The sequence below is a fragment of the Citrus clementina genome, unplaced genomic scaffold (genome assembly GCF_000493195.1).
Source record: "Citrus clementina cultivar Clemenules unplaced genomic scaffold, Citrus_clementina_v1.0 scaffold_5, whole genome shotgun sequence".
Classification (NCBI taxonomy): Eukaryota; Viridiplantae; Streptophyta; class Magnoliopsida; order Sapindales; family Rutaceae; genus Citrus; species Citrus x clementina.
Window position 1 is genome coordinate 20,831,699 of NW_006262201.1, and position 72,089 is coordinate 20,903,787.

The following is a 72,089-nucleotide window of genomic DNA, read 5'->3' on the forward strand; positions in this document are numbered from 1 at the left end:
GTTTTAAAAGAACACAAAGGAGCATTAGGATAGACCATAGCTGACATAAAATGTATAAATTCAGTAGACTACATGCATTACATTCACATTGATGAAAATACTAAACCTACTAGAAAAATGCAATGTCGGTTAAATCATAATATGAAAGCAGTTATTTGAACTAAAGTCCTTAAGCTATTAGATGTAGGTATCATTTACCTCATTTCTGATAGTTCATGCGTTAGTCTTGTGCAAGTTGTCCCCAAAAAGTCAGGAGTCACAGTAGTTACCAGTGCTGATAATGAATTGATAATTACTAGAGTGACTACATGATGGCGTGTATGCATTGATTATAGAAAGTTGAATTTTTTCACATGTAAAGACCATTTTCCTTTACCATTTATCGATCAAATGCTTGATAGATTAGTAGGCCATAAATTTTATTGCTTCTTAGATGGCTACTCAAGATATAATCATATTCCCATAGCACCAAAAGATCAAGAGAATACCACTTTCACTTGCCCTTTTGGTACTTTTGTATATAGGAGAATGTCATTTAGATTATGTAATGCACTTATTACATTTCAACGATGCATGTTAAGCATTTTTTCTGATATAGTTGAACAATTCATTGAAGTCTTTATGGATGACTTTTCTGTTTTTGGTGATTCATTTAATCAATATTTACATCATCTAACACTAGTTCTGCAAAGATATATCGAGAAGAATTTAGTCTTAAATTAGGAGAAGTGTCATTTTATGGTAAAATAAAGTATTGTTCCCGGTCACATCATTTCGAGCAAAGGTATTGAGGCTGATAAAGTCAAGATGGATCTCATTTTCAATCTTCCTCCACCTAAAACAGTCAAAGAAGTAAGATCTTTCCTTGGGCATGCTGGGTTTTATAGACGTTTCATTAAAGATTTTAGTAAAGTTTCTAGACCCTTATGCAATCTACTTGCTAAGGATGTACCTTTTATCTTTGATAATTCATGTCTTGTGGCATTTGAAAACTAAAGCAATTGTTGACATCGTCACCCATCATTCATCACCCATCATTCAGCCCCCAAACTGGAGCTTACCATTTGAGCTCATGTGTGATGCATCTGATTATATAGGAGGAGCAGTTTTAGGACAAAGAGTTGATCGAATTCCTCATGTTATTTATTATGCTAGAGTTGAATTATTCAACCATTGAAAAAGAAATGCTAGCAGTAGTGTTTGCATTAGAGAAATTTTGATCTTATCTAATTAGTTGTAAAATAATTGTATTCACAGATCATTCTGCTTTTAAATATCTTCTCACAAAGAAAGATGCAAAAGCTAGACTAATTCGTTGGGTGTTACTTTTTCAAGAATTTGACTTGGAATTCAAAGATAAGAAAGGCATAAAAAATATTGTAGTTGACCATCTCTCTCGTCTCCATTTTAACAAAATTATGGAACCGTTAATATTAAATGAATCATTTCCAAATGAATAATTAATGAGTGTGGAAGTATTACCGTGGTATGCTGATATCGTTAATTACCTTGTTACAGGTCAACTTCCAGAGCATTGGACCAAGCAAGACAAGGCCAATTTTTTTTGCGGAAATAAAGAATTTCTTTTGGGATGACCCTTATCTTTTCAAGTATTGTGCAGATTAAATTGTTAGACGATATGTCCTAGAAAATGAATTTCAAAATATTCTTTCATTCTGCCATGAACAAGCTTGTGGAGGCCATTCCAACGCTAAGAAAACAGCGACGAAAGTTTTACAATGTGGTTTCTGTTGAGTGTTAGAAAATGTATATTTATAAAAGAGAAAATCGTCATTTTACACTTCAAGTTTTACTAACACCCTTACTTTTATGTATTTAAACTTCTTGTCATTTAATTATGTGTGTTGTATTATAATTAAGTATTTTATGTATTTTAGGGGCATCATAGTCATTTCACAATGAATGAGAGATCAGCCGGTAAAACGGACATCACTTTTGAACTCAGGACAGTCGAAACCTTAGGAGGAGCATAAAAAGAAAAATGGCACTGTTCACATGTACAATACTGTTTACGTTACTGTTCATGATACTGTTAACATAGACAGATCGATGATGTGGCATTGATTGATGAGGTGTCACGATCCTGTTGGACTAAAATTCTTATGCACTATTGATCGATGACCTGGCAGCATATCAGTGGACCAAAAATCTAGCGTACGGTACATGCATTACATAGGATTATTTCCAATCAAACCGTGTCACTGTTCAAGCCGGGTCAAACCGTGTTACTGTTCAAACCGTGTGGTCAAACCGCGTACTTTTGACTGATGACGTGGCGCAATCTTGAGCGTCCGAAATATTTTTGATCCGATGGCCATGATTTACTCAATGTATCTATAAAAAGGGGGCTCTCCCCACTAATTTGATATCTCTGAATCCATTTTTAGACTCCATTTTCTGTAATTCTTTCTCTATCTTGTATTTTCTACGTATTTTAATAAATTTTCTTTTTACCCCTAGTTCGATTATAAGTAGCTAATTTTCTTTCAAACTTGGGTTGAAGGTGAAGTCTCAACATGTGTCATGAGCTTTATTTGGTAAATTTATTTTCTCTTCCCCTTTAGTTTTTGTGGATGTTTTAACTTCTCGTCGACAAATAATAATAATCTTGTCTAGATACCGCCTTGATTTCACCAGCTCTCTAGTACAAGGTTATTATTATTTGGCACGATAAGCCCTTAGCACCATATTGATTAGAATATGGTTCATGAGGTGTGGATTCCCCCCTCATGATTTAATTGGTATTAATAAGGAATATTTAGCCCATGGTGCATGTTGATACAGATCCAGATACCTAAGTATGTCATTTCAATAGATTTCTATTCAATTTATTCTCGCCATTTCAATTCCAATTTTAAGATAATCTAAGTCACTTTCACCACAAATCCAAACATTCATTTATAAAAATTAATTCTACACACAATTAGAATCAACCTCCTCGTGGGATCGACACTCGTCACCATTAATTTATTCTACAATAGATTCGTGCACTTGCGAGTTCAATAAAGTTTGCACAACAAGTTTTTGGCGCCGTTACTGGGGAGGTAAGTTATTTTAATTCGTAAAATTAATTTTTGTGAATAATTTCTTTTATTTATTTTCTTGTATGTTTTTTCTTATTAAAAAAAAGGAAAAAAAAAAGTGAATCTGCATTTAGAGGTTAGTATTTCTTTTCTTTTTCTCTTCTTTAAAATTCTGTAATTTAATTTTCAAGTTATTTTTTTTCTTTCTTCTTTGTAATTTTTGTTTATCTTACTAATTTTTTTTAGTTAATTTATTTCACGTATTTTTTGTGTATTTTTATAGTAAGATTGTAATAGCGCGATAAGGTTAGTATCGTAATTTCTCTTTTTTCTTTATTTTTATTCGTTTTGTTCCCATTTATTTTTTGTTCTTTGCATGCATGGTCGTAGGTCATTATTACCTAATCTTGAACCTATAGACCTTGAACTAGAAAAAAACAATGCGCACACACAAACACGTTAAAAATAAAATGGATTTGCAATAACAACAAGCACCACAGGAGAGGCCATTTAAGGACTATTTTAGTCCCTTAGCTAATTTAAGCACATCATGCATAAGATACCCAAATGTAGCTGGTAGGAGTTTTGAATTAAAATCTAGTGTGCTAAATTGTCTCCCAACATTCTATGGCCTAGAAAATGAGGACTTATATAATCATTTGAATGATTTTCATGCTATTTGTCAAACATTTAGATATGAGAATTTTTCATATGATGATGTTAAACTTATATTATTCCCATTTTCTTTAAAGGATAGAGTTCGTTCATGGCTCAATATATTGCTTGCTAATAGCATTACATCATGGGAACAAATGGTAACAAAATTTTTGAATAAATATTTCCCAGTGTATAAAACCAATGCTATTCGTAGGGAAATTTCAGAGTTTACCCAGAGAGAAGACGAGGTGTTTTTTGAAACATGGGAGCGATTCAATGGGCTACTCTTGAAGTGTCCACATCATGGGTATGAGAAATGACACCAATGTCAATACTTTCTGGAGGGATTATTGTCGAATGTGCAAGAATGACTAATGGCAACAAGTGGAGGAGAGCTAATGTAAAAAAGTGCATTAGAAATTTGGGAATTCTTCTAGCGACAAGCGGATAATTCCCAACAACGGAGTCGATCGCTCAGAAACACTAAAAGAATTAAGGGAGTAAATGAAGTTCATATTGGCGAGTCAAGTTCAGAAATTAAAGAAGTCAAAGCGATAATTGAAGGTCTCTCTCGACAAATAACATCGTTATCGACTGCTAAATCAACAGAGCCACATGACCATGACTATGACTCATATTCAGATCAAGCCAATGCCATAGGTGTAATGAGAAAACCATCAAATTACAACCCATACTTTAACACATATAACTCTGGATGGAGAGACTACCCCAATTTTTCATTGTCTCAAGGATTCCAACAGAATGGACCAGCAGCTCCAGTTCCACCAATGCAACAAATTCCTCAAGTTCCTCATGCCTCTCAGCCACCATTTAGACTATACAATCAGAACCAGAACTACTCTCAACCCAGACCATGGGAGGATGCATTCCAGAATCTCAAAAATCTTACTCACTCCACGATTGAGCAACAGAACCGCACTATTGATGGACTACGAAATGAGATGAGAGCAGGCTTCAACTCACAGGCCCAATCAGTTTCAAGCCTCGAGAAGATGGTGGGACAACTTGCTTCTTCAGTTCAGACCTTGGCAATGACTGTTGAGAAAGGTAAATTTCCAAGTCAACCAGTGCCTAATCCTAAAGGGGTACATGAAGCAAGTACTAGTTCACCACAACAGCATGGAGAGGTCAAAACAGTCATGACATTGCGAAAAGGAAAAGAAGTCGACAACAAAGTGGAGATGTCGGTGACAAAAGAAAATCAAATTATACCTGTGAATGTTGAGGACTCACCATCGGAAGAGAAAGAAGAAACCAACCCACGAGAATATGTTCCCAAAGCTCCATTTCCTTAGAAGTTAGCTAAAGGAAAGAAGGGAAAATCCACATGTGAGATTCTTGAAATCTTCAAACAGGTAAGTGTTAACATCCCTTTACTTGATACTATAAAACAAATTCCATCTTATGCCAAGTTTCTTAAAGACCTTTGTACTAAAAAGAGAAACATTCACATTCAAAAGAAAGCATTTTTAACAGAAAACGTTAGTTCTATACTCCAACACAAAATTCCTTTAAAATGCAAAGATCCAGGCTCCCTACTATCTCATATAGTATAAGGAATCACACAATTGAGAATGCTTTGTTGGATTTAGGAGGTAGTATAAATAGTTACCTTACTCAGTTTTCGTGAAACTTGGACTGGGAGAATTACACCCAACTCCAGTGGTGTTACAACTTGCAAATCGGTCCACGAAAATATCTCGTGATATTGTGGAGGACGTGCTTATCCAGGTACACTTCTTTTATTTTCATGTTGATTTTATTGTAATTGACACTCCCCCTATACAGGATTCAAGGAAGCACATCCCAATTATTCTAAGCCGACCTTTCTTGGCAACTGCGGATGCTCACATTTAATACAGGACTGGAAATATGCAGTTGTCCTTTGGCAACATGACTATGGAGCTAAACATCTTCAACATTGCCAAACAACCTCACAATGCAGATGATGGAATTGTTGATGTGGATTTAATAGAAGCATTAGTTGATAATACTTTTGTTTCAAACCTTAGTGATGACCCTTTACAAACATGATTAACTCACTTTGGTTTGAATTTTGATATTGACAAATCGGTCGATGAGGTCAACACCCTTCTTGACTCAGCACCATCTATGGACACTAATAAATAGAAGTCAATAGTTGAACAACTAGCACCATCAGAAAAGAAATTCATCCCATCATCAGAATCACCATCAAAACTCGAGTTCAAACCATTACCCAACACTCTGAAATATGCAATTTTGGGAGAAGAAAGTACTCTGCCGGTAATCATTTCATCATCCCTAAATGACGAACAAAAAGGTAAGTTGTTGGATGTTTTAAAAGAGCACAAAGGAACATTAGAATGGACTATAGCAAACATAAAATGTATAAACTCAGTAGACTGCATGTATTACATTCACCTTGATGAAAATGCTAAACCTACTAGGGAAATGCAACGTCGGATAAATCCTAACATGAAAGAAGTTATTAGAATTGAAGTCCTTAAGCTATTAAATGCAGGTATCATTTACCCAATTTCTGATAGTTCATGGGTCAGTCTTGTACAAGTTGTCCCCAAAAAGTCAAGAGTCACAGTAGTTACGAATGCCGATAATGAATTGATACCCACTAGAGTGACTACAGGGTGGCGTGTATGCATTGATTATAGAAAGTTGAATTCTCTCACACGTAAAGACCATTTTCTTTTACCATTTATCGATCAAATACTTGATAGATTAGCAGGTCATAAATTTTATTACTTTTTAGATGGCTACTCATGATATAATCACATTCTCATAATACCAAAAGATCAAGAGCAGACCACTTTCACTTGCCCTTTTTGTACTTTTGCATATAGGAGGATGCCATTTGGATTATGTAATGCACCTGCTACATTTCAATGATGTATGTTGAGCATTTTTTCTGATATGGTTGAACGATTCCTTGAAGTCTTTATGGATGACTTTTTTGTCTTTGGTGATTCATTTGATCAATGTTTACATCATCTAACACTAGTTCTGTAGAGATGTATCGAGAAGAACTTAGTCTTAAATTGGGAGAAGTTTCATTTTATGGTAAAATAAGGTATTTTGTGCGGTCACATCATTTCGAGCAAAGGTATTGAGGTTGACAAAGCCAAGGTGGATCTCATTTCTAATCTTCCTCCACCCAAAACAATCAAAGAAGTAAGATCTTTCCTTGGGCATGCTGGTTTTTATAGACGTTTCATTAAAGATTTTAGCAAAGTTTCTAGACCCTTATGCAATTTACTTGCTAAGGATGTACCATTTGTCTTTAATGATTCATGTCTTGTGGCATTTGAAAAATTAAAGCGGTTGTTGACATCATCACCCATCATTCAGCCCCCAAACTGGAGCTTACCATTTGAACTCATGTGTGATGCATCTGATTATACAGTAGGAGCAGTATTAGGACAAAGAGTTGATCGAATTCTTCATGTTATTTACTATGCTAGTATGACATTGAATGATGCACATTTGAACTATTCAACTACTGAAAAAGAAATGCTAGCAGTAGTGTTTGCATTAGAAAATTTTGATCTTATCTCATTGGTTGTAAAATAATTGTATTTACGGATCATGCTGCTCTTAAATATCTTCTCACAAAGAAATATGCAAAAGCTAGACTAATTCGTTGGGTGTTACTTTTGCAGGAATTCGACTTGAAATTTAAAGATAAGAAAGGCACAGAGAATGTTCTGGTTGACCATCTCTCTCGTCTCTTTTTTGACACAATACAGAGCCATTAACATTGAATGAGTCATTCCGAGATGAACAATTGATAAGTGTGGAAGTATTACCATAGTATGCTGATATCGTTAATTATCTTGTTACATGTCAACTTCCAGAGCATTGGACCAAGTAAGACAATGTCAATTTTTTTGCAGAAATAAAGAAATGCTTTTAGGATGACCCGTATTTGTTCAAGTATTGTACAGATTAAATTGTTAGACGATGTGTCCCAGAAAGTGAAATTCAGAATATCCTTTCATTCTGCCATGAACAAGCTTGTGGAGGCCATTTTAGCACTAAGAAAACAGCGACTAAAGTTTTACAATGTGGTTTCTATTGGCCAATTATATTTCGAAACACTTACACTTTCTGTTCTTCATGTGATAGGTGTCAACGAATGGGGAGCATTACGCGAATGAATGTGATGCCACTAAATCCAATTTTAGTGGTTGATATTTTCGATGTATGGGGTATCGACTTCATGGGACCTTTCCCCCTTCTTTTGGCCATCAATACATATTAGTTGTTGTTAACTATGTATCGAAATGGGTAGAAGCAATTACATGCAGAACCAATGATCACAAGGTGGTGATAGGATTTTTGAAAAGCAACATTGTTTCGCGCTTTGGATTCCCTCAAGCAATAATCAGTTTGAGCTCAAAAACTAGCCATTACTCACATTCCAGGCGTATCCGGTTTGCTGTTTATGGAATACGGTAAGCCGAATTTATGTTACTGTTAAGGCAAAAATTTAAATTTTGCCTATTCGGCTTACCGGTTACGAAATCTGGTAAGCCGTTTTCGTTCTGGATGCTTACTGTCCGTATCTAAATTTTTGGTTTTCAGAATCCGGATGGCCACTTGCTACAGTAACCTGCTACAATGAAATTTTTCCTAAATTTTAGTTTGACCCTAAAATTTTATAAAAACTATAGTATGGCCTAAAAAGTTATGCAACTTTACAAATAGGTCCAATTTTAGAATTTCTAAGTAATGTTTTGTTAATCCCAAAACTTTTTGAAATTATAATATCGCCCAAACTTTGTGAAATTATAGAATGACCCAAAAATATTTAAATAGTTTCAAATAGGTCCAAATCCAAAATTTAAAACACTATCAAAGATTTTAAAATTACTTTCATTTTAGTCCAAAATGCTTTAATTCCATAACATCATTTTCTTATTATAAAAGCACAATTCATAAATCTTTGCTTAAATAATACATGTGGTTTGTTATCATCAAAATCAATATTTATAGCCATATAGGCTAATAATCTCCCCCTTTTTGATGATGACAAAACACATTAAAAACTTTAATCTTATTATGAAAAAGCTCCCCTTTAATCAATGCAAGTTAAAAAATGATTTGAAAAATGTTTAACAAAAACTCCCTCTGCATACATGTTCCCCCTAGATACATGTATATTTTCATAACACTTATTAAATCATTCTCCCCTTTCATCATAAAAAAGAATAAAAGCTCCCCCTATCAATCATCAAAATCGCAACATAAGCACATTAGTAAAAAATATCCATAAGCATAAGAAAATCCATATAATCCATAATGATCAACCAAAAATAAATCCATAACATCCAACATAAATAGTCACAACAAATCCATATCATCCAAAACAAAGACATAAACCGAAAAGTATAATAACCATCCATAGAATAAAAGAACACACAACGCAGTAAATGAAATGTAGGTGTGTCCAAGTACAAGTATAAGATACTACTCAGGTGGTGAGGATGGAAGTGGAAACGGATATGGAATGCCAAGGTGCTCGAAGAGGAGGCGCTGACCATGAATAAGCTGCTGCTGCTGCTGCTGAAATTCAGTCTGCCGCACAGAGAGTGTCCGCACTTCATCCATAATCTGCTGAAGAGTGACCTCTTCAGAGGTAGGAGGATGCGGAGGTGATGAAGCGGATGCAGATGCACTAGGAGCTGAAGCAACCGTGGAAGAAACCCGGCGTCTACGCTGCCCTCGAAATGAGAGTGAGAAAACTGGAAGCTGATCAGCTGGAATCACAGTATTAAGTGGTCGATCATCACTTGGGGCTAGAAAGGTAAACTTGTTATCACTGTATTTGACCCAAGTGCCATCCTTCCACTCAAAGCCTAACCCAACAATAACCTCATCCCCAATACCCTTAGACGGCCTACAAGATGGTTCTAGAATCGACACTTCAAAGAATTTAAGAATTAGGGTAATAAAGTGACCATAAAGAAGAGAGTGGGTAATCAAGGCAGGAATGCTCAACATGGTGCAGATGATTGAATAGCCCAAGTTAACCGGGCGACCTCTAAGAATACAGTCAATCATGGCGACATCCATGTGAGACACCTCATCCAAATGTCCTGATCTAGGAAGTACAATGGACTGGATGATACGAAGCAAAAAACGAGTTTGAAGACAAAGACACTGAGTACGGAAATGAATAGTACAGTCTTCAACAGAAAGATCACTATGCCGAAAAATATTACGAACGGCATCAACATGAACATAGTCATCAATATCAGGAGGTTTCCTAAGAGAAAAAATGTCCAGGCCATCATCGGAAGATCCTAGGATGGAGTTCAACTCCGAATCATCAAATTCAATCAAAACTCCTCCAACTTTGGTGATTACTCGATTCTCTTTCTCCGCAGAACAATTCATATTCGAGTAAAATACTTTCACCAAGTCGGGATACACATTCTTCTCAATCAACAATGCATCAATCCAACCAACATCTCCCAACAATTGAAATATAGTTCTATAATTAATCTTGAGAGTATGCAAAACATCCGGTAAAACATAGAATGTGTTGAGTACCTCACGAGTCCGAAAGTTTTGTTGAAACCGTTTGATCAAGTGTTGCTTGTTCTGAAAATGAATGGACTCAAAAGTGGATTGATTTGAGGTGCCCCTCGCTTCCCGTGGCCGGGTGGTTTGTTGAACCGGTTCTTTGCCTTTTCTTCGAACCGGCCGAGAGCTTGACATTGTGATTTGGTTGATTTGGGGTTGAAAAAGATAAGGAGAATGAAGATGATGAAGATTGAAAGTGATTTGGAGAAACAAATTGGATTAAAAACGGCTTGAGTGTGAGAAATCTAGAGAGAGAAAAATTGACCCAAAACCTAGGTTGAAATTGGGATCTAAGGATTTAGATGTTGAAGATGAATTTCAAGGATGATTTTGAATTCTTAATGAGATGGGGAATGATTTTCTTGATTCAATTTGATGTGAAAAAGGAAGAAAATAAAGGATTTTGGAGTGAGAAAGAGAGAGAAACAAAACGACTTTTTAGAGAGAGTGGAAACCGGATTGCCGAAAGCAAGAGGAAAGTGATGAATAGCACAAAACACACGAATCTGGCTTTCCGGATTTCCTAACCGGCAAGCCGGTTAGCGGGCAAAAAGTTGAAAGCCGAAAACGGCTTTCCGAATTTGGAATCCGATAGACCGGATATGGACCCGAGAGCAGCAAGAGGGAATTCGGCTTGCCGATTTCCTTAACCGGCTGGCCGGTTTCGAGAGCCTCCAAAAATATGATTTTCCGGATTGTCTTGAACCGGAAATCCGGTTTTGTTCTAGCTAGTTTCCAAAGCGAATTCGGCTTTCCGGTTTTGATAACCGGTAGACCGATTTTGAGGTAGTGAGTTTCCTTCCAAATTCGATTTTTCGGATTGAAGAACCGGTAGACCGGTTATGAGGCAGAGATGAAGCTTAGCAAATCTGGTTTTCCGGATTGAAAATCTGGTTGTCCGAATGTTGTCCCGAGAGCAACCAAAGCTAATCCGGTTTTCCGGATTGAGAATCCGGTTATCCGGAATTTGTCCCGAGAGAGATCAATAAAAAAGAATGTTTTTCCGGATGAATGGAAAGGGAATATTTGCTAGCTCTTATACTTGTACTACACACAACATTTCATTTCCGGCCTTAAAAATTGATTAATTTTAAATCATTTTGAGATTTAAAACTTTTCAATAAGCCATTTAATGCATGAAACACAAAATCATAAAATCATAAATTTACAAGCATATCAAGTTATCTAATTCATAAAGTATAAATCCATATGATAACAAACATATCAAGCCATGTAGTAAAACATGAATTAAGATTCAACATTCATCATTCCAAGCTCATGTCTTATCTTTATAAAATGCTATTCGCTAAGAGGTTTTGTAAAGATATCCGCAAGTTGATTTTCAGTGGAAACAAATTTAATTACGACATCTCTTTTTTGAACATGATCTCTAAGGAAATGATGTCTAATTTCTATATGCTTAGTCCTAGAATGTTGAATGGGATTCTTAGAAAGATTTATAGCACTAGTATTGTCACATAAGATAGGAATTTGATCAAGCTTAATACCATAGTCTCTAAGGGTTTGTTTCATCCATAGAATTTGTGCACAACAACTACCTGGGGTAATATATTCTGCCTCGGTGGTTGAAAGCGCAACCGAGTTTTTTTTTTTACTAAACCAAGAGACAAGAGAATGGCCTAAGAAGTGACATGTTCCACTGGTACTTTTTCTATCAACCTTATACCCAGCAAAATCAGCATCCGAATAACAAGTTAAATCAATATGAGTTCCTCTAAGATACCAAAGGCCAAGATTAATAATGCCAATTAAATATAGAAAATGCGTTTGACAGCAAGCATGTGAGACTCTTTAGGACAAGATTAAAATCTAGCACACAAGCAAACACTAAACATAATATCAGGCCTACTAGCAGTCAAGTAGAGTAAGGATCCGATCATACCTCGATATGTCTTGATATCAACTTCCTTACCTTTCTCATCTTTGTCCAGCTTGATGGTAGTACTCATAGGAGTGCTTTTTGTCGTTCCATTATCATAGCCAAATCTTTTGAGTAGATATTTCACGTACTTGGCTTGGTTTATGAAAATTCCTTCCTCGTTTTGTTTGATTTGAAGTCCAAGGAAGTATTTCAACTCTCCCATCATACTCATCTCAAACTCTTGGCTCATACATGATGAAAAATCTTTACACAACAACTCATTAGTAGAATCAAAAATAATATCATCAACATAAATTTGAACAATAAGTATGTCTTGGTTCTTATGCTTAACAAAAAGAGTTGTGTCCGCTTTTCTCATCGAAAAATCGTTATCCAACAAGAAGTTTTTAAGCCTATCATACTAAGCTCTAGGTGCTTGTTTTAAACCATACAAGGCCTTGGATAACTTATACACATGATCTGGAAATTTTTCATTTTCAAAACCAGGAGGTTGTTTCACATAAACTTCCTCCATAATATATCCATTTAAGAAAGCACTCTTGACATCCATTTGATATAAAATAAAATCCTTATGACATGCATATGCTAACAGCATTCTAATGAATTATAACCTTGCTACAGGTGCAAAAGTTTCATCAGAATCAATTCCTTCTTCTTGGTTGTAACCTTGAGCCACTAATCTAGCTTTATTTCTTACAACCATATCAGATTCATCCATTTTGTTTCTAAATACCCATTTAGTGCCTATAATGGATTGATGTTCTGGATTAGGAACTAATTCCCACACATTGTTTCTCTCAAATTGATTCAACTCCTCTTGCATTGCCATAATCCAAGATTCATCATTTTCCGCATCCGCAAAGGATTTTGGTTCAATTTGAGAAATAAATGCGGCATGCTCACATGTGTTCCTAAGAGATGATTTAGTGGTAACACCTCGTGAGGGATCTCCTAAAATTACATCCTTAGGGTGAGAGGATACATACCTCCACTCCTTTGGGAGTGTTTGAGAAGTACCTTCATTTTGCTCCACATTTGGTTCTTCATGATGTTCCTCTTGAATTCCATGTGGTGCATCTTCTTGGTTGTCATTTAATGCTTCTTCTTGTTGTTCTTCTTCTGCATTATCATCAACAACGACTTTCTCCGTAGAGGAGGGGTTAGACTCATCAAATGTGACATGCATAGATTCTTCCACAACTAAAGTTCTTTTGTTATAGATTCTATAAGCTTTGCTTGAATTTGAATAACTAAGAAAAATACCAACATCAAATTTTGGATCAAATTTACCAAGATTATCTTTTGTGTTCAAAATAAAATATTTGCATCCAAAAACTTTAAAATAGCTAATGTTGGGTTTTCTATCTTTCCAAAGCTCATATGGAGTTTTATTAAGAATATGTCTAATCAACACCCGATTTAAAACATAACAAGCGGTGTTGACGGCTTCGGCCCAAAAATATTTTGGTAATGCATTTTCATTTAACATGGTCCTAGCCATTTTTTGAATAGACCTATTCTTTCTCTCAACAACTCCATTTTGTTGTGGAGTCCTAGGTGATGAAAATTTATGCTCAATGCCAAAATCATTACAAAAATTTTCAAATGCATGATTTTCAAACTCTCCACCATGATCACTTCTAATACAAGTAATAGAATAACCCTTTTCATTTTGAACCTTTTTATAGAAAATTCGAAATGCATCAATGGCATCATCCTTATTAGCTAAGAACAATACCCATGAGTATCTGGAATAATCATCCACAATTACAAATGCATAAAATTTGCCACTTAAACTAGCATGTCTAGAAGGTCCAAACAAATCTATATGAAGCAATTGAAGTGGTTTAAAAGTAGAGACATGATTCTTGCTTTTAAAGGAAGTTTTGATTTGTTTTCCAAATTGGCATGCTTCACAAGTTCTATCTTTTTGAAAACTGATTTTTGGAAGACCTTTTACTAAATCATTTTTCACGATTTTTGAAATGAAATCCATGCTTGCATGACCTAATCTTCTATGCCACAACCAGCCATCATCATGCATTATGGAGAGACATTTATCATGTTTTGATGCACAATCTATATTAATGGTATAGACATCTATTTCTTACAAACAAGACTTTCCCATCACATGCATTCTTAATAACACATTTTGATTCATCAAAGATAACTCTATATCCTTTATCGCATAATTGACTAATACTAAGCAAATTGTGTTTGAAGTTTTCAACCAAACACACATTTTCAATGAGAGTAGAAGATATATTACCGACATTTCCAATCCCAATGATTTTTCCTTTTGAATTATCTCCAAACGATACATCTCCACCATTTTCGATCTAAGTGAAACTTAAAAACCAAGAATAATTCCTTGTCATGTGTCTTGAACAACCGCTGTCCAAGTACCACTTATTCTTCTTCTTTTTCAAGCCCTGTAGAGAAAATCTCAAGTTTTAGGTACCCAAACCTTTTTGGGTCCTTGGAAGTTAGCAATGATTCCTTTCGGAACCCAAACACATTTCACACCATAATATGCATTTCTCTTCACCACACATCTATTTTTCATATGACCATCTTGATTGCAATAATGACATACAATTTGATTGTTAATAGATGTATTCTTCACAAAATAACTCTTATAAAATTTTTGTTTCAAATTCGATTTATAACCTATGCCACTTTTGTCAAATACACATTTTTGTGAGTTTAGCAAATTGTCCAACATCTTTTGCCCATTTGTGAATTTTAGCACAATTTCATTTAGTTCGTTGCTCTTCTTTTTAAGCATTCCATTATCATTTTTCAAGTCATTCATGTGTGACTCTAAGTGCTCATGTGAAGTGCTAGAATTCTCAAATGATGCAATACTCTCATGCAATGTTTTATTTTCTAATTCTAGGCATGTAATCTTTGCACTAAATGAATCATTTTCATTCTTAAGCTCTATCATCTTCTTTTTAAGACATATATTCTTTTTACCAATCTTCATTAGCTCATCATGCAAATCCTTAAAAGCATCATGCAATTCATCATATGTAGGAAGAACACTTACCTCATCAAGTTCATCACATGATTCTTCCCCAACGGCCATGAGAGCTAAGTTTGTCATTTCTTGTTGGTCATCCTCATCGCTATCATCCCATGTGGCCACCATAGCTTTCTTCTTGATTTTGTTGAGAAGAGGACATTCCGGTCGTATGTGTCCGGGCTTCTTGCATTCATAACACATGATTGGCTCATTCTTCTCCTTCTTATTCTTGTAGCCTCTGAACTTTCTCTGCTCCTTATTCTTTTTGTAAAATTTTCTGAATCTTCTAGTCAACATAGCCAGCTCCTCATCATCCATTTCGCTCTCCTCATTGCTCTCACGTTTTGAAGCCTTGAGAGCAATGTTTTTCTTCTTTTCCTCATGCCCTTTTTCAGCTGCCAAATCTTCTTCATATGAAATGACAGAGCCAATTAAATCATCAATAGGTAATACATTTAAATCTGTGGCTTCCTCAATGGCAGTCCTTTTTGGTCTCCATTCTTTAGGTAAAGACCTAATGATTTTCTTGACTTTTTCGCTATTTGAAAAAGTCTTTCCTAGGGCTCCTAGAGTGTTCACTATGTCCGTGAATCTAGTATACATAGAGTACACATTTTTATTTTGTTCCATTTGGAACAATTCATATTGTCGAGTGTACCTACTTATTTTAGATTCTTTCACTTGGTTCGTGCCTTCATAGACAACCTCAAGTTTGTGCCAAATTTCATTAGCACTTTCGCAACTAGACACTCTATGAAACTCTTTCTTATCAAGTGCACAAAACAAGGCATTCATGGCCTTGGAATTTAGAGAAGCTTTTTAAATTCATTCCAATCCCGTGAAGGTTTTGGAATATCTTCTCCTACTTCATTTTTAGTCAAAGGCATGAAAGGACCATCATTAACGATTTCCCAAATCTCAAAATCTAAGGCTTGCAAGTACATTCTCATCCTAGTTTTCCAATATGGGTAATCGTTTCCATCAAAGTAAGGTGGTCTAGTGGTGGACTGCCCTTCCCTAAATGTGGAATCATTTTGAGTTGCCATTGATCTTTAGCTCTAGATGGTTAAATCTAAATAAGAGCACCTCGCTCTGATACCAAATGAAATATAAGTGTGCAACCCAAGAGGGGGGTGAATTGAAAATTTAAAAATTATCCTAGCAAATCCACACAACAAGCAATCTAATGTCTTAATAAAAATTGAAAGCAATCAGTTTAATAAAGGCACAATAATTAAAGAGTAAGGGAGAAGAGAAACAAACACATGAATTTTTACATGGTTCGGCAATCCCCGCCTACATCCACGCCTCCAAGCAATCCAAGCTTGAGGATTTCACTATCCAAGCCTTTCTGAGGCTTCAACCGATTACAATTGACTTCGAGGTGTCAATAAACCTTTACAACCAAGAGATTATCTCCAAATCTCTTCACTCAAGTGTCTCACACACTCAAACTCTTACAATTGAAATGAAGAAATGAAAGTTACAATGAAGCTCACTCAATGAGTAGATATTCAAAAATGAAGAACAAGGAATGATTCAATGTTTTGTGTTTTGCAAGTTGAAAGCTCAAGATATCACGTGTGCTTTTTGTTTTTTGCTTGTTGGAGAGCTTCAAAATCAGTTGGATTTGAGTTCTTATAGTTTGAGCTCAAAAACTAGCCGTTACTCACATTCCAGGCGTATCCGGTTTGCCGTTTATGGAATCCGGTAAGCCGGATTTATGTTACCGTTAAGGCAAAAATTTGAATTTTGCCTATCCGGCTTGCCGGTTACGAAATCCGGTAAGCCGTTTTCGTTCTGGATGCTTACTGTCCGTATCTGGATTTCCCATTTTCAGAATCTGGATGGCCGCTTGCTATAGTAACCTGCTACAGTGAAATTTTTCCTAAATTTTCAGTTTGATCCCAAAACTTTATAAAAACTGTAGTATGGCTCAAAAAGTTATGCAACTTTGCAAATAGGTCCAATTTTAGAATTTCTAAGTAATGCTTCGTTAATCCCAAAACTTTTTAAAATTATAATATCGCCCAAACTTTGTGAAATTATAGAATGACCCAAAAATATTTAAATAGTTTCAAATAGGTCCAAATCTGAAATTTAAAACACTATCAAAGATTTTAAAATTACTTTCATTTTAGTCCAAAATGCTTTAATTCCATAACATCATTTTCTTATTATAAAAGTACAATTCATAAATCTTTGCTTAATAAATACATGTGGTTTGTTATCATTAAAATCAATATTTATAGCCATATAGGCTAACAATACTTGTTGACATCCGCTGGTTAATCGAAGCTAAAGTATGATTGGCAGGTGAGTTACCTCCAAAATTTATTGCATACATGCCTGGTTGTAGTAAATGAAATTATGCAAGAAAACAAAGAGCTCGAAGAATTTCTATTGCTTGTCATAAATGTGCCAGAATGAGATGCAATAAAAACCCATGTTCTGTAGGAATGATGTCTGATAACAGGGAAGATAAGATTCAATTCATTAAGGATGGCTTGAATAAGGAGTCATTGGATGATATCATTCTGTCTCTTGAAACGCATCCCAGTGGATATGTGCAAGGAGCGATTCTCCAGTTATGACCATTATTCCAGAAAGAGCATGCACAATATAGTCTCCGGAATCTGACTATAAACGACCATGTTTGCCTGTTTATAAGAAAACTGGATGTGAAGTCTATCCTCGACCCATAGAGGGCGTTCAAGCCATTTCTATACGTTAAACGAAAGGAAGATGTGAGCCACAGTCGATGTGAGCCATAGTCACAACTACTTGCAAATATCCTTTTACTTCATTGTTATTTTATTTCACTGTTATTTTATCTTTTCCATTATTGTCTTTAATAATTTTATTTTATCATTGTTTCTTTTTCTTTTTACTGTTCCCTTTTTTACTCGTGATCCATGTGCTTTACAAGTTATTTGACACTGACATATGTTAAGCACTTACAAATTATTTTTGAGAAATATTCCAATGGCAACTACTCCCAATAGACAATTCAAGAATATTTGTGTGCTTTCTGGATTTAACTATGACAAACATAAAGAGTTCGTTGAGGCAGCCATAGATCTTGGTCGAAGTATAGCAGAGAGAAAATTACACTTGGTGTATGGAGGAGGTGACCGAGGGTTATCAAAATTGGTCTCAGAAGCTGCTTTTGTCAGAGGAAGCCAAGTGTTAGGCATCATCCCAAGAGCCCTAAAACCTTTGAGCAGTTTGTCTGACCTACTGACTGGAGAAGAATTAATCGTCTCAGGTATGCAAGAAAGAATAACTGAAATGTTTAATCATGCTGATGCTTTTATTTTCCTTCCAAGAGATCTTGCAACACTAGAGGCACTTATCACACTAGCATCTTGGGCCCATCTGCACATTCACCAGTAACTCTTTGGTTTGTTAAATGTCAATAATTTTTATGATGGCTTTATCGCATTTCTTAACCATGCAATAAAAAACTATTTCGTTCCTTCCAATGTGAAAAAGTTTTTTATTTGTGCTCACACTGCTAATGAGCTACTTGATATGTTACAAGCTTATAAACCGGAGCCAGACCCCTGGACCTTTGTGTTGGAGCATCCAAATAATGACGGTAACAGTAGCCGCAGTAAGAAGTACAAATTAGATTTAACTCTCCGACTGTAAATAGTTTCTTCTGTGTTGTACCACCCAGGTGATGTCTTTTAAACTCTACTTCTTTTCTTTAAAATATTGAGGGCAATGTTTCGTTCTGGTTGGGGGGAGGGAATAGTCGACAATTGTGGAATCTTGGTTAAGTTTTTACTGATTTTTTGTTGTAGAAACTAATTGTTGCTAACTTTTTGTGTTGAAGATGGTTGAATATGAAGTGTAGTGACTCTAGAAACGCATCTTCATCGTTTGAAAAAAAAACAAAAAAAATTAAAATTAACAAAATTTCAGACATTTTCTTTTTTTTATTAAGCTTTGATATTTATTTTTCTTCCTCTTTTTAATTTCTCCTTCATAAATATACACTTTCTAATTTTTTTGAGTCGAAAATGGCTGAATATGGAGTGTAGTGCCTCTAGAAACGCATCTTCTTAGTTAAAAAAAAAACACATTTCTTTTCTATCATTTTAAGTGTAACTTTTCTAATTAGTTTTTCTGCATTATTTTCACATTTCTGCATGCATATTTTCCTTTCATGTTTAGAATAGGTTGGGGGTAGAATGTTGTTTTAAAAAAAAATTGTGTGATTTGTTTTAACTTTGGATGAAATGATTAATTTTAAATTTTAGTATTTGTATTATCTTTGGTCTTAAGTGATGTTACGTTATATTTGCTACTTTACATGTTGATGTCGGAGACAAACATGAGTTGCTTGAAGGAATGAACATATCATAATAAGTACTAAGTGAGTTTTTGAGCCTATCATTTTTCTTAGGGAGTAACCCTTTTGCCCATTCTTGATATAGCTTAGCAGTTTATTATTTTATACATGATCTCTAGATTTCTTTTGAGTTAGCCCTTAAAAAAAATTGTTGTAAAATTAAAAAAAATGTGTGTTGCTACATCTGGAGGCTTATCTAACTAGTAGATATGGTAGATTCTTTAGAGTCCTAAAAAATGATGGAAATACCATCTTTGATTCGTTTGAGCCTTTCTAGCCATCCCTTTTATGAAATATTCATAGTTAACCCTTTTGAGCCTTAAAACAAAAAAAAAAACATTTTCTTTGTCAACTTATCATCTTGACCCACTCCGATTTGGAGTATTACCCGATATCTTATAAGTTCCATCACCTATTTATATTTGCGAAAAATGTAAATAGTTATTTTGTTCAGTGACGTTGTGCCAAACAAAAGTAAAAAAAATTATTGTTTTAAAAAAAATAACAATAATAGGTGAAATCCACCTTGCAACTTCCAAAAAAAAAAAAACAAAACAAAACAAAAATTTCTACATTTTTCTCAAACATACACCTTGTTTTCCTTATTTCCCCTCCTTTGTTACCCATGGCCCTAGCCTACGTTACGTCCTAATAAAAGTCCTTCTTGATTTTAGGGAACTATAGTTTGAAGTAGAAGCTAGTTATATGGGCTAAAAAGATGTAGTGGTGCATAAAAAATAAAAATAATAAATTGGGTTGACTAGCATTTTTATTTGACTTGAGATCGTATTATTTCTAAGCTGAGGGCATTTTGTTTTCATCTTGGTGAGAGCATGTGATATCACTTCTTTATTATTTTCTCTCAATTACTATTCATTGGAGTGACTATTTTTATTGGGTTTAATTTCTTTGTGAGAGCATCACTACTTCCAGTGAGATTTTGAGATTTGACATGTCATTCTTGAAAGTAGCGATGACAAAGTCTACTGGGCTGATTCATGTGGATGGTTGATGCGGGTGTGATGTTTCTTTAAACTGGAGATAATACTTATACTTTTATTTGATTACTATCATTAGTCTGATTGAATAAACATGATTGTTAAAAAAAATATCATTTTGAATTTGAATTTTGTTTTCGCTTTATTTGTTAGGGACTAGCAATAAACTGGTTGGGGGGTGTGTTGAGTGTTAGAAAATGTATATTTATAAAGGAGAAAATCGTCATTTTACACGTTAAGTTTTACTAACACCCTTACTTTTATGTATTTAAACTTCTTGTCATTTAATTATGTGTGTTGTATTATAATTAAGTATTTTATATATTTTAGGGGCATTATAGTCATTTCACAATGAACGAGAGATCAAACGGCAAAACGGACATCACTTTTGAACTCAGGACGGTCGAAAACCTTAGGAGGAGCATAAAAGGAAAAATGGCACTGTTCACATGTACGGTACTGTTTACGTTACTGTTCACGATACTATTCACATAGACAGATCGATGACGTGGTATTGACCGATGATGTGGCATTGACTGATGAGGTGTCACGATCTTGTTAAACTAAAATTTTTATATACTGTTGATCGATGACGTGGCAGCATATCAGTGGACCAAAAATCTTGCGTATGGTACATCATTACACAGGATTATTTTTAATCAAACCGCATCACTGTTCAAGCCGGGTCAAACCGTGTTACTGTTCAAACCGCATGGTCAAACCGCGTACTGTTGACAAATGACGTGGCGCAATCCTGAACGTCCAAAATATTTTTGATCTGATGACCATGATTTACTCAATGTATCTATAAAAATAGGGCTCTCACCCCCTAATTTGATATCTCTGAATCCATTTTTGGACTCTATTTTCTGTAATTCCTTCTCCATCTTGTATTTTCTAAGTATTTTAATAAATTTTCTTTTTACCCCTAGTTCAATTATGAGTATCTAATTTTCTTTCAAGCTTGGGTTGAAGGTGAAGTCTCAACATGTATCATGAGCTTTATTTGGTAAATTTATTTTCACTTCCCCTCTAGTTTTTGTGGATGTTTTGACTTCTCGTCGACAAATAATAATAATCTTGTCTAGATACCACCTTGGTTTCACCGGCTCTCTAGTACAAGGTTATTATTATTTGGCACGATAAGCCCTTAGCACCATATTAATTAGAATGTGGTTCATGAAGTGTGGATTCCCACCTCATGATTTAATTGGCATTAATAAAAAATATTTAGCCCATAGTGCATGTTGATACGGATCCAGATACCCAAGTACGTTATTTCAATAGATTTCTCTTCAATTTATTCTCGCCATTTCAATTCCAATTTTAAGACAATCTAAGTCACTTTCACCATAAATCCAAACATCCATTTAGAAAAATTAATTCTACACACAATTAAAATCAACCTCCTCGTGGGATCGACACTCGTCACCATTAATCTATTCTACAATAAATTCGTGCACTTGTGAGTTCAATAAAATTTGCACAACAATTTCTATTGGCCAACTATATTTTGATATGCTTACACCTTATGCTCTTCATGTGATAAGTGTCAACGAATAGAGAGCATTACACGAATGAATGTGATGCCACTAAATCTAATTTTAGTAGTTGAGATTTTTTATGTGTGGGGTATCAACTTCATGTGACCCTATCCCCCTTCTTTTGGCCATCAATACATATTGATTGTTGTTGACTACGTATCGAAATGGGTAAAAGCAATTACATGTAAAACCAATGATCACAGGGTGGTGATAGGATTTATAAAAAGCAACATTATTTCACGCTTTGGATTCTCTCGAGCAATAATCAGTGATGGTGGTATCCCCTTTTGCAACAAATCATTCACAAAGTGGCGACCCATATCATCCAAAAACCAGTGGCCAAGTTGAGATCTCCAATCGAGAAATAAAGAACATATTAGAAAAGACAGTGAAGCTAGACAAAAAAGATTGGTCATTAAGGCTCGATGATACATTATGGGCATATAGAACGACGTTCACGACCCTGATTGGGATGTCACCCTACAGGCTAGTGTATGGAAAAGCTTGCAACCTACCTATGGAACTCAAGCATCATGCGTACTAGGCCATCAAAAAATTCAACTTTGACATGTAGCACGCTAGCTCAGAAAGAAGATTACAGCTGGCAGAACTTGAGAAAATTCGCAATGATGCATATGAAAATGCCAAGATTTACAAGCAGTGAATGAAAGTCTTTCATGACAAGCAAATTATAAGAAAATCTTTCACTCCAGGTCAAAAGGTGATTTTATTCAATTCTCGCTTGCACCTATTCTCATGTAAGTTACATTCTCGATGGTATGGCCCCTTTATTGTTCACATTATTTTTCCACATGGGGCAATTGAAATTAAGAACTTAAAAAACGGTGTCACGTTTAAAGTTAATGGTCAAATATTAAAGCAATATCTAGAGTACCAACCACATAGAGAGGACACCAAAATAAATTTGAGTGACCCACCATATTTGAATTGAGATTTTTCTTTCTTTTCAGTGATTTGATTTTTTTTTTACTATTCTTTTGCTAATTGAAATTATTTTTGCATAAGTGTGCTTGTTTAACCACTAAGTTTTCTCTTATCATTGTTAATCATGAGTGCCTCAGCTAAACAGCTCCTCCTGAACATACTTAGACAACTTCAACGTGTAAAATCTCATCTCAAATTGCAGATTCGATTATGTAAAACACATCATATTTGGGCTCTGCAACCACCAGAGTTAGTATCCCATGTTGAGGATTTAGAAAGCCAACTCAGAGACATTGAGGGAGGTGTCTACAACATCTAGTCGGAGCTTGAGTTAAATTCAATAAGAGGACGATTGTAATTTTCTTTGTATGTTTTAGTTTTTTTTTTTTTTTGTGCTTTAGTTTGTTATCCTGGTGAAGTGGCGGATAACGGTACTTCGTGACAATCAAGTCGGTTACTTCAGTTTCCCATAATAACTGATATTCTGAGACAAAGGTATAGACAGAAATGAGATTCTAGCAAAGCTTCACAATTGATTCCATTCACTTCCTCAGAATGCCCTCGTTACAATCCATAAAGCTCGGTCCATACGTATACGATTGCTTATGACGAATAACATACCTACTGACAGCCGCTGGTTAATCGAGGCCAAAGTACGATTAGCAGGTGAGTTCCCTCTAAAATTTATTGCATACATGCCTGGTTGTAGTAAATGAAATTATACAAGAAAACGAAGAGCTCGAAGAATTTATGTTGCTTGTCATAAGTGTGTCATAATGAGATGCGATAAAAAATCATGTTCTTTAGGAATGATGTCTGATAACAGGGAATATAAGATTCAATTCATTAGAGATGACTTGAATAAGGAGTCATTGAATGATATCTTTTTGTCTCTTGAAATGCATTTCAGTGGATATATATAAGGAGCAATTCTCCAGTTATGACCATTATTCCAGAAAGAGCATGCACGATATAGTCTCGGGAGACTATAAACGACCCTGTTTGCTAGTTTATAAGAAACCTGGATAGGAAGCCTATCCTCGATCCATAGAGGGCGTTCAAGCCGTTTCTGGACATAAAACCAGAGGAAGATGTGAGCCACAGTCACAACTACCTGTAAATATCCTCTTACTTCACTGTTATTTTATTTCACTGTTGTTTTATTTCACTGTTGTTTTATCATTTGCATTATTGTCTTTAATAATTTTATTTTGTCATTTTTTTCCTTTTTACTGTTTGCTTTTTGACTCTTGAGCCATGTGCTTTACACATTAATTGACACTGACATATTACTCTAGAGGCACTTATCACATTAGTATCTTGGACCCATCTGAACATTCACCAGAAACCCATCAGTTTGTTAAATGTCAATAACTTTTATGATGACTTTATCGCATTTCTTAACCATGCAATAAAAAACTATTTCATTCTTTCCACAGTGAAAAAACTTTTTATTTGTGCTCATACTGCTAATGAGCTACTTGATTTGTTATAAGCTTATAGACCAGAGCCAGACCCCATGACTGTTGTGTTGGAATCTCTAAATAATGATGGTAACAGCAGCCGCAGTAAGAAGTACAAATTAGATTTAACTCTCCGCTTGTAAATATTTTCTTCTGTGTTGCACCACCTAGGTGATGTCTTCTAAACTGTACTTTTTTCTTTTAAAACATTGAGGACAATGTTTCGTTCTGGTTGGGGGAGGGAATAGTCGACAATTATGGAATCTTGATTAAGTTTTTACTAATTTTTTGTTGTAGAGACTAACCATGTCTAACTTTTTGTGTTAAAAATAGCTGAATATGGAGTGTAGTGACTCTAGAAACGCATCTTCTTGGTTTAAAAAGAAAACCTTTCTTTCTTATTTCTCCTTTATAAATATACACTTTCAAATTTTTGAGTCGAAGATAGCTGAATAGGGAGTAGTGACTTTAGAAATGCATCTTCTTAGTTAAAAAAATTATTTTCTTTTTCTATCATTTTAAGTGTAACTTTTCTAATTGGTTTTTCTACATCATTTTTCACCTTTCTGCATGCATATTTTCTTTTCATGTTTAGAATAGGTTGGGGGGGTAAAATATCGTTTGAACCTAAAAAAAATTGTGTATTTTTTTTAACATTGAATGATATGATGACTTTCAAATTTTAATATTTGTATTATCTTTGGTCTTAAGTGATGTTACGCTATGTTTGCTACTTTACATATTGATGTCGGAGACAAATATAAGTTGCTTGAAGGAATGCACATATTATAATAAGTACCAAGTGAGTTTTTTAGTCTGTCATTTTTCTTGGAGAGTAACCCTTTTTGCTCATCCTTCATACAGCTTAGCAGTTTATTATTTTATACACGATTTTTAGATTTCTTTTGAGTTAACCCTTAAAAAAAATTTGTAAAATAAAAAATAAAAAAATGTGTTGTTATATCTGAAAGTCCATTTAACTTGTAGACATGGAAGATTATTTAAAACCTTAAAAGACAATGAAAATGTCATCTTTGACCCGTTTAAGCCTTTCTAACCATCCCTTTTATGAAATATCCATAGTTAACCCTTTTGAGTCTTAAAAAAAAAAATTATTTGTCAACTTATCATCATGACCCACTTTGATTTGGAGTATTACCCAATGTCTCACAAGTTCCATCACCTATTTATGTTTGAGAAAAATGTAAATAATTATTTTGTTCAGTAAAGTTGAGCTATACAAAAAAAAAATTGTTTCAAAAAAAAAGAAGAAAAAAAAGAAAAAAAGAGAGAAAAAAAAACAAATAAGCAAAATGCACCTTGTAATTTACAAAATATCTCTACTTTTTCTCAAACATATATTTTATTTTTCTTATTTCCCCTCCTTTGTTAGCCATGTCATTAACCTACGTTACGTCCTAATAAAAGTCCTTCTTAATTTTAGGGATCTATAGTCTGAAGTAGAAGTTAGTTTTATGGGCTAAAAAGATGTAGTGATACATATAAAAAAAAGAAAATAAATAAATAAATTGGGTTGACTAGCATTTTGTTTGACTTGAGATCGTATTATTGTATTATTTCTAAGCTGAGGGCATATTTCTTTCATCTTGGTGAGAGCGTGTGATATTACTTCTGTATTATTTTCTCTCAAATTTAGCATTCATTAGAGTGACTATTTTTATTGGGTTTAATTTCCTTATGAGAGTGTCACTACTTCCAGTGAGATTTTGGGGTTTGACATGTCATTCTTGAAAGTAGTTGTGACAAAGTCTACTAGGCTGATTCATATGGATGGTTGATGTGGGAGTAATGTTTCTTTAGATTGGAGATAATGCTTATACTTTTATTTGATTGATATCATTAGTCTGATTGAATAAACACGAGTGTTTGAAAAAAAAATGGATTTGAATTTTGTTTTTTCTTTATTTGCTAGGCAGTAGCAATAAGCTGGTTGGGGGGTGTGTTGAGTGTTAGAAAGTGTATATTTATAAAGGAGAAAATTGTCATTTTACATTTCAAGTCTTACTAACATCTTTACTTTTATGTATTTAAGCTTCTTGTGATTTAATTATGTGTGTTTTATTTTAATTAAGTATTTTATGTATTTTATGGGCATCATGGTCATTTCACAATGAACGAGAGATCAGACAGCAAAACGGACATCAGTTTTGAACTTAAGCCAGTCGAAAACCTTAGGAGGAGCATAAAAGGAAAAATGACATTGGTCACATGTACGATACTATTTATATGTACGGTACTGTCAATGTTACTGTTCACGACATTGTTCACGTATACGAAACGATAACGTGACATTGACCGATGATGTGACATTGACTGATGAGATGTCACGATTCTATTTGACAAAATTCTTATGCATTGTTAATCGGTGACGTGGCAGCATGTTAGTGGACCAAAAATCGTGCGTACGGTACATGCATATACACAGGATTATTTACAACCAAACCGTGTCACTATCAAACCGCGTGGTCAAACCGCGTACTGTGACTGATGACACGGCGACATCCCGAGCGTCCAAAATGCTTTTAATCTGATGGCCATGATTACTCAATGTATCTATAAAAATGAGGCTCTCCCCCCTAATTGAGTATCCCTGAATTCATTTTTGAGTTTAATTTTCTGTAATTCCTTCTCCATCTTGTATTTTCTACGTATTTTAATAAATTCTCATTTTGCCCCTAGTTCAATTATGAGTAGCTAATTTTCTTTCAAACTTGGGTTGAAGGTAAAGTCTCAACATGTGCCATGGGCTTTATTTGGTAAATTTATTTTCTCTTCCCCTCTAATTATTGTGGATGTTTTGACTTATTATCGACAAATAGTAATAATTTTGTCTAGATATCATCCTGGTTTCACTGGCTCTCTAGTACAAGGTTATTATTATTTGGCACGATAAACCCTTAGCACCATATTGATTAGAGTGTGGTTTATGAAGAGTGGAAACCCCCCTCATAATTTAATTGGTATTAATAAGGAATATTTAGCCAATGGTGCATGTTGATGCATATCTAGATACCCAAGTACGTCATTTTAATAGATTTTCACTTCAATTTATTCCCGCCATTTTAATTTGAGTTTTAGGATAATTTAAATCACTTCCACCATAAATCCAATCAACCACCATAGAAAATTAATTCTACACAGTTAAAATCCATCTACTTGTGGGATCGACACTCGTCACCGTTAATATATTTTACAATAGATTCGTGCGCTTGTGAGTTCAATAAAATTTATACAATAAGCACGTGTGTACAATGTCAACTCTTCTCACTACCCAAGGAACATTCTGCTCATTCGAACCCCTTGTTGGGCGATACGCCATTTACATGATTTTAAAGAACAGTGGACCTCAAGGTGTGTCATTGTAGATCGTGCAAGTTTGAAATCAAACTTTTCTTGCAAGGCCACTTTGCGCAGTTCCAATATTAACTCATTTTTCCCAGTGAACAACTTACCCACACAAATATCAGCAGAATTATAGCTTCTAGCTAAGTCTGGAGCAATTAATTTTGAAGGTAAAATAAGAGCAAGACTCACGAGGGGATCAACTGTTGTCCTCCTCCTCGAATAAGCCATCGGAGGAATATGTCCTTTTTCTCTATTATTAATAGGAATATCATATTGATGCTTATTCTCATCATTGATAGGAATATTGGAATGACCAATGCCCCTATCATCAACTTCACTATTGGAGTTCATGCCTTGCATATTATTGAACGGTTCCAAACAAGCATTATTAGCTTTGGCGTTGTTGGTGTCATCAGTAGGACTATCATCAATGCGGAAATCATTGTTATGGAATGAAGAGTAATATTTTCCTAACGATGTCCCCAATGGTAACACATGTTCTTCAACATCCACTAACGTAATGACGTTTTCATCAATGGTATCATTGTTTTTGTAGAGTGGAAAGTAGCGCAACTGCAACAACATTTGCTGTGGTAACACCTCTCCCTCAATATCAAGGACAAAGTCGTTTGCACTAAATGAACTTTTAGTTTCTACAAGTGGTTCATGATTTTCGGCCGGAACTCGAGAAGATGTGGTGACAAATATAAGGATGCATCCATAATTGACCACATCAGAAGCCATGTGCAGCACAACCTCAACAATCTCATCATTAAATATGTCCATAGGTAGTGAACATGCATGATACATTGTGTTACTAGACCTCATAGTTGTCTTTAACGCCATACTATATTTGTTAGGATTTATTTGTAAAATTTCATACACCCTTGCTAGAAATTGATCAAACGTATAATTTTTCCAAACTAAAAAAGCTATATTCTTGACATTCACGTACTCCATACGGCAATCTGCCAACGTTTCCCACTAACTATCGTAACATAATTGAAGCACAACGGAATCCATTAAACCTAAAAATTATTTTTAAAAAATAAAAGAATTAAGATTACACACTACAAAATATGGTAAAGTGAATATGCACTACATTTATATGAATGAAATGGAGTATATGATTTTGGATTTGATTTGTCTTGTAGTAAGTTTCGAAAAAGGTATATTATACACCTAAAACGGACACATGTAGCCCAAGCTATAACTTTCGAAAAATATCTAAAATTTAGTGAGACATGCAGTGGAACAAGTGCCTATCTCACTTGTTCTGGCTTCATTTTTTGCTCAATTTTTTTGTATTTTCAATAATTTTTCTTCATTTCTTAACTCAAACTAAGTACTTTAATAAACCACATTGTTTTATGAATGAAAAATAACAATATTTGTAACAAAATCCACTTTAATTCAAACTTAGTTGACAAAATCAATAAATTATATGTTTATATTGTATAAGAGTATAAACCAACCTTAAGAAGCTCTCCAATTGATAATTATATCTTCAATTATGCAATGTTTGTTTGATGAAATTTGTTGATTTATTGAGAGTGATGAAGTTTGTTGAGAGTGATGAGGGTTTATTAAGTTGTTGGGGGCTATTTAGTTGCGAGTGGCATACATTTGTAAATTTGATGAAAGTGGTGAGGGTAATTTAGTCCAAAAATAGGGTGTTTGACTAGTTATGATAGAAAAAAATAAGGTGGGTTAAATTCAAAAATTGTAAAAGTTTTAAGGCTATTTTTATAAATTTTCCAAAGAAACTATAAGGCAAATTCAAAATATACCAAGAGACAAATTCACATCAAGCGATAGCCATAAACATTTAAGGAGGATCAATGCAAAAGCACATCGCGCACCTTGTGTCAAAGGACTGTATCAAGTTATCTGAACAATATTGCCTAGACAATGTCGTGATAGCGACATCCAGCCATAACATGAAGATTACTAAAATTACACATTTATCACATGTAGGAATGGCAATTGTACCCGCAAACCCGCCTCAAACCCGCCCGTTGCGGGCGGGTTTAATATTATAAATTAAAACCCGCTCATGGATGCGGGTGGGTTTGGTATTAACCTTATATCCGATGGATACCCGCGTGGATATCCCCCAAACCCGCAATATTTTTTCCAAATATTTTTAATTTAATTTTAATCTAAAAATGTATAAAGAAAATAATGTCATTAATCAAATTACCAAATAGCCAAAGGTTCAAAGTTGTGTATATTGTATGTGACCCATCTCCTATTTGAAAATCATAATCTAAAGAAAACTAAAGGCATTTCCCTTCGAATTAGTATTTGAAAATATTAATCTTAATTATTATTATAGACATTGTGTTGGATGGGTGCTTATGGTGGTGAATGAAATGAATATCTTCTCTTGGAGCTTGTTTTAAATGATAATATGAAATGTAATTATTATTTTTAGATACTAGTTTGTGTTTTTTAAATGGATTTGTGTAATTTATACTTAAATTTGAGAATTTGTGTTGAATTAATGTGGAAATTTTAATTTTTTATTTACATTATTTAAATATAAAATTGAGTATGTTATATGAAATTTGAGGTTATTATTATAAATTTATATATTAAACATTTATGATTTTAAATACGGAAAGCCACAAAAAATCCGCCGGATACCATTGCGGGTTTGGTAATTGTTAAAACCCGCTGCGGGTGGGTTTTTTTGAAAAAATTAAAACTAGTTGCGAGTTGCGGGTGGGTTTGGTAATTTAAATTTTGTGCGGGTTTGGATTTGGTAATAGCAAACCCGCTGCGGGCGGTGCCCATTGCCATCACTAATAACATGACAATTTTATGATGATTTTTCCTTTTCCATCTAAACACAAGAAACATTAAGCTTAAAAAAGATCCTAGGTGCTACACCAACATCAATATTTGCTATAATATAAAAGAGCAGGGTGTTAACTTATTGCCCAAACCAAGACGACAGACGGTTCAACTTCCTAATTCCCGAGTCTAGTGATTAATTAAGTAGTTTTTTACAAAATAAAATATAGAACAATACAAATAACCAGATACAGCAGCATTTTGCCATACAATACAATCAATTGAAATTTGCATGCACAAAGAACAAATTCATGAGCCGAAAAAAAAGAAATTTTACCTAGTTATGATATCACAATCAAATCTAATAAAAATGAAAACTTCCCTAATTCATTCTCACAAACTATCACTAACTACAATCCAATGCTAAAAAACAAAATAAACCCTCGAAGCCAACTCAAAAAAAAAAAACAGAGTAATTACTAAGAACTTGTGTTTATGTGCGATAGTCTCCTGTCGCATGAAACAACAAGTGTCTGTTGCACATAAATAATAAGTATCTATTGCACCGAACACAGGTGCGACAGGAACCTATCCGACAAAGCACAACTTCTGTGTTGTGCGATAGTGCTTGTCACTCTATATTTGGTGCGACAACCACTTATCACGTAGAATGAGCAATAATAAATCGTAAATTAACACAAACCTAATACTAACCAAAGCATGCAATCAATAGTAAAATCAATTCAATTTCACAACAAAACTCAAGTAACTAATCGATTGAATGGACCTAATACTAACCCCAATCCACAAAAACGATTTTATTTTACAAAAAATGATTAATCATGGTTGCTGCCGACTGTTCAATTTTTTTTATTTACGTATGCTGCCACTGATGTCGAGTGCACGGAATGATGCCATTGCCTTCGCCGTGTGGCGTCGGTTGAGGTGTCATCGTCGGTCGAGAGATGAGAGTTGAGAGATTGACGTCGGAGTTGTGCGAGTTGGGAGTAAGAATGTTGAGGATATTTTGGTCCCAAAAAGGAGGACTTGGCTAGTTACGAGGGAACAAAGTTAGATTAGAGGGGCCAGTTTTAAAAAACAAAAGCTTTCTGGCCACTTATGTAAATTTCCCCAAAGTCTGAAGAACCTCTTCAAATTTCAAAAACCCTGAGCGCCCTTAACCAATCCGTCACCGCCTCACAGGCGAAAGCCCACTCTTCTTGCCGTCGTAGAGGCTTCTTTGAAGGTGATTTTAAATCACAAATTGAGAAAAGAAAAATCGCTGAGTCCCTCATTCCTATTTTCTAAATTCTATTCAATTGTCCTCAAAATTCACTGCACTCTGAGTCTCTCTCTCTCGCGCAGCAGCCGCCAGCCCCTCTCTCTCTCACGCTCACTCTCACTTTCTCTGTGATCCAATATTTTTTATTAGCTCGCGGCTGACAGCAGACGGCAGATTGTGATCGTGGTTCAGCAATCTTGTCGCCAGGCACCGGCTGTTGCCGTCGCAGCCTCGTTCAGCCGTTGCCGTCGCACCGGCTGCTAGAGACAGTGAGCTATAAAGTTCGTTTTTTATTTATTTTTTGTTAATTTTTGTCATTAATTGAATTATTCAAATTAATTACTTAGTTGAGTTGTGATTAATACTTTAATAGTTTAATTTAATAGATTTTGTAGTAGATAGTTTAATTTGTTTCTTCCATTCGGCATTCATACTATTTATTTGATTTGATTTCTGTCATGCTGTTGTTGCTAATGAAATTGGACGCAGATAATTGATGCACTGATTAGAATATATTTTATGAGATGGTAACAGGGTTGATGCATTTTTTTCACTCTGTTAATATAAAGAATAATATAGAAGTGTGTGTTGTTGTGGAGTTTTGGCGAATGTCAATGGCAATGGAACTTTGGTGTTGCTTTTTTTTCCGGATAATGTGATATTGTGAACTTTTGGTGTTTTATTATTTTATTGTTTTGTTATTATGGATTTATAATTTGTAGTGGGTATTTACCTAGTGTTACACTGTAGTTAGTGCAGTGGAAAGCAAAAACTATATGGTTCAATTAATACAGATGAAGAGCAAAAATTCAGTTAATACAGGTGAAAGATGCCCAAACTGAATCTACAGAACCAAACAGAAATTTAGAGCCAAACCAAGCCAAAATATTTCAGTTTGGTTCGGTTCGGCTCTGCTCTAAATTTTGGTTCTGCTTGAGCTCATATTATTTGGAACCGATTGGTTTTGGTTTGATTTGGTTTGGGACCAGAACCGAATCTAAACTGCGCACTCCTATGTCCATTGCTGTTTCATTTTAAGTAAACGAATGGAATCATGAAAGAAATAGCATTAGTAAAAATCCCTAAGATATTGCTAGTTCTGTGTGTCATCCAGCTTAGGGCCATAGAGTTGGATTGCATATTTAATTCATCAACGGAAAGTGAAATTTTGTAGTTTTAGATATGAAAATGCATTATTATTATTGTTATTAAGTTATCTTATTTGATTTTGATACTTGTTTGGTGACAGAAGCTAAGAAGAGTAAGCTCTAGCAAATCAGTTATGGGTTTGATGCAAGTAGAAGAGTCTCCCAAAGAGTACAAGCAGTTTTCTAATCTCTCTTTCTCACATACATACATATTTTTGTTGTTTAATTTATCAGTTACAGATTTACTTATTTTTAACTAAAAATAATTTGGTGGTAGTGAGCAATTACCAGACAAGCAAAAGCTCGCTGCTCCCGTGAAATCTGTAGTGGATAAATTCCAACTTCTTCCTGAGTTCTTGAAGGTACTCAAAATTCTCTGTGTTTATTTTATGGATTTAGGTTTTACTATGGTGTTCTGTGATTATCACAATTTTTATGAAATTCGTTATTGTTTTGGAATTTATAGGTCAGAGGGCTGGTGAAACAGCATTTGGACTCATTCAATTACTTTGTTAATACTGGTATTAGGAAGATTGTTCGTGCAAATGATCGTATTGTGTCCGGAATTGATCCAAGTATATTCCTCAGGTTAATGTTTGCTTTGATTTATTTTATATAGCATTTGAAAAATTGAAGGTGATTATTCAATATGTTGTTATAACAGAAATTTAAAAATGATTTAGGACTTACATACCACTCCTCTTTTTTAGAATATTTACAATCATGAACTTCATTGCTACCTGATTTTATTGGTTTGTTTTTAGCTAGAATTTTAATCAGAAAATCATGCACAAGACAATTTGGTTCACTTCAATATTCATTTATCATCCAAATAGTCATTTAATTTTGTCCAGTTGTGTAAAATCGTGTAGAATTATTTTATTCATTCATTGAATTTTGTTCTCTCTTCAATCAATTCTTTCTGCAGGTTTAAAGATGTTAGAATTGGCCAGCCGTCTATGACTGTGGATGGTGTTAGTGAAAAACTTAATCCTCACATGTGCCGCTTATCTGATATGACGTATGTACTTATGTTGCTATTTATATTCACATCTACCTAAGATAATATTTCTTCTAGTAAGTGTATTGGGCCTAAAAACTACATTTACATTCGTGTAACTCTGTGTACTTCACGGTTTATGTTATAAATTGCATTCATACATCTGAGTTTTTGTCCCATGGATATGCTGTATATTCAGCTATGCTGCGCCTATATTGGTCAATATTGAATATGTTCAAGGAAGTCATACCGAAAAGACCACCATGGAGAAGGTAATTTATAGTAACATTTTTGGTTGTGTTTGCAACAGGTAGTTTGCTTATCACGTGTTAATTCCCTTGCAGAATGATGTTGTCATTGGAAGAATTCCCATCATGTTGCGGAGTTGTCGCTGTGTCTTATATGGAAAGGATGAAGCTGAGCTGGCAAGACTTGGTATTTCTATGTGAAAATTAAAATTCATGACTTGTCTAATCTCTTCTCCGTATGCTTCCTCATTAACATTGAGTAATTATCATTACTGCTTTTCATCTTGACATTAGGTGAGTGCCCTCTTGATCCTGGTGGATATTTCATCATTAAAGGAACTGAGAAGGTAATATTTGCATTATACTTTTTAATTTTAGGAAGAAGAGGGAAAATTCAGCCAGAACTACCTATGCAAGTTTGCGCTGATGTAGGCAATAGAACGTGTTAATGTTGTCAGGGGTTTTGAATTTTATGCAATATGAGGTGTTAAACTTTTCTACACATACAATGAGTTTAAACAAATCGAGCAAACAATTCTTTCTATCTAATCAGTAAAACATTTATTGACATGACCTATTTAATGAAAATTGTGACTGATTCATATCTGGTATTAATTCATATACTTTTGGATGATACCTTTTGCTTGTGGACACGATGCTCTATCTTATGAAATGTTACTCAATATCTTGTACTGCCGTTGAAGGTGTAGGAATATTTTTCTAATGCCCTCAAGTTCTTACTATATGTCTATAGTAACAATGTTAAAATTATATTGAATGTCAGATAATTTTATTTCATATGAAAAGGTGATATTATGCTGTGTTAGCCTCAATCTTATGCTATCTTTTTGAGTTGGATTTCACTTGTGGATTTTGTCCTGGATATTACCATACTGAATTCTCTTATCAATTAGATGTCGGGGCTGCTCAATTGTTGACCTTTGTCAATTTTATTGGCTTGGGTTTCATAGAATAGAGTCAGTTATCCTTCACTTTAGTATTTCTCTTAGTTTGACTATCTTGTTTGTTGCTTTCTTCTTGAACATTTTTGGTTGTCAACCTGTAATGACATTCTCTCTTTCAGGTGCTATTAATACAAGAACAACTTTCGAAGAACAGAGTAATTATTGACACTGACAAGAAGGGCAAGTGAGTAGCTTTTTCTTACTATACTTTTTTATTTTGCCTTGATTCTACTTCTTGCGATGACTGGATTTGTTGCTCCATAACACTTCCTATAATCTTTTGCATCTTCCCTTTTTTCATTCATTGGATATTTTACTGTGCTTGCTGCTTATTAGCTGTAGCTTCGATAGCACAGGTCATCTTTGATTATTTTGTTAAATATCAAAGTCAAGAATTAATTTGAGACATGCTAGAAACTTATTCAGATCAGAAAGTAAAAGTCTTGTCATCTTCTGCCCTTCAATTCACCTTGAACCTTGTCTATTGGATGCAAACCTGTTGTTAGATGCTGGCATCTTTTGTTTTTTTTATAACACAATATAAAACTCGAGAAAAAGGAGAAAGTTTTTGATCCCATATGCAATGGAGCAATGGATTTCTGCTCCTTTTCCTAGGAAAATTAGCTATTCATATTTTGCCAAATCACCCGCAATACCATTACAACTGTGGATTGGTTGAGTCTTGGCTTTTTTCGTTTCAGAAAAGCAAAAGTATATTCTTTAGGATGTAATTGCTAGGAATGGGTGCCACTTACCTTCCTGGCATCATTTATTTTGTCACAAAAAATAAAAGCTACAATGCAATGGGGGAAAATATGGTATCTTCACTATTTTTGTATAAAACACTCCAAGCTAGGGAGAGACATCGTTGAATGCCTTCTTTGGACTTCATCAGATGTGTTAATCTTTCTAGGAGTCAAAGCCAAAGAATTTGCCTTTTAATTGTTCACAAATATACTCACTTCTTAGTATTCCCCTAGTGAAATATCTGTTTCCCTTGTTTGTGATATGTTTTCAGTATAAATGCATCTGTTACAAGTAGCACAGAGACGGTGAAAAGCAAAACAGTTATCCAAATGGAGAAGGGGAAGATGTATTTACTTCTTAATCAATTTGTGAAAAAGGTTTGCATGCCAGACTATATCTTATTTAATATTAATTTCCTTTTCTTATCACTTGCTTGTCCCTCTCTTTACATTATTTAAATGGATCTGCTCTTTTCACGAGTTTCTTTTGTAGATTCCTATCACATTTAAATGGATAGGCTCTTTTTATGAATTACTTTTGTAGATTCCTATCATGGTTGTAATGAAGGCTATGGGGATGGAAAGTGATCAAGAGGTTGTTCAGATGGTTGGAAGAGATCCTCGATATAGTGCCTTACTTTTGCCTTCAATTGAGGTAATCAGCCTTGAAGTCATCAGCCTTGAAATCATCATCTTTGTTTAATAGCATCCAAAAGAATTTGATTTTCGATTGCATGAGAATTTTCCTTACACTTATTGCTCTTATCTAGACTTGTCAGGGCATTGTAATTCCAGGGCATTTATGTTTGTTACTTTTTCATCATTTACTTAGCAGTTGATAAAGAATTAGTCATAAGCATTATGTTTGTTACTTGTTCATCATCTACTTAGCAGTTGATAAGGATATAGTCATACAGTGTTTGCAGTTGAATGTATATCACGGAATTTCTTTTACTGCTTGGACATGTATTGCTTCAGATATTTGGAATGTCTGAAATGGTAGCACTTCATTCCTTAATATATTTGGAAATTTTGGATCTGATTATTTCTTGATTGATAGCACATGAAGTTTGTGATACATGCTTGCTTGTTTAGCACTTGTGGTTACTTTAAAGTTATGTATATAAGTACATTTTGCCTTATAAAACTGTCATTCTTCTTTTTTGGGTCTGAGATTATTTCACTAGATATTGAACATTAGGATGACTTTTTTGGATGGGTGGAGGCATTTCTCTCGGTCTATCTTTAGCACTTTTAATTCATTTGGCATATCAAGAAGGGCTAAAAAAGGATGTTTAACAGACCTGATGGAAACATTCATGGAGCTAGCTTTCTCATTTGCATAGTTTGAGATATATTGCGCATAAGATTTGAAAAAGCTAATTTAATCAGGTTATAACGCATATTGTTAAAAGTTGATGTATGGAACAAAGATTTTCATAAATTTAGTTACTTTAAGTAGTTGTTGAGTACACAGAAGGATGATCATTCAGATAAATGTAAATGATTTACTTCTCAACAACCAGTGTTTATGCTTTCTTTTTCTTTTTTAAAAATAGTTCCCATAACAAATTAATCAAATAAGTGACAGCAATACAAAAGCTTTACATATTCTTCTTTTTTATGTTTATTTTTTTTCCGTATTTTACTAGAAGTTGATTTGCACAGAGTACATTAGATATAAAACCATTTAAATTTAATGATAGTTGATTTGCACAAAGCACATTAGATATAAAACCATTTATGCTTGATAACAAGTGATTTTTTAAGCTACAAATATTTAATTAATTTTGAACGTTTACAGCAAATAATTTCATCTCTCCCCTCACATGATTTAAATAATGATAACATGCATTCTTATATATATATATTTTTGTATTCATGTCAGGAATGTGCAAACCTGGATATATATACACAAGAGAAAGCGTTGGAGTATCTTGAGGGAAAGGTTCTGGGGCTCTCTTAACATTCATGCACTTCTCCTCTTCATTTATATGAAGCCTTTGAGTTACTATTAATCCTGAAAGCTTAATTTTTAGGAAGAGGAGCCTATGTCAAAACACATTCTTCTGTATATATACATAATGTAATTGATGACCGTTTTAGTTTCTACCATATGGTCATTTATTTTAGTTTTCATCTTATGCTTATTACTTTGGAAGACACAAAACTTTCGGTTTTAATCGGTGTTACCATTACAGGTGAAAAGGTCTACATTTGGTAGTCCACCAAACGATAGGGTAATCTCTCTATCGCTGTGTGAAGTTCTTTCTTTATGCTTATCTAAGTGTTACTTGCGGGGCTTTGCTCTCTGAAACTTTGTCCCCATCTTCTGTTTTATTTGTAGCATTTCTACTAAGTCTATGAAGTTTTATCATGATATCAGCACAGGAAATTTCGTTTCTGGAGAATTTTGTTTTGCTCTGGCAAGTTTAGTAGTAACTATTCTTTATGCTTTTATAGGAAGGAAGAGCTTTTTCTATTCTTCGAGATGTGTTTCTTGCCAATGTCCCTGTGAGTTATGTTCCTGTATTTCATTTAGAAGACACTTTCCAATTTCAAAAGTTTTTCACAGCAGTATATCTCTTTCTCCTAGGTGCATAACAATAACTTCCGTCCAAAATGTTTTTATGTTGCGGTCATGTTGAGAAGAATGGTGGAGGCAATGTTAAATAAGGATGCAATGGATGACAAGGTAATTGTTGAATATGTGTATGGATAAAAGCTTCATCTTTTCTCTTTTATTTTTGCTATTATTATCATTAGTAAATTGTTGTTGGAGGAGTGTTAATTGATCCAGTCACCAAAGTGAGTGTGTCAGTAGCTCCTTTCTTTGCAGCATACCTTTCACTTCAGTATTTCTTTTTTTTTTTTTAATATAGGAAACTGTAAATTGTATTAAAGATGAAGAATGGTTACAAGAAGTGGACCAGCAGTGCACTAAGAAAGCAAAATAGTGAAAACTTTTCTGTGCTATAGCAAAATATACCAATCACCCTTCTACAATACTAAATCAGCCTAGACACCTATCTCAAAACCTCTCCCACCTTAGATGAATGAAGAAAAAAGGTGAATCTTGGAACTCCTTAGAATCTGAAGCCCATAGCGAAGCTAGAATATGGACTCTATCCTACAATTCTTCAATGTTATCCACATTTTCCCCTTCAAAAATACGAAGATTTCATATTACCTAAAACAAAGCTGCCACAGCACAGTTCCATAGAGTTTTGCCTTTTTTCCTTCGCCAAAAGCAAAGGAATTCTCCATAAGTATAGAGTGACAAGAACTTGGATGACCCACAAAATGTTAGCCTTTCTGCACAACCTATTCCATGACTTTGAGGCCATAAATGAATGAAGAAAAAGATGATTAGAACTCTCTGCACTTGTTTTGCCCATCATACAACAAGATGGAGAAAGACACATATTAGGGAGCTTTCCTTGAATCACTTCTCCAGAATTAAATTTTCCTTGTGCCAAGGCCCACAAAAAGACTTGAAGTTTAGGGGGAGTACTAGCTTTCCAAATCGTTTTGGAGGGTAAAAATTGAGCAAAGGAGACATCATTAATCAGCCGGCTAAGATAAAATTCGCAAGAATAATGGCCTGATGTCTCCAAACTCCACAATCTTTTGTCTTCATTTCTTTGATATCAACATTGTCTAACAACTCCAAGAGAGAAGCATAATCCTTCTATTACTCAAGTTTCTTTTGAAGTTGAAATTCCACTGCTAATTCAACAAAGAGGAAGAAGATTTACATAAATCTATAGGAACATTTCTTGTAGGACAGAGCCTATAGAGGCAAGGGAAACACTCACATAAAGAAAAATCTCTTAACCATTTATCCTCCCAAAACAGAATTTCCTTACCATTCCCCACACTTAGTTTAATGTGAGAAGGAAAAAATGGAATATTCCTTTGAGATTGGTTTCCAAGGGCTTCGAAGACTTTCATTGTTAACCACATTAGAGTCCCAACCATTTGAATGGAGGCCATACTTCTATTCTCTGAATGCCAAAGAGAATTTATTTCAAGAGGAAATCTCCACAGCCATTTAGATGAAAGAGCTCTATTGATCTTCACCACATTTCAAATTCCTAACATTCCTTTAAACTTAGATCTTGAAACTGCATCCCATCTAATTAGGTGAGTGCTGTTTGTTTCATCAAAACCTTCCCATTAGAAATCCCTCATCAACCTTTCTATTCCGTTAGCCACCTTAGTGTTTCTAGTCTCACTGAAATCAGAGGCCATACTCTTATTTCTAAATAAAAATTGTCATCTTTTTAAAATAAAAACGTTGTCATCTCTTTAAAATAAAAACTGACATTTTTTTTAAGAATCTTAATATAACAGAATTGCCTTTTGCAAAGTAATCAAGATCAGGAAAACCCAACTAAAGCATTTGTAGACCCCATAATTTGCAATCAGAGAAGAAACTCTAATAATTGAGATAGAAGTTTGAAAATGGAATAAAATCTCTCTCTCCAGCCCAAGCTTTTTCAGAAACAATAACAAACTGCCACGAGCACCACAATAATGGCAAACCAATAATCTCATCTTGTCATCTGCTTTTTGTGCTTAACATCATCAAGACTGACTTCAACTGAAGCCAAAACTTTAAGTTGAAGTTCTTGCACTGTTTTACAATGAGTGTGAGTATGCAATTCAACTTTATGCTTGTGATGGCCATCCAACAGCTTTGATGTTGGTGTTTTCAAAAATGTAGAAAATCTAGGAGTAAAAAAGGAATACCCGAGCCTGTAATAACCGATGGCAGACACGTAGACACTTAAAACAGGTTGCCATATCTTTTAAATCGACTGATAAAATAGAAATGGAAAACTGAAACATGTGTCATACAAAGAGACAAATGAAACTTCCTTCTTGGAGGGAATAATACCATGCCATTTTCTTTTTCTGTGTTAAATTGGTTGTCAAACCTCCAAGATCCCCTACTTACATTTAGTACCTGTTATAAATTCCCCAAAGGGATAGTTGCTGCGAATCCTGCTGGCCAGCTATCCTTATTATTAATCTTGGATAAGTAGAGGATGCCTGTGAATAGAATGTTATGCTTGTTCAATATGTGTGTTGCATTGGACAATGTGCGAGAATCTGATAAATAATAGTACAATGCAGTTGTTGGGATTTCTATGTTCACTAAGTCACATTTTTATCTAATCTCTGGCACGCTAACGTGACTTCTGTTGGTGGGTCAAGTTGGTATAGTGGGGGGTTGCACTGACAGGGAAGTTTTAACTAATATTTGTCAAGCATGTCAGCACATAGAATAGAAATTACTTAAAATATACTATAGCAAATTAATTTCTTGAAACTTAGTCATCCAGAAGCTCGTATGGTTGCGTACCAATATGTCACAGAAACTAAGGTCTTTGGGGAAAAAATATTAACCTGGAGCAAGGTTATTTCCTTATTAGTGCTCTTTGAGCATGGTCAAACTGCTTCCTGACAGTGCACAGATATTTTAGGCGCGCACAAATATTTTAGGCTTATGATTCCAACATCATTAGCTGCCAAAAAACTAAGAAAGTGAGGCCTTTTTATGAAACTTCAATGCATTTTCACAAGAAAATTGAAAAGCACACTGGCTTACCCATAAGCAAAGTAGTTCACGTGTTACATCAGATTAGTTGGTGTTTCCTGTTTGTATACTTACGAGACAAGGTTCTGACACTAAGTCATTCATGGTAATGCTTTTTAGTTCAATTAAGAGCACATGGAAACTTGGATTTTCAGTGCGTCTGAAACTAAATTGTATTATGTGTATATTTGCTAGTTACTGTGCATGCAATGTGAATGTATTTGGGTGCTTGCCACTGCAGATCTCAGTAAATGATTTTATTTCCTTAACAGGATTATGTGGGGAATAAACGGCTGGAGTTATCAGGCCAATTAGTTTCATTGCTTTTTGAGGTATGATCCTTTTACTCTTTTTTTTCTTTTTCTGGACTTATTACTTTTCACTACTCTATTCATCATCTCCAGCTGGTTCTTCCTCTTCAACTCCCTACCCCACTTGTTTTTCCTTCTAAATGGACTCTCTGTTGTAGGATTTGTTCAAGACAATGATTAGTGAGGTTCAGAAGACAGTAGATATCATCCTATCAAAGCCTAGCCGGTCTAGCCGATTTGATCTTTCTCAAGTAAGCTAGATATTAATGATATTTCTTTTTGTTTTATTTTATTGTTAATAATATTATACAAAACTTGTGTTAGGATGTGTTTAAAATTAAGTGTTTCATAAATGTACACGTGACTGTAGGTGCTTTTGGAACATTACCTGCTGAAGTCTTATGCACTTTCCCCCCTTATGAGAACAAGATGAAGTTGAAAAAATAATAGTAACAATAATAAAATTAACATGAGCACCCTAACTTTGTCATCGACATCATATTGAAATGTTTAACTCAAAATCTTCCCTTTTTTCTGCTAATCTCTTTTTTGTTTCTGCTTTGCTACGTATTCCCTTCACATCACATAAATTCTAGGATGCTTTTATTCCTTTTTCTCCTAATCAATTACAAAGCTGTTGTTGCTTGATTTTGTTCTTATATGTCTGTTTCTTTGATGCTTTATTTCAACTTTTGTACTAAACTCACGGTTCACATCCTTTATCTTGTTCTATTTGCAAAATGATTTCTGTTTTTTAATCAAAAAGCTTATCTGAGCACACATTTATGTCGCAGCCAGTATTAAGTCACTTGATTTTAGTTGAACTGCCATGACATTGGTACTTGTACTCACTTATATAAGGATTTATAGACGGCATGTATTGTATAATGTTCTTTTCAAGGGAAAAAAAAATCTATATACCTTCAATGAGAAGTGTAAAACATGAACATCTAAAGGATTGGTTGTGTAGGTATAGCTCATAGTGTTTAATATTTCATCCCAAAGTGAAGTAGTTATTAGTTTCCAGTGTATATTTGTCCAGTGTTGTTCTACTTGTCTTTTACAGATTCTTTTTTTTTTTAATCATTTTCTAATAAAAGAGAAAGTTATTGTTAAGGGGCAATACTAATTGAATGAAGTAACTTTAGTGTCTTTTAGTTAATATTTGCTGTCAAACTGTACTAAAAGACCACCAGTAATTGCCCAATTCAAGTTGTTTTCTTTGTTCTTCTTGGCATCATGAAGTCTATCCATTTAACTCTGATGTTGTCCTCATGCACTTGAATTATTTGTAATTCTGTTGAAACTTTTACTTTCTAGTTACTTTACTTTTTGCCTCATGTCTGAATTCTTTTATCTCACACCGTCTGAATTCTTTTATCTCATTCCAAGTACCTACATTACATCCAAAATAAAATCCTCTGAGCCTTTTTTTTGGGGGTTTTCTTTGCATATTAGTTTATAGTTAGAGACAGTATCACTGTTGGTCTTGAAAGGACCCTTTCTACTGGCAACTTTGACGTCAAGCGGTTCAAAATGCACCGGAAAGGCATGACGCAGGTTTGTTTGTATCCTCTTCATTTGATCAGTCTATCTTAGTTTGCTCTTCTTGCTGGTTGCTCATGTATCGTAAACTGATGGAAAATCCTTGATTATCAGGTGCTGGCTAGGCTATCATTCATTGGGACTCTGGGCCACATGACTAGAGTATCGCCACAATTTGAAAAATCTAGGAAAGTAAGTGGACCTAGAGCATTGCAACCCAGCCAGGTATTTATTTTTTTTCCTTTCTTTTTATTACAAAGGCTTCCACATTTTGATGATTGCCATGCAGTTGCTTAGGCTTTTGTTGTCTATTTTTCAGTTGTACTAATGGATACTGTTTCTGTGCTCTCTAATTTGTGTAACAGTGGGGTATGCTTTGTCCATGTGATACTCCAGAAGGTGAAGCTTGTGGACTGGTTAAAAACCTTGCTCTTATGACTCATGTCACAACTGATGAAGAGGAAGGTCCATTAATTTCTTTGGTATGCCTTTGTTTGCCTAAAATTTGTTCTATTTGTGAAAAAGACATTGATTGGAATGTTGTGTATGGTAGGCAGCAACTTCTCTTCATATTGTGTATGTGAAGGTTATGCACTATTTGAAAATGATTTGAATTCAGTCCATGAATGTGATTTTTTATCAGATCAACCGCTTGTATGTCCACTTTGCAATAACATGATTTTTGCCAAGGGCCCAGATTGCTCTTTGAAGTCAATGGTAGATACATATCCCTGTCCAGTAACAGCTGCAGCCTTTACAACATGAATTCTTTCTGCATCAAGTTTCAAATCCCAACTTGTTATTTCTGCCTTTGAGCATTCTTTCGTGTGCCTATGTCTGTGCAACTGTTTAGTTTCATAACCCTGGTTAACGGAAACACGAATATTGTTTTGTTCTCTTTACAAATCATACTATAAATGTGATTACAGTTCCAATGTCAACCTTTTTATGTTTGTTTCTACATATGTCAATTTAATTGAACTATTGCTGCAATATTGTATATCTTGTTAACAATCATATACTTGTGCAAAAGGAAACATGAAACAGAAAAAAAAAAAAACTGAACTACCAATTGGGATACTTGGCAATATGTGGTGTTTTCTTCCCTTAATGGTCGCTTCAGCTTTAAAGTTGATTTTAAAAAGATAAATATAAAAAAGATGCTATATTATGTATGACCTTACACATTTAGTATATATGACAGTATATTTTGTTGCTGCAACAGTGCTATTGTTTGGGAGTTGAGGATTTGGAACTTCTCTCTGGAGAAGAGCTTCACAATCCAAATTCATTTCTGGTTATATTTAATGGGCTTATTCTTGGCAAGCATAGGAGGCCTAAGGTAACAATGTTTCGTAAGACGGGACATTAATTTGTGCGTACGATGATAAATGTATATACTGTTAAAGTATGCAGGAAGCTACGTATATGTGATGAACTCATTCCTCTTTCAATATTGCTTTATCCTTTTAGTGTTTTGCTGATGTAATGAGAAAGCTGCGTAGAGCTGGCAAAATTGGCGAGTTTGTTAGTGTCTTTGTAAATGAGAAGCAGGTAAATTTGTCTTCAACTTTGATTTTGCTTCAGCATAATTTTGGTACTTTTATTTTTTTTTCTTGGAAGTAAAATACTAACACAAATCATTTTAGAAGGGGAAACTATGTTTCTTCGGGTTTTCAAGATGGTGTTAAAATGCTTTTTATTTATTTATTTATTTTTTATCGTACTTATATTGGCAGAGAATATTGCAATGAAACATTTTTCCTGTTCATTTTAGTCTTATTCTTTATAAGAATAAAGCTTGTTGAAATCAAGAAATAAGTATTGTACTGAATAAGAATGTCTGATCAGTATTTTACATTGAGTGATGAAGCACCATCTGTCCTATTTTTAAAAAATGAAAGCTGAATTAGCAGAAACTACAAATTGGGGAGAGTTTTTGCCTGCAATTCTTTAACAAGAAAAAGAATCTTCTGCGACAACTGTCGGTTTTTTAGTGGTGCATTGAACATTGCTTCCTGCCTTTTGTAAAATGCAGGTCTTTTCAACCTGTAAAAGTACTTGTAATAAAGTTTACGTAAATTTTGGACGTATCGATGATCCCATGAATCCTATGCACTACTGAACCAGATACCGCCAGCACCATCCTCCTTTCCCTGGAGTGAGAGATTATCCTAGGTCTCTTAAATGACAACCAATGATTTTACCAATGAAGTTCCACTTGCATTTGTAAATTATTTTGATTTCCAGTGTCAACGTCATTTCAAGGAACAAAAATTGTTGACACATCTACTATCATGAAATTAAATGTTGCAGATTGTGACACTATCATCCGTGTTCTTGTCAAAAGCATGTAGTTTGCTAAGATAACAGTGCAATTGCTTAAAAATTTAACAGTTCCCTTACCTTTTTCTGTTTTTATTTTTTCTAGGTAAATTAGAATCATAAATTAACAGCTAACTTTAAGAAATGTAATGTCCGTCAGCGTTGTGTTTACATTGCTTCTGATGGAGGCCGTGTTTGTCGTCCACTTGTCATTGCTGACAAGGGCATATCAAGGATCAAAGAACACCATATGAAGGAGTTGTCGGTAGGTGTCATTTTTGCTAAGTCTTCTAGAAGGAATTACAGTTATATTAAAATTAATAGGATTTGTTTGTTCTTTAAGGATGGAGTCCGCAGCTTTGATGACTTTTTACGTGAGGGATTGATCGAGTATCTCGATGTTAATGAGGAAAATAATGCTCTGGTTTGTTCCAATCTAATAACTTCTGAAGACATCTTCTTCTTGATGATACTGTATCTGATAGACAATGACTCTCAATAGCTGGTTTATGTTTAATAGATAGCTTTATATGAAGGAGATGCTACACCTGATACAACCCATATTGAGATAGAGCCTTTCACAATCCTAGGTGTTATTGCTGGGCTAATCCCATATCCTCATCATAATCAATCACCAAGAAATACCTATCAGGTTTGTCTGCAAGATTGTTATGTTATGATATCCGGAATTCTTTGTTTCCAAGTGCTGAAAATTTCATTGGTTTCATTTCATGTAGTGTGCAATGGGGAAGCAAGCTATGGGAAATATAGCATTTAATCAAGTAAGTGGCGCTATTCCATAGCTAACAGTCACATATTTATTTCTTAATTATGTTCTCTCCCTGTGTTCTACCATGTTGACTGTTAGCTATTCCATAGCTAACAGTCACATTTATTTCTTAATTATGTTCTCTCCCTGTGTTCTACCATGTTGACTGTATTGCATTGTTGAAGTTTCTGAACAACAATTTTTTTTTTCATATCCTAAACCCTTTATTTATCGATGTTGACAACAGTGCTTGAAGATTTTGAAGGAAAAAAAAAATCCAAAAACTGCTATCACATTCAATCTTCATTGTTTATCCGACTAAGGATCACATTCATCATTTGACTTCTCATATGTTACTCCATAGCCTGTTCTTTTCATTAATTCGATTATTCTCCCTCTTGATTTATCATCTGCTTCTAAAATGAAAACTTAGTGTTCAATTTCGGAGTCGCAATATAGAGACTTGTGAATTATGTTTTCTTGACTCACAAAGATGCTCTTTTTATTGTTTTAATATAATTTGATGTTGTCTCCAATTAATAAAAAGTAAAAAAATTAAAATAATAATCCTTAAAATAATGAGCTTTTGTTCTCTATTATTGGAAGGGTGGTATTAATATTACAGCTATTTACTGGATTTATAAACTTACAGAAACCATGCATGCTGAGAAGTACATGCATTTAATGCGATTTTCTTTAAGAATTATGAGAAAACTAAAAGGAGAGAATCCAAAATCAGCTTTGGAAGTTTCTGATTGCCAAACTGATGCAGCTGCTGTTGATGTGTGTTTTCTTTCCATGTGTTTGTGAAATATTTTTGTTGTTTCCGTTTTTTTTTTTTTTTTTTTTCATGATAAATTGTGTACCAATTCTCAGACCCTTTCAGTAGGTTAGTTTTATATAATTGAATCATCAAATAAGGTTGATCGACGTTACTTTTATGTTCTATTTGCTATTTCCGTTATATGGTGAGTGAGTATAGCTTATAATTTGTCATATGTAAATATTCTTCTTTGTTATTTAATAATTTGATATGGATGTGGAGTTCATACCTCATGTTATTTGCACATGCATTGGGGAGATTACCAAAGTTAAAAGCATTTGCTGGTCCCTCTTTGAATTCTTATGAATGAACCACTTTTTGTTTGCTATATTAACCTCTCTTGATTGTGTAGTTGTGCCGGATGGACTCATTGCTTTACCTTTTGGTGTATCCTCAACGGCCTTTACTGACAACAAGGACAATCGAACTGGTTAGTATGCTGTTTGTGTGACTTTGTAAGCAATGATGGACTATGAGCTGATAGTTGTGCTTTTATCAGGTCGGATATGACAAGCTTGGAGCAGGGCAGAATGCAACTGTTGCTGTGATGAGTTATAGTGGCTATGACATAGAGGATGCAATAGTCATGAACAAATCATCTCTAGATCGTGGTTTTGGTCGCTGTATTGTTGTGAAAAAGTATACAGCACGGTTCTTTACCTTGTTGACTTCATTTCTTTTTCTTCCTTGTGCTTTCACATGATCTTTTTGAAATTAATGAAATAATTTGCAGCTGCTTAGATCAAATTATTTATTTAACAGGTATACAGCCATCAATCAGAAGTATGCAAATAGTACATCGGACAGGATACTAAGGCCAGATAGAACAGGTCCTGGTTCTGAAAGGATGCAGGTTGTACATCATTCTAATCTTTTACTGCTTGTGGGTGATTTTGGCTCTGCAAGAACCTGTTACTATCTTCTCAATTCCAACAAATATTAGCATGCAGAGATTATAAAACACAACATTAGAATTGTTTCTATAAATATTTCTCTCCCCTCTTATTGTCGCATCCTAAGCTGTAATAGTTGATTTTGTCCAACATATTCTTCTTTGTGTAGATTTTGGATGATGATGGACTTGCTGCTCCTGGGGAAATTATTAAACCGAATGATGTTTATATCAATAAAGAGTCCCCTTTGGAAACCAGAGGTTCAATCATGTCTCCAACAGGACAAACAGATAGGTCAGCTATTTTTTTCTGGGATATTGTTCTGTGGGTGTTCAGCGGATACTGACATTGCTAGCATTTTCCGATATGCAGTAGATATAGGTCCGCCAGACAAACTTACAAGGGTCCGGACGGGGAGACCTGTGTAGTGGATAGAGTTGCTCTTTGTTCTGATAAGAATGGCGATTTATGTATCAAGTTTTTAATTCGCCATACTCGTAGACCAGAGGTAAGTATGTTTTTGCCATGATAGTGAAAGCAAAATAGTATTGTTTATCTATTTCCTCAAAAACTCTTGTTGATTTTTCATTTAACAAATTTACTCAGCTTGGTGATAAGTTCAGTAGCAGACATGGGCAGAAAGGTGTCTGTGGAACCATAGTTCAGCAGGAAGATTTTCCATTTTCTGAACGTGGCATTTGTCCTGATTTGATCATGAATCCTCATGGATTTCCAAGGTAATAATTTCCACTTCACTGTTTACTGATGTCATTCATGTATTTATATTGTAATTATGATAGCTGAGTGAGAAAATGGAAAGAAGATGAGGTTTCAAGATATCTGACAATGCTGTTTACTTAGTTTGTGGGGATACAGAAAACTCAGATTTAAAACCAATGATTTTATGAAAAATGATTAGATATACAAGGTGGACTATGTGTCTTCAAATATAAAAGGAGGAAAACAGGGGGAGGGAAATAATCTGCCTCAAAAGCATGATCCCCACATTGTATCCATCTCTCCCATAGAGAACCAAAACTAACCACTAGACACATTGATACAAAAATTTGAAGCCTTATCTTTTTTAATAAGAAATGATAAGACTTCAAACTTGGTTAATTCTTGCAAAAACTTGAAGTCTTTTCTCATAAACCATCTATGTTTCTTCCCTTTTTCTCAAGAATCTCTTGCTACAGCTACGAGCTGGAAGCCACAACCCCAAAAATGTTCCCTTTTTCTCAAGAATCTCTTCCCTTTTATGAAAGGCAAAAATGTTCTTTAAAAGAAACGGTTGATCATTATTACTTGAAACATCAAATTACAAGGCAAATAGTTACTCATCAGTACTTAAGAAACCAATAGCATCAGCGCACACAATTTATTGTAACAAGGTTGTAACGTGAACATAGTACACCACCATTGAACTCACTTTTCATATGCCTAAACAGGATGGGGTTCAGAACATATTTCAGCTACTGTCAAACATCCTTTTAAACAAATACCCTTTAGCTTTTGGTGATACATGAGGCCTTCTGGTCCACCTTTTAAGGTTCTTTTTAGTGTCTATCAGTAAATGCAATTTCAGCTTCTGTTGCTAAGGAAAACACACACACACACACACAAAATAATTGCTTGTTTCTTTTTGCATAAGAAATATCAGTTGTCTGATAGTTTTCAATTTTGAGGTCTAATCTTACTGCCAGGACTAGGAGAGAAGGAGAAAGGAAGAGAGAGGGGGGGAGGGGGGGGTCTATTCTTCTGGAAACATTTATTTATGAATATGAAATTTTTAAGTGTCGTAACAGTTAAATGGTTAAATCTCTCAAAATGTATGTAAATTAATTGATTTTCTTTTGTTATGTTCAGTCGGATGACAGTAGGTAAAATGATCGAGCTTTTAGGGGGAAAGGCTGGAGTTTCGTGTGGTAGGTTCCATTATGGAAGTGCCTTTGGAGAACCAAGTGGCCATGCAGACACAGTTGAATCTATAAGGTGCTTTTTTCCCTGTTTTCCTTTTTAATTTGTTTTCCATGGATTCTTGTCCAGGATTCTGGATTTAGTTTATCAATTTTTTTACCTTGCTTAATGACAGTGAAACACTTGTGAAGCATGGCTTTAGCTACAATGGCAAGGACATGATTTATTCAGGTTTGCTGTTTGTAATCCTGGCTGATTAAATCTCCATAATCATTGGAATCCAGCCAAAAGATTAGGATTACCTTACTGAAAGAGCATTATAAGACTGTATGCACGCATGTGTTTGTTGGGGAATTATCCTGATAACTTCAATTTTTCTCCAGGTATCACTGGATGCCCTCTGCAGGCTTACATTTTCATGGGGCCAATTTACTACCAGAAGTTAAAGCATATGGTAGATTCCGTAATTTCTTTTGCGCTGTTTTGAGTGTTGTTATGATTCATGATTATTTACTTTTTTCTCTCTTTCTGTGCAAGTGACTAGCCATTAAATATTAGCATGCATGTTATATGTCTGAGGTACAAGAAATCAAACTTGCTGCTCAACTAACCTTGGTGATATATACTTCAAACTTAACAATCACTTCAACATAAAAGGACATGCAAACTGCACATGCTTTATCTACTGTCAAACAGGAACGGACATTCCCTTCCTCCTCTTTTAGATAACAAAAATGAAACAGACAACAAAAGGAAAATAATTGAACACTGAAGTAGGTAGTATTATTTTGGAATTACCTGTTTCTTTCATTGCATCACATATGGACAGTATTTTTTCTTGATAACAACACAATCAGTCATCTCACACTCTTGTACATAAAATCCAATCTTGCAATGAGAGTTTAATATCTTCATTGAAATTGAGACTCTTGCATGAGTTATGTCATTTAGTTTTGTTAGAAGTGTCATCTTAGACCATATGCATGATAGCCAAGAATTTGACGATGATCAGGTCCTGGATAAAATGCATGCTCGAGGAAGTGGACCCCGTGTCATGCTAACTCGACAACCCACTGAAGGGAGAGCACGGAATGGAGGTTTCCCATAACCTAACATTTCTTCTATTTAATATTCAATTAGGTGTTTTCTATTACAATAAAAATTCATTTTCCAGGACTTCGAGTTGGAGAAATGGAACGTGATTGTTTGATTGCTTATGGAGCTAGCATGTTGATTTTTGAGCGCCTAATGGTTTCCAGTGATCCTTTTGAAGTTCAGGTATCTCATGCTTGTGCAAATAGGTTTTCATTTATTTCATGTATGATTGTGAGTGATTTAATTAGTGAAGTCCAAGTTTAGCTTGTTTTTTATTGTTTAATGCACTACTGATGCTATCAAACATTTTTCAATCACTAGCTTCAATTTCGTATTTGATTTTATTGTTATGTCACCATGTTTAACGTAACTTATCCATTTAGACCCCAGAATTCACTTAATTGTTTATATAGTTAATGTTCTGTTATGAATGTACACAATGATACCTTATAAACACTTTTGATTATGAGATTGTGTCGTGCACATAGCAATAAGTTCTTCATTTTTTTCCCTATTGCTGCCCAAAATCTTCCTGTTTGGCTGTATTTACTTAACTTTGTAGTGATTGTTTAATAGGAATGTTTATGAACTTCTACCATTATCCATCTCCATTAATACTGGAACGAAACTTCGATTTGTCTTCCCCATTTTAGTTCTTGCTTCGTAGAGATCCACATATCTGTTTTTATTTGTCGATCCTTTTGAAGTTACCATAATGTTTAATAGTCTCTATACAAGAAAAATCTATATGCCATGAATGAACTGCCTAACCCGTGATAGCAATTCATCCATCACAATCTGCAAAGCAATCCTTATTAGAATGAACAACTAGATCCCACTTTTAAAGCTCAAGTTAGGGTAATTCCTGATGAAGCCACTTCCCCTCCACAACGTTGTCTTTGTTTTGATAGAAAATCTTTGTTTTACCACAGAGAATGGATTTGATTAGATTTATTGTTGCTAATTGCTCAACATTTTCACAAATCTCTATTTTCCATTTTCCATAATCTACTAGATAGTATATAACTTAGGTCCTCTGTGACACTGCAATCTTTCTTATCATTCAAAAATTCGTCCCTTTATATTTCCTCTGAATTTCTCCTCCGTTCTTAAATTAAATCTGCTATGCAGCTTCTTCCTCTGAATTTCTCCTCTGTTCTTAAATTAAATCTGCTCTGCAGCTCCTTCGATGGACTAGACTAGTAATCAATCTGCCGTCTTGATCCATCCTTTCAATCTACCTCCAGGATTTATATCCTTTTGCACCAAAGTTTTGGACATTGCTGTTAGTTCATTTATTGTCAAATTTCTGCAGCAATTATAGATAGAATTGCCTGAGATTTTTTAAGACCTTTACAGGATTTTCGGTGTTCTTGATTCTGTATCTACTTCTAAAATATAATCTTTTGTTCGATACTGGATAGGGATGGTAATTATCCAGCTTAGGTATGAATAATTGACATCCTTGTCGAAATCCATGTACATCCAATATTACCATATCCATATTGATGTGCTTTACAGGGTGGATATGGATCTGAATTTAATTCACATGGATATGGATATCCATGGATAATATTAAGTCTTTTTTTTTTTAATAAATTCATTCTCATTTAAATTAAATTTTTATGTATGAAGCTTTTTAATAGATTTCAATTAAATAAATCATAAAATCAAATTAAAATTAGCAATATTAAATTTTAAATTTAATTCAAAATATTTAAATTTTTGATATTTAGAAAAATAAAAATTTCTGTTTGTGACACAGCCCCAGGATTCCTGGAGTCCCTCGATATATATTTTTAACCCATTTCAAGATCTACTGCTATCTGTTATTGACCCAGATGATATGGGAACTTCTGTGGAAGTTGTTGGAATTTCATTTCTTGTTGACGAGTTGTATTGTTATGATCCATTACTCACATAATGGTAGAATGCCTTCTATTGTTCAACATTCCTTTTTCAAACTGATTATGGAAATAAATAAATTATATGTGCTTTCCAGATAATTTCATACGCCACAGACTAGGAGAAAAACTGACGTACATTTGGTCATCTTTACCCTTTCATGCCTCTGATGTCAGATATGAATCATATGATCCTTCTTTCCTTGATTGTGCAAATATTTGCCTTCAATCTAGTAGAGATATAGATAGCTTCCATTCCCTCAAGCTAATACTGCATAACCACTGGTGGTGTAAAAGAATTGTGATATTTAACCTGGTTGTGTAAAAGAATCGCCACATTCAAAAGTAACCAAATTTTTGTTAAGTCTTGTTTATTTATCACTTTTGTAATTTTTGTCAAAGCCTGCATTTTATTATGTTTCTGTTTCACGGAGTTTGAAACACAAACATTATATATTGGCATGGTTGATATTACTTTATATATATTTGCACGATTACTTGAAAGGTTGGATTCAATTTCGTTAGTTTTTATGGTGGTTCGCATCCTCAAACCCAAAAACATCTCTGTATATCCCTTTTGAAAGGAAGGAGAAACGTGGAGGTATTATCTTTAAATGTAAGCTCTGTTCTTTATCTTGTGACTCAGGTTTGTAGAGTGTGTGGTCTGTTGGGCTATTACAACCATAAGCTGAAAGCTGGGATTTGTTCTACTTGTAAAAATGGCAATAATATTTCTAGCATGAAACTGCCATATGCATGCAAGCTCCTGATCCAGGTGAAGTTGTTTACTTATTGTTTTCCAAATATACTTGCTTTACTGATGACTATTAACGTCTTTTTGGGTATGCTTACGCGTATGGCTGAGTAGTTCATATATTTTGATTGCTCTCGAGAATGGCTGCCTAATTCTTTGCTTTCCTTAATACTCTGTTGATGACATTTCTAACATTTGTCCATTCTTTCAGGAACTCCAATCAATGAATATTGTTCCTCGCTTGAAACTGGCCGAGGCATGATCCCAATGGCTGTTCATTTTGCAGATGTGGATTTTGATCTGGTCTGTACATAGTAGCAGAGTCATCTCAGATGGTGAGGACATTGAATTACACTTTTGCTGTTACGTAGGGATTCGCAGCATGTTTTAAAAAAGTGCATAGGAGTATGAAGAGCTCTAGGTTGTGGTTTTCTGGCAGCATTTCTTGTATTTCAAGTGGTTGGAATTGGATCTCAATTAAGGCTTTATTTCTTAAGCATTTGCGAGTTAAATGAATCTTTTCTCCGTTTCATCTCCTCTTACTGTCTTACAGAGGGACGAGTTTGGGTGGACAGCTGGAACAATTTGGCATGCTGCAAATCAGTTGGTTGTAAAGGAAACCCATATAGTATCTCATACGTTTTAATAGTAAACCATTTTTTTAACATTATTTGTCTCATCAAACGACACCAAATATCATCAATAGTTAAAGGGATAATTTTGTCCTGCACCCAACTGTTTCAACATATTTCACCACACACCCATATGTTTCGAAAATACTCACTCCACACCCAATTCCGTTAATTTGACCGTTTATTCTAACGGTCAAAGGGCAAATTTGGAAATTCATATCCTAAATATTATTTGATGATGATAAATTAAATTTATTTGATAATTTAATTGATGAAATTATTATTAATTACCTTTAAATAAATTTTTTTAATGTAAACATTAATTATTAAATTAATATTTTATCTCATTTTATTTTTCTCTAATTCAAGATAAGGGGTATTTTGGACATTTACTTAAATTTCAAATAGCTCCGTTAAACATAACGGTCAAATTAACGGAATTGGGTGTGGAGTGAGTATTTTCGAAACATATGGGTGTGTGGCGAAAAATGTTGAAACAGTTGGGGGCAGGACAAAATTAACCCATAGTTAAATACCTAGTTAGGTTCATTTTTTACTGAGATTTTCAGAAGTTCATTAAAACGCCTTGGAATATGAAATTTGATTTGAGACAAATTTTTCCTGATATTTAAAATAAAATACCTACTAACCCTACCAAGGTCCAAGAACGAGTAATGGGTATTTAGACGGGATGTTATATACTCTCAAAAATCAGCGGGAAGTTAATAAAGAATAAGATTGATGAATTAAAATAAATGAATAAAATTTGTTCTTAAGAGTGGGAATATGTTTACCTCATTAATTTTATAAATTCATCCTACTTTTAAAAAATGATTGTAATAAATTCACACTAATTTTAAATACACCGAATAACAAAAAATTCTAACAATTAATTAATAATCTGTTTTATAATTTCTTTTATACTTAGGTATCTTTGAAATTTTAATATAAGTTTGTTGGATTATTTTATCCGAATAACATAAAATGACCAAATTATCCTAAAAAAATCTGCTCGTGGCCAATAGTTAGATCTTTGATCTTATTTGATTAAATCTTGAAACTTTTCCTTTCTTTATATTTTTTAAGGGGGATTGTCACTTTTCCATCTACAGTAATTAACATATACTATTTACTTCTTTTATGTTTTTATAATGGCCAAAAATCTTTCCGACAGTATAAGTTTACAATATTACCTTTATTGTTAACTACTCTTTTATTTACATTTATTATAAATTAAATAAATTACATGAATAGAAACAAAAAAAAATAAGTATTAAAAACAAGAAATATATGTTTTGATATGAGCAAAAAAATTAATAATAAATTTTTTTCTTGTAATTATTTATTTTGTGAATATTTTCTTATAATAAACATTTTGTAATATTTTAAAATTAAACGTAAAAGTATAGGCAAAATATTTTATTATTTATCTTGTAATAAATTTTTATTTGTCATTCAAGTTTTCTTATAATAATTTTTTTATCATTTTACTAATAATTTTCTTATATATTTATTGAAAGAAAATTTTCACAAAATAAATAAGTATAAAAAAATTTATTATTAATTTTTTTGTTAATATCAAAATATATATTTCTTGTTTTTAACTCTTAATTTTTTATTTAGTTTCTATTCATGTGATTTATTTAATTTATAATAAATATAAATAAAAGAGTAGTTAAAAATAAGGGTAATATTGTAAATTTATGCTGTCAGGGGGGTTTTTGGCCATTATAAAAACAGCAAGGGGGAAAATGGTATATGTTAATTACTGTAAAGGAGAAATTGGCAATCTCCCTTTTTTTAAAATAATGTAGACTTTTTGTAATTAGTTCTTGGGAGTGGGGTGGATTTATAAAAATTGTGAGGTAGAGATATCACCACTCTGTTTTTATTTGTAATAGATCTATTTGAAAAAAAAAATTGTTTGAATAATGACAACCAGCTCTTTTAAGTTTGCTAAAATTATTTTTTAAAAAATAGAACCATTATAATTTGTAATTGTACTTCAGGAGAGAGTCTTCAGCGGTACAACCAGATTTTGTTAAGAATCCTCTGTAAAATCATTGGGAGATCAAACATATCTGTTTAACTTATTTATCTCAAAATTTTAAGGGTATAATGGTCATTCGGTATCTTTCAATTTTATTAACAAACTCTTAATGAAATTTGATTAAACAATGAATAATAACTAAAATTCTAAAGTGTTGTCTCAATTTTGTTTAATCCTAAGTGCTAATATGTCACTCATTATAAATGATAATTTTCATGACTTGTAAAATTATTTATGAAATCTAATTGATATATGTCGCATTACTTGTAGACAGCTTTAATCATAGTGGGGCTGGTCGAAGAGTGTAAGGGTCTCGTTCCCTTAAGACTTTTAGTTATTTAGGATAGTCCAATGGTATTCATATATTGAGGGAAGGTGTTTTAAGTTCAACTTATTCCCTTTATAATAAGAATAGATTTCGTACCACATATTAGTGGGAATAGATGTGTGAGTTTAATAATGTTCGATAGGCCTTTAAGGTTATGTGTAGGAGTGGGATTGGATTAAATTTTTGGGACTGAAAAATTAATCTCATCTACTATCATATTTGGTTGTTTTTTTTATTACATGAGGTTATTGCTCAAAAATTAATCTCATTAGATGAGAGTATAACTGATATTTACAAATCAGACTATTACTGGGATCAACTTACATCAATGCTTATGGAGCTCTGCCCAGATTTTAACCCTCACAAATATTCGAGGGATATCCACTCTTCACTCATGGGTAAAGAAGATGACTGCTTTCACTCAATTTTTAATTGAGAAAGGAAATATCCCCACAATGCTTTTGTGGGAGTTCGAACTGCTGCCCTCCAAGTTTGAGGGCAGCAGCCCTGACCACTCGGCCTTGCCCGAGTGGCTATATTTGGTTGTTAGAACTAGCAAATTAGTCCAAATTCGAATGCAAAAGTATTGGGTTTATTAGTACCTATTTTTCATAAGTAGGATAAGACTGATGAGATAAAATGAAATGTTTTGGGTCCTCTTTATCACATTTTTCTTTTTTTATTTAAATTAAATTTAAAAATTACTTTAAAAAATTTTTTAATATAGACTTTCATATTATATTAAATATCAAAGTTTTATTGAATGATTTATTTTAAATCGTATTCAATTTAAGATTAAATATCTAAATTTAATTCAATAATTTAGTTAGCATTGAATATTAAACATAAGAAAGTATACAATTTTTTTAACAATAAAATTGAATATTGGATATTAAAATAGTTATTTAATAGTATAAACTATATCTATTAACATAATTATTAATTCATTTAGTATTGGATTGTTATATAAAATATCAACTTAAACATTATTTAATTTTATTTAAATTTAATTACTAATGTCTAATCCAATATTATTCTAAACATGAACAGTACTATACATAATTCAATTTAATCTAATCTTTTCTAATCTTATATGTCAAACATAGTTTAATTGTACTACAAGCGTCCGTATCTAGAACAAAGAAAAAATTTAATTAATTTGTAGTATGAATATAAAGATTGAAAAAACATTTGACACGAAAATTAATAAGAATAAAAAGGTCCATTTAACGACAGAATCAATTGGCGTGAATATTTAACCCCAAAAAAAAAATGAAAATAAGGACAAAAACAAGGAATCAACAAAGTGCCATCATTATGATAATTTCAAAAAAAAAAAAAACAGAAGTTGAATGGGAAGTTAGGTGGCTGCACGTGCCATGGTAGGTGAAGTTGAGTGCGTCACCACTGACAAAAGCAAGATCTAATGAAAAAGAAAATGGATCCTTGTGCTGAGCACTGGGTCAACGGTCAGCAATTACTCCGGACCCATATGGAGAAAGATGAAATAAAAAAGGAAACGATAGTTCTTGGTTCATGATTCACCTATTAATTTATATTTCATTATTTTGGGCTTCTTGTTTACTTTTCTAATTTCAGTTTTTTTCTCTTACTTTCTTTTTCTAGTACGACTATGGGTCTCAATATATATGCTACATCTCAGGTTTTGATTCGGTTTCTACAGGTTTTGATTTGGGTTCTGATCCTTTCGTTTTTGAAAATTCAATCCAAACAGATTTAAAAATTAATTCATTATGATCCCATATAGATTTGGGTTATAATTTTAGGTCAAAATTCGGTTTGATATGAAATTTAAGAAATTACATTTTTTTTTCTATATTTAAATGTAACCGATCGAGTTTGATGGTTGGTTTGATTTTAACCCGATCGGTTTTCAATTCTCAATCCAATTAATTTGGCCTAAACTGAACATCCACCCTTAGTACATTTCATAAAAAAGTAGATCTTATGCAATATTTTAGTTTAAGTTTCTTTGTTATATATCATTATTCCAGTGTACTTTTCTAATTTCAATTTTTTTAACTTTCTTTATTTATTGATTTTCACCTTCTTTAGACCCTAGGTCTCTTTATATTTACTGTAGAAGTAGATCTTATGCAATATTTTAGTTTAAATTTCTTTCTTTAACTAGGTGCTTTTACTAAACGGGAATTGAAACAAATTAAAATCGGAATGTACTAGAATCGAAATGAGCTGGAATCAAAATAAAAAATTAGAGTTAGAATAAATTATTTACTTGAGTTATAGGAATCGAAATTGGAATGAGTTGCATTCCCATTGATGTGTTTATTTTATCTTGAAATCAGAATAGATCGTTTCATATTACTAAAATGCCCTTATTAATTGTTGTCCCTAATATTATTTATATATATTATAATAATCACAATGATAAGAATAAACATAATAATAAGACTGAAAATAATAATAATAATGACAATAATATTATTTAAAACAATAAAAATAATAAATTTTAATAACAGTAATATTAATATAATAAGTAATAAAAATTAATATTAATAATAATGATGATATTAATGAAATTATTATTAATTATTGTTGTTGTTATTATTGTTGTTTCTACTACTATTGCTGTCGTTGTTGTTGTTATTATTATTATTGTTACTATTGTTGTTATTGTTATTAAATAATAGAGGACCTCTTTGTAAATAATACAAAACCTTTGGGTATTCTCATGAATCTATAGGCACCAAAATGTAAAAATGAAATAACTTGATTGAGGCAATTTGGGGATTATATAAAGTCAATAGGGGTAAATGGGTAATTTTGGAAATTAAAAGTTGATCATCGCTCTTATTTTAGAAAGTAAACACTGTCAATAATTTTGATTTTGGATTTCAATTCTCCAATTTGAGAAGTAAACACACCATTAAAATATATTATGATAAGTTTATACATAGAGTTATAATGTAATATTCCAAAAATAAATACATACATTTCTTTCTCATTGTTATGAATCTTATCCAATAATCGTTGACAAGGAAAGCTTGGGGTTTATAATGAGTTGAGCCCATCAAATAAGAATGCTAAAAACAGGCTGGCCGCCGCATCACCCACAATTGGGTAGTTCATAAATGTCAATATTTTCCCAAATGAAAGCGATTGTCGATTGAGATAATGCAATTGTCATCCTTTTTCAAAATTTATTTTCAAAAGACGCGAGATGTTATATAATATGTGGTTCGTTTAAATAATTGATAATTTTTATAAATTTTAAGTAAATTAATTATATCATTTCATATTATATCATTTAGGATGAAATTTTAAAATAAAATTTTACGATGTATAGCAACACTCATATAATGCATAAGATATTTCGGTAGGAGATATAGTTTGTACATATTAAATTATTAATACCGACACTCATAATGCAAATGCAATGAATTTGGTAGGAAATATAGAAATAATTTATTATGTATTATCTGTTTTTCGGTAGGGGGTATAATATCATCTAATCATACAATTGATATTTATGCAAATCATTATCAGGTCCTAGTTAGAAAATATCAAAGACCTACAGTTGCATGACTTTGTAAAACCTTCTATTTTTTATTTTTAGTTTAAAAACTAACAATCAATTATGAATAACTGGAGAGAGTAAATTGGTCCCAAGGGTCTGATCGAGATTTTTAAAGAATTCTATCTGGCTCATTATCCAAATTCTAATCATGGGAGAACTAAAGATTTAGAAAGAATTATTTAGACTTTGCATGTCCCTCTACTTCTAAAAAAATAAATTGATCATAATAAATATATAAATTAGAAAAAAATCTATTCACTCATGTCATGTTTATCTAAAATAATTAATATTATGCTTACAAAATTTTTATCATTAAATTCCACATCATCTAATATGTTTTTTAATATGAACATACTGTTAACCCGTACGGTTATTGTATTGTATTATAAAGTCATGTAACTTGGTAGTGTATTTCTACTTACTTCATTGACTTAATAACGTTTGCATGAAAAAAAAAAAAGCGCTTGCACTATATATATATATATTAGATAAAAAATATCATGAAAAAATATCCGAAAAAACATGTGGGCTCATGACATCCCTCCGCCCAAAAGGTCCCGCCCGCATTACATTAATGATAACTTGCCTTTAGAAATTTCAATACACACAATCACCCGTTGGAAACTCGAACTTTGACATTTAAACCATTCTTACTATATAGCACGCCAACATCGGCCACCCTCATCATCAGAGGACTAGATTTTCTAAAACTTTGTTAAGATAAAAATTAAAAATTAAAAAAAAATTCAACACAAAGTATAATAACTTTTTTTAATAATATACACATAATAAATACATATATATATATTTTTATAATTTATTACAGAATTTTGATTAGATGCCTGCAATCGTATACATGTGTAAACTTTTTATTTGTGGGATTATTGTTAAAAGAAAGAATAATTATCCATAAGAGTGGGAAACAGATTTCCCTCGATGGTGAATGAGGGAATGGGCTGGTGCGAGTTGAAAAGGAGAGGGGTTTTGAGAGTCCTATAATGTTGGTATTAATCAAAGTTAACATTTTTTTATGGAATAACATTGCGGACTTACTTATTTATAAGGGATGTATCTTTTCAATTAAGCTAACACATTTTTAACTACTTTATTATGAAATATAACTAATTATAAGAAGACATAACTTTCCCTATAATTTAAGAGTCATGTATATAGAGTCATGTATGTATAAAATATGTGATGAACAATCATTAAAGAGTCTACAAATAGACTCTATTGTCCATATTTTGTCTTAATTATTCTTACTTTTAAATGATTTTTAGTTCAACGATTATTTTCTTAAGATTACTTTCACAGGAACCAACAGACAGAAGTCTTTGTTAATGAACTACTTGATTTGGTTTATGAGGTGTACATATAGGAACAAAAGATTGACTCCCTTAAAATGAGCTACTCAAGTAATAAAATCTAAGAACAAAATCCGATATAATACAATTTTTGGTTTGTTTATAACATAGTATGACATAGTATTATAATACTATTCACGTTAATTTATTGCTGACCTATGTTTTGAAGTTTTGAAAATTGAATTGTGGTGCATTAACACAACGTAATGTGCCAACTTTTGTCTCAATTTACGCATTAAATATATTTTATTTTTTATTGTAAACAAGATATAAAAATAAAATATATTATAATATTATTTTATTTAAGAATACTATATCTTATTATTATGCTTATATATTAATAATTAATATAAAATTAATATAACAAACAATGTATAATATTATTATAATATAATATTAATGAAATATAATATATTAAAATACATATCTATTAAATAATATAATATAATATAATGTACCAAATGCAATTTATAGAGCAAACGGTACAATTGTTGTTAAGGACAGCGGGGGCATATGTCAACTAGAAAATACAAATTATTTTTGAGTGGGAAAATAAAAACTGCAACTTAAAAAGAAAATTAATAATAATAATAATAATAATAATAATTAGAAAATGAAATAAAAGAAAATTTTGGCAAAATAATTAAATAATGAAAAGAGTAAGGGAAAAAAGGAAATTGAGAAGAATATAAAAGCAGAGAGACTTTTGGTTCTTGCAGAGAGTCCTGGTCAAACTCGAAAGCAGCAGCATTTCAATTTTCGTAGTATTATTATTATTGCTTCTTGCTGCTTCTTTTTGTCCACACGACCTCGGCACTCCGCTCTGCCCTATTATCTCTCTCTAGTTGTGAATCAACCGAAACTGAACAAAGAAGAAAATGGCTTTTCAGAAGATCAAGGTCGCCAATCCCATCGTCGAAATGGACGGTCAGATTTTTTTTGGATCTCTGCTTCTTCATTTTCACAGATCTCTGTTAATCTTAGTTTTTGATATACTGTATTCATCAGATTATTTCATTTTTCATTTTTTTTGTTTTTGATTTTTTTTATTAAAAAAAGACAATAATCTTTATAATCAGCTTATGCAACCGAACACTCCGTGCTCGTTCGATCTATTTAATCTTGATTATCTTGTTTTTGTAATATACTCCGATAATAATCATACTGATTTATATTAGTGAAAAACACTATTTATTAATTTTATTAATCTCACGTAATCATTTAAATAATAAATGTTAAAAAGCGATCGTATAAATTGTATTATTCTAATATTTTTGGTATTTATGTAAATTTGATTTAATAAATGAGTATTATTATTTGATCTATTATTGTAATTTTTGTTATCGTGTTAATAGGCATAGAGGTACAGGTGATTGTTTTAATAAGTAATTTTTTTTCATAATCACCGAGTTAGAATTTGAGTATTGATATTTTATGGAATCTCTATTATCTCCGAGACAAAATTACTGACATGTGTTTTTCTCATGTCATCGTTACCATGGTTCAGGAGATGAAATGACTCGAGTTTTCTGGAAATCGATTAAGGATAAGGTAATTTGGCATTCGGTTCAAGGAAATGATGCTACCCAATAGAGGAAATATAAATAGTTACTATATATATAGTGTGTGTGCCCGCGCGCGTGTGGGTGTGTGTGTGTATCAAGATTTAATTTCATTGGCATGTGTGGCAGCTTATTTTCCCTTTTCTGGAGTTGGACATAAAGTACTTCGACCTTGGCCTTCCGAATCGTGATGCAACTGATGACAAAGTTACCGTTGAAAGTGCAGAAGCCACTCTCAAGTATGTCTTGGCACTTTCTTTTCTGTTCCTTTTTCTTTCCTTCGTATTGACAAGACTACAATCATTCTTTCTATTTTAGGTACAATGTAGCGATCAAGTGTGCTACTATTACTCCAGGTATACATGTCTTAATTTTCTAAATGCCCATTCCTTTGACTTGTGTCACAGAACCATTTTGGTTCTTGCAACCTTTGACATAGATATGATTATTTTTATTCACATGGCAAGCTCATGACTGTAGTGTTGATGATTGGCAGATGAAGCTCGTGTCAAGGAATTTGTCTTGAAACAGATGTGGAAGAGTCCAAATGGGACAATCAGGAATATTTTGAATGGTCAGTGAACTTCCATGTATGAATAGCTTTTATTGCTGTTTTTTCTCTCTTACATTACTTATTATCATATGATGACCTGCAGGCACTGTTTTCAGAGAACCAATCATTTGCAAAAATGTCCCTCGGCTTATTCCAGGTATCTGTTGTTCCTTGATGTTCAAGTTCAATGCTTTTCATGGTGCAGTGGAACAAACTTAGTCATTGGTATTGTTGGCAGGCTGGACAAAGCCCATATGCATTGGCAGGCATGCTTTTGGTGATCAATATCGAGCAACTGATACAGTTATTCAAGGACCTGGCAAACTTAAATTGGTGTTTGGTAATATCCCTTTCTGTATTTGATGGTTTGTTGAGATTTTTGTATCTGTTTCATTTTAATTTTGGTGTATTTTGCTGCTGTGACTTAAGCGATGTTTGTACTCTTAACATTGTGTTTATTTTTAGTTTTTGTCGGTTATAAAGAGCGAGTTATGTGAATTCTTGCAGTACCAGAGGGAAAAGATGAGAAGACAGAGTTGGAGGTTTACAACTTTACGGGTGAGGGTGGAGTTGCATTGTCCATGTATAACACTGATGAGGTTGAGATCTGAAAAGTTCTTAGTGGTTCTTCTTGAAGTCTATTTTGTTTACTGCTGCATATAACTTGTACTTAACCTGGAATTGCAGTCCATCCGAGCTTTTGCTGAGGCTTCTATGAACACTGCCTATCAGAAGAAGTGGCCACTCTATCTTAGTACAAAAAACACTATCCTTAAGAAGTATGATGGAAGGTATAGAGCGCGCTTGAGTAGCTTGTCTTATGCTTCCTTTTCAATTTTAGTCCTTTGATAATGTTGTTGGATTCTTCATAAAATTATGTTTGTTTATTCAATGAAGATTCAAAGACATATTTCAAGAGGTTTATGAGGCAAACTGGAAGTCAAAGTTTGAAGCTGCTGGCATATGGTAACCTCTCTTTGTAAATTTCTTTTAATAGGAGGGTCTATGCAATTACGTTTTTGTTTATCATTGTTTGTATTATTGATTTTGTAGGTATGAACATCGTCTCATTGATGATATGGTAGCTTATGCTCTCAAAAGTGAAGGAGGTTATGTGTGGGCTTGCAAAAATTATGATGGAGATGTCCAGAGTGATTTCCTAGCTCAAGGTTTGTAACCTCCTGTAATTCATGTTTAGATTTTTGATAGGATGCAATAATTGTGCTGTTATTGAATGATATGAAGGCTTCGACTTCTTTCTTTGGTAACTGATTTCCTGTTGTGTCTCTGTAGGGTTTGGATCTCTTGGATTGATGACATCTGTACTGGTATGTACCTTTCTATTGTTTCATTATTCTTTCCCAGATAATGCATGACATTTCTCAGCATTAGGCGACTAAAAACCATACAAAAGGTCTTGTGTACATTTGTAATTTCTACTTATTTTTCCAAAAACAAGCCCCAGAACCCTCCAGCAAAGAAGACCCAACAAGAAGACAATTATCTTAAAACCCCTTACAAATATAGATCAATAAAAGAAAAGATGAATCCTGGAACTCTTTAGAGAATGAGGCTCATAAAGATGCAAAAGTCGAGTTGTCCTGTAAACCACTGACTTCTTCCCCTGTTCTTTATGCGAAAATGTTTTAATCTCTTCTTGCCATGTCATCCACAAAAGAGTTATGCAGCACATTTCGAGAGTGTTGTAGCTTTCTCTTCTTTATCAAAGGCATTAAAATTCTCCATTAAAAAATCCTTTCAAGTTCTTGCAACGGCCTGGGAGATCTTCTTTACAGAGGATATACTGCCAAAAAGATGGTCAACTTCCTCAAATAATTTTCATAATAGTTGGCATTATTTTAGATATGATTGGTAAAAGAAAATTATAATTAAGGAAATGAAGCATTTTGATGACAGGAGTGTAAGAAAATTATATGCAGCATTGTGTAGGAGATGAGGGGGTGCAAGTTTAGAATCATCACCAGGAGAGAGTTGTACAAAAACAGTAAATCGGAGTTTGATGAACAGTAATAAGGATAATTTATCTCTCCTACTCTCCTTTCTTGGCCATGTGGACTTACAGGAGTGTGAATTGGATCCAGGTATGCCCTGATGGGAAGACAATTGAAGCCGAAGCAGCCCATGGAACAGTTACCCGACACTACAGAGTTCATCAGAAAGGTGGTGAAACTAGCACAAACAGCATAGCCTCCATCTTTGCTTGGTCACGAGGGCTTGCACATAGGTATAAGATTTAAATTTCAAAATCCGCAAAGTAGCATCCTTTAAGTTTTGTTTCTACTAGATGGATGAGAAGCTTTATCTATTTGTTTGATAATAAGAAGACATTGATGAGGATCTGAATTTGTTATTGTTAACAGGGCGAAGTTGGACAACAATGCTAGGCTATTGGATTTTACTGAGAAACTAGAAGCTGCATGTATTGGCACTGTTGAATCTGGGAAGATGACCAAGGATCTTGCACTTATTATCCATGGATCTAAGTATGCATCTGCTAAATTACTATAACATTTAGGCCAAGGGCTGGCATATGTATTTTCCTTTTTAATGTATGTTCTATCTCTTGTTTGTGATGTATTTATTATGTGTTTGTAGGATGACTAGGGAACACTATCTGAATACTGAAGAGTTCATTGATGCTGTGGCCGACGATCTAAGAGCAAGACTCTCTGGCAAAGCATGATTTTGTAAGTACCTCAACTTGGCTTGGAACTGGCATGTTCATACTGCAGCAAGACTATTAAATTCTTGCTTTTAGTTTTGTTGCAGATGCTACACATTCAAAGGTAAAGACTTGGGGAAGCTTCCTTTGGTTATCTTTTTCATATTATGCTGAGAAGAAATAATTGAAGAGGGGAAAATTGGGGATTGGGATTTGGTTCTCTTCTAATTGCTACAATAGACTGCTTTCCTGTTGATCGACAAACTCTCATTTTCATGCAAGCAAATGTCTTGAACATGGCTTGTTATAAACAAAACTATTGCTGCCAAATTTACGTTCATGGTTTATTTGAGCTGCACCTCTGTTGCCAAAGTTTTAAGATGTACGCACACAAAACCTAATTATTTGCATTTCATCTCATGTTGACATGCTCGTATTTTTGGATAGGCTTTGGAACGAAACCAATTCGTTTGGAACTTAGGGTTCTTTTATCTATTTCGTGGAGTTGTGCGTTAAAAATTATAAAGTCAAGTTTGGGACTCAAATTCTGGGTTAATAATAATCGGAGCCTGGGAATGAAATAAAAGTCACTTATTTCCAATGCAAAAGTCTAAAATGGTGTTTCACATTGTCATCCATTTAATTAGCCTTATCACAAGAATTTTTTATTTCAGTGGGTTGGTAGGTTTGAAAGGACAACTTGCCTATCTTTTCATTTCTCTTAGGCGAAATATGATCCGAGGGCTAATTCAAACCCCTTTAGGAAAATAAGAACGGGCCCTGCGTTCATGTTCCCTTTTAATCATTAACAAGAACATATTTCAGTTTAATATTCAAACAATTGCTTTAAGCAGAGTGTCGTGGAATACTGCCGGTGGATCCATAATATTCGCAGGCTTTTTAGCTAAATGGCAATTGCTGCATACAATGCGATCGGTTGCTTTCCATGAATTTTCAAGATCCTGACGTGCAAAAATGGGATATGCATTTGAACCGTTCTATTTTAATATTTTGCATGGAGCAAAACAATAATTCTGATCAGACAGTATATCTTTTTATGCATGATCGAAGAACATGCACATAATCACAAGTAAACCAGTTGATCCAGGTATCTTTTGGCTAAACAGTAATAGAAGCAACTAAAATAGAAGTAACGGATAGTTTATGCAACGGACTCTGTAGCAACTCCACCCACTGCAACAACAAAAAGGGGAAATTGAGATCAGTTAATCAAGTAAGAGATGACAAAAGAGCAGGTACATAAGATGATAGCATACACATCATTAAAGATAATTTGTTTAATTGCTATGATTGAGGTAGTAACATTCAAGTTGCATGGAGCATCTAAGCAGAAAAACCATACAAACTGGGAAAGCAAATATCCCCTAATATGTAGACCACTAGAAGCATGTAGGTGTCTCTTCATTGTGAAACTTGAAGGACCTTGTTATCATTTTGCATTTTTTTTTGTAATATTGTTGGTTAAATGAACATACTAAGAGTTCATCATAGAGACATAGAGTCACCGAAAATACATATTCTTAGCAGGAGCTCCTTGCAAGCTGAGTGATAGAAACAGACACAAGAATACTGCCACAAACTACAAATGGATTAAAGCAGATAAACTCCAAGTACCAACAAACATGGGACTCAATGGTGACGCACTGAATGATAGCAAGCACGAATTGAGTGGTGATACTCCTAGTCCTATAAAAAGAAGGTAATACATGTTAAGACTTGAGAGAATCAGAATGATTTCATCGTATATAACTTTCTCAAGGTCATCCAGCTAGCTCAGTAGGTGATGTGTTAATTATGTTCGAAATTGCATGACAGACTATATTCAAGTTTTAAAAGTTGGTGAAATTCTAAATCTGAAGGTTATTGTATATATAATTATGTCCAAAAGCAGAAATTGCAGAGGCCAAAGACGTCACAAACAAGATTGTAAAGCGGAATCCTTTACTTGGAATGGATATTAAAGAGAACAAATAAAGGCTAAAAGTATTACAGAACGGGCATATTTGCATTATGATATGGCAAAGGAAATTAAACCAAAACAAGAGAGTAATATCTAAGGACAAATATCAAAAAAGAGATTATTCTTGATCCTTACAAGTGAAATATGACATTTTAAAAGTCGTATGAGAGATGAAGAAAGAACTTAGCATAACAAGTTGATTAGGATTGTGCCCAAGGTGCTCCACCAGTGGCACAAAACACCAAAATGATTCTGACCAATCTCCCGCTACTAGAAAGGATGCAAAAAACAGAAAAAAAAAAAAAAAAAACAAGTAATCTTGCCTTGTATGATAGAAAAAAAATCCAATATAAGAAGCAATCACAAACAGAACGATATATCAAACAAATACCAATCAGATGAGTATCGTATACAGGAATTCAATAAGATAACTATTAGTTGTTAATACGACTGAACTTGATAAAGGCACACAGTGGTCATTAAGATAATCTCTATTTTCTTTAACAAAAATTTCCACCATTTTTTCTACAAATTCACATCAGGAACAGACTATGAAAGCTGGAAAAAATCTGCAAAAGGAAAAGGGACCATTATGACAAAAGCATTTGAGAAAAAGAGCAGTGCAGCTATTGGTTGAATTGAGAATCTGACAAAAAATTCAAAACCTCTTTCATACAGATACTAACGCGGATTTCAATGAATTTCCTCTTAGAATGGATGGAAGTCGGCATTAGATGGCCTTGGAAAGAAGTTTAAATTCTTTTTTAGTTATAATAGTGCAAGTAGCCTGGTTTGAACCAAGGAGATAAAGTTCTTGAAACAAAAGGATAAAAATAATTTATACCTTTTTCTAATTCATGTACCCCATCACCAGTAGATGCTAGGGTAAAGACCTCCCTTCCTGATAGGAATGATCAATACCAAACAATGAAGCATGAGAAAGGTATGGTACTGTGGGAATACCTTTCAGTGAGATGGTTTTAGCATTAGGCTTTATACTTCCACAATGAGGAGTCCGCTAGTCCATGCTGCAGCACATAGAGAATAGAAATTTGATTAAATAACTAAGATTACAAGTTTCATTTAAGAAATAGCAGTCTTTTGCTTTTACTTACGCCGACTTAGGACACGGCTATGATACAGGGACTCAAAGTCCCTGTATCATAGAGGGGGTCAATTTATTGACCCCTTTGTTGTTTGGCTGCCATCTGGCAGCCTAACAACTTTTTTGACTGGCAGCAACCGGTTTTACGGCCGGTTGCTGCCATTAATATGTTTTTTTAATTTAAATAAATTAAAATAAAAAATATTTAAAACGAATAATATTTAAAAAATAATAATAATAAGAAGTAAAAAATGACAAGTAAAGTAAAAATGAAAAAAATATTTTTTATTATAAATATTTTAAAAAATAAAATAAAATGTGTGTTAACAAAAAGACAAAAATTTTATTCATTTTCTATGAAATTTATCTCATGTTTAACATTTTAAGTTTCATATTTTATGTTTTATGTTTCATGTACTGATTTTTCAAATACCCAAAAATTTTTTTTTTGCACCCGTTTCATGTTTACGTTCTATATTTCATGTTTGATGTTCTATGTTTCATGTTTTATGTTTCATGTTCACTGTTACGGAGGGACTCATATTTTATGTTTGTTGTTGCATATTTTAAGTGATATGTTTCATGTTGGTTGTGCAATGTTTCATGTACTGATTTTTCAAATACCCCGGAATTTTTTTTTTTGCACCCGTTTCATGTTTACGTTCTATGTTTCATGTTTGATGTTCTATGTTTCATGTTTTATGTTTCATGTTCACTGTTACGGAGGGACTCATATTTTATGTTCGTTGTTGCATATTTTAAGTGATATGTTTCATGTTGGTTGTGCAATGTTTCATGTACTGATTTTTCAAATACCCCGGAATTTTTTTTTTTGCACCCGTTTCATGTTTACGTTCTATGTTTCATGTTTGATGTTCTATGTTTCATGTTTTATGTTTCATGTTCACTGTTACGGAGGGACTCATATTTTATGTTCGTTGTTGCATATTTTAAGTGATATGTTTCATGTTGGTTGTGCAATGTTTCATGTACTGATTTTTTAAATACCCCGAAATTTTTCTTTTTTGCCCCCGTTTCATGTTTACGTTCTCTGTTTCATGTTTGTTGTTTTACGTTTCATGTTTTATGTTTCATGTTCCATGTTACGGAGGGACTCATATTTTATGTTTGTTGTTGCATATTTTAAGTGATATGTTTCATGTTGGTTGTGCAATGTTTCATGTACTGATTTTTTAATATATTATTTTATTTATTAATGATTCATATAAAAATAATATATTAATATTATAATATTATTTACATTAATATTAATTTTAAAATTAATATTATTTAAATTTATGCAAATTTCAATATTTATAATTATTTATATTAAATTAAAAATTTATTAATATATTAAAATGTAAAAATAATAATATATTGTAAATTAAAATATAATTTAATATTATTGAATAATAATTTATTAATTTATATTAACAATTATAATATTAATTATAATCTAAATTTATTATTTACATATAATATTAAATTTTATAAAATTTTTTATCATAATTATAATACAAATTTTAAGATTTCTATATTTATTATTTTTCTAAGTATTAATATATATTATTTTTTAATTATTTAATTTAATTAATCAAACATTCTACAATATTGTTATAATACAATGCTAACGCAATACAACATAATACAATACACCAGCATTAAAATAATACAATACAGCATAATACAATATAGTGTGTCAAACGCACCCTAAATGGCTTATTGAAAGGTTTTAAATCTCAAAATGATTTAAAATTAAGCAATTTTAAAAGGCCAAAAATAAAATGGTGTGTGTAATACAAGTATAAGAGCTTGCCCAATTAGAGACAAAAAGATTTCCCAAGTCTAAACCGGTATACCACTTCTTCTCATCCGGAAAACCGTTTTTCTTATTGATTTCTCTCGGGACAAATTCCGGATAACCGGATTGTTCAAATCGGTGAGCCGCATTTTCTTTGGTTGCTCTCGGGTCAATATTCGGATAACCGGATTATCAATCCGGAAAACCGGATTCGCGTATGGCCTTCACTGGATTTAACCGGATAGCCGGTTCTGTAAATCCGGAAATCCGGATTCGAGCTGCACTTTGGCAGCATTCTGGATTCATTCGGCCAACCGGTTAAGGAAACCGGTAAGCCGGTTTTAACGTGCTATCTTCTGGATCCAACCGGCAAGCCGGTTTGTGATATCCGAAAAACCGGATTCGAGTGAAGGACTTGCTGGAACATA

At 33.4% G+C, this 72,089-nt stretch overlaps 2 protein-coding genes, 1 long non-coding RNA gene and 1 other non-coding gene across 8 annotated transcripts; 2 read left to right on the plus strand and 2 right to left on the minus strand.

Annotated features, from left to right (window-relative positions):
* Positions 1-3,907: 3,907 nt before the first annotated feature.
* On the minus strand, positions 3,908-4,010 carry LOC112098651. The gene has a single exon (XR_002905761.1). It is a non-coding gene; the product is annotated as a small nucleolar RNA R71 (small nucleolar RNA).
* Positions 4,011-31,752: 27,742 nt separating this feature from the next.
* On the plus strand, positions 31,753-54,919 carry LOC18041007 (DNA-directed RNA polymerase III subunit 2). 3 transcript variants are annotated; one of them, XR_002905224.1, is made up of 40 exons: positions 31,753-32,276; positions 33,245-33,312; positions 33,421-33,505; positions 33,610-33,731; positions 34,072-34,164; positions 34,343-34,415; positions 34,488-34,578; positions 34,686-34,738; positions 35,476-35,540; positions 36,375-36,480; positions 36,647-36,757; positions 37,991-38,050; positions 38,304-38,342; positions 38,566-38,616; positions 38,699-38,797; positions 41,980-42,039; positions 42,177-42,269; positions 43,477-43,578; positions 43,678-43,788; positions 43,929-44,045; positions 44,789-44,905; positions 45,037-45,117; positions 46,049-46,153; positions 46,232-46,312; positions 46,409-46,540; positions 46,626-46,670; positions 47,833-47,910; positions 47,980-48,119; positions 48,243-48,333; positions 48,543-48,667; positions 48,746-48,881; positions 48,980-49,110; positions 50,240-50,365; positions 50,466-50,521; positions 50,674-50,744; positions 51,303-51,387; positions 51,465-51,568; positions 53,936-54,064; positions 54,255-54,378; positions 54,597-54,919. XR_002905224.1 is itself a non-coding variant. In XM_006432322.2 (39 exons), exons 2-39 carry the CDS (start codon positions 33,278-33,280, stop codon positions 54,303-54,305), a joined length of 3,450 nt encoding a protein of 1,149 aa, XP_006432385.1. In that variant the 5' UTR covers positions 31,753-32,276; positions 33,245-33,277; the 3' UTR covers positions 54,306-54,919. The 3 variants fall into 3 exon arrangements, 2 of the variants coding, with proteins under 2 accessions (XP_006432385.1, XP_024038917.1); XM_006432322.2 differs by having other exon boundaries at positions 54,255-54,919; XM_024183149.1 differs by lacking the exons at positions 31,753-32,276; positions 33,245-33,312; positions 33,421-33,505 and having other exon boundaries at positions 33,633-33,718; positions 54,255-54,919.
* Positions 54,920-62,677: 7,758 nt separating this feature from the next.
* LOC18040745 (isocitrate dehydrogenase [NADP]) lies at positions 62,678-67,194 on the plus strand. Of its 3 annotated transcripts, none has more exons than XM_006432328.2 (16): positions 62,678-62,903; positions 63,484-63,527; positions 63,668-63,777; positions 63,857-63,894; positions 64,035-64,112; positions 64,195-64,248; positions 64,330-64,431; positions 64,599-64,690; positions 64,779-64,882; positions 64,989-65,057; positions 65,145-65,260; positions 65,385-65,419; positions 66,194-66,336; positions 66,473-66,595; positions 66,708-66,799; positions 66,871-67,194. In XM_006432328.2, exons 1-15 carry the CDS (start codon positions 62,855-62,857, stop codon positions 66,793-66,795), a joined length of 1,245 nt encoding a protein of 414 aa, XP_006432391.1. In that variant the 5' UTR covers positions 62,678-62,854; the 3' UTR covers positions 66,796-66,799; positions 66,871-67,194. The 3 variants fall into 3 exon arrangements, with proteins under 3 accessions (XP_006432391.1, XP_006432390.1, XP_024039989.1); XM_006432327.2 differs by having other exon boundaries at positions 66,882-67,194; XM_024184221.1 differs by lacking the exons at positions 66,473-66,595; positions 66,708-66,799; positions 66,871-67,194 and having other exon boundaries at positions 66,175-66,287.
* A 576-nt stretch (positions 67,195-67,770) lies between these two features.
* Positions 67,771-69,890, minus strand: LOC112098372. The gene is made up of 3 exons (XR_002905490.1): positions 69,871-69,890; positions 69,600-69,783; positions 67,771-67,968 (listed from the first exon to the last, which is right to left on the minus strand). It is a non-coding gene; the product is annotated as an uncharacterized LOC112098372 (long non-coding RNA).
* Between the last annotated feature and the right edge of the window lie 2,199 nt (positions 69,891-72,089).

What these genes read in the sequence shown, in the direction of transcription:
- LOC18041007 (XM_006432322.2), top strand. Translation starts at nt 33,278, where the DNA reads ATGGGTTTGATGCAAGTAGAAGAGTCTCCCAAAGA. An exon ending in AGCTGAGCTGGCAAGACTTG is followed by an intron (nt 34,579 to 34,685) that starts GTATTTCTATGT and finishes TCTTGACATTAG; the next exon opens with GTGAGTGCCCTCTTGATCCT. An exon ending in GAGCATTGCAACCCAGCCAG is followed by an intron (nt 43,789 to 43,928) that starts GTATTTATTTTT and finishes TTTGTGTAACAG; the next exon opens with TGGGGTATGCTTTGTCCATG.
- LOC18040745 (XM_006432328.2), top strand. Translation starts at nt 62,855, where the DNA reads ATGGCTTTTCAGAAGATCAAGGTCGCCAATCCCATCGTCGAAATGGAC. An exon ending in TCCCATCGTCGAAATGGACG is followed by an intron (nt 62,904 to 63,483) that starts GTCAGATTTTTT and finishes ACCATGGTTCAG; the next exon opens with GAGATGAAATGACTCGAGTT. An exon ending in AATCAGGAATATTTTGAATG is followed by an intron (nt 64,113 to 64,194) that starts GTCAGTGAACTT and finishes GATGACCTGCAG; the next exon opens with GCACTGTTTTCAGAGAACCA.